General features: G+C 38.8%; 1 pseudogene; it reads right to left on the reverse strand.

Annotated features, from left to right (window-relative positions):
• Positions 1-22,114: 22,114 nt before the first annotated feature.
• On the reverse strand, positions 22,115-26,561 carry LOC122029692 (annotated as a pseudogene).
• Between the last annotated feature and the right edge of the window lie 45,528 nt (positions 26,562-72,089).

A 72,089-nucleotide genomic window follows, 5' to 3' on the forward strand; every position in this document is an offset into this window, starting at 1 on the left:
ACAACTTAATTTTATCAATAATAATTTATTCCACTAGAGAACTATTATTGAACTACCGCACCAATCCCAAATTACATTTTGGGCTCCTTCTTATTATGAGTGTGTTAGTCTCCCTGTGTTTAAGATGTCGAATGTCCACTAATTAAGTGAGTTACTGACAACTCATTTAATTAATATCTTAGTCCAAGAGTAGTACTGTCACGCCCCCAAAGGAGTTCCTGTCAGACAAAAATCCGGCAGAACCTCCCCTGTACCGGTGACAATCTGAAGCATCACTACAAGCAAAATACATCAGCCACATGCGGCTGGAATATTTTGCATACACAACCACGCAGTTATAATAACAGCCCACACGGCTGGAATGAAACAATCACAACCACGCAGTTATATATAAAACACAGCGGAAAAACGAAAACGGAAAGCCCAATACAACACAATCAACACACTGCTAGCCGGCTAGGCTTATACAACGAATACAACACCAAAACCATAAGATAGCCACACGGCTATACACAAATACAATGCCAAAAATAAGAAATGAATATACAAAAGAAAACAATCACGATCTTCGGATGTGACGTAGGACCCGGCAGACAGGATACTCCGAGCGACACTCCAACCATCTACCTGAAAACATAAATATATACATGCGGTGGTGAGTATAGGTAACTCAGCGGGTAATAGAAAAGATAGTGCATGGTCTATAAACAACATAGAGATCACAAGTATACAGTCTCAGTAGGGAATAGAGAACATGATCATACTATCATAATCAATGCATCTGAACATACCTGACATAATAACCTGACATATAAACTGTACAAACCACAACTAACATAAGGACAGATACATACCCAATCCGGAATCGACGCAAGGTACAAAGATCAATAAACTCACTAGATCTGCAACAGATATACCCGTGACACCTGTGCAATATAAGTACGACTGCATATACATGTAAAATAAGTGACATGTATGCAGCATGACAACCAAATGCAACAATCATATCGCAAACAAATGCAACAACGACAATCACATGCAACTAGTAACTACTAGGCATGTATGCAAATGCAGATGCACCGCGCATCAAATGCAAGAATAATAACTGCGTATGCATGCTCCATGGTCACCCCCGCCACCTCTCCGGACACCACGACCCCTGTATGGCCGAGAGGCTTGGCCTCCATCCCACTATATAGTGGTCGAGGCGGACAGTCCGCTAGTAGCTATCTAACTACATAGCATCAGGGTCCCTGACTGCTCACAACGCCGGATCTCACTAAACCTCGTGACCGGGTGGCACGACAGGACTAGCAGCAACTGCTCCAACTACCACTACCCATGAGTGGCCGAGTGGGCGGTGCTAAACCAAACCAACTGATGACTCTCTCACCACAAGGGAGACAATGGTCATCAGATGCAATGAATGATGAACATGATATATATATATAATCATCATCCATGCAACAACCCCAAACCTCATAAATACCTCCAACATGAGTATAATCGTCATGATACCTCCACATATCCCACCAAACATATGTATACAACTACACATGTATAATCAACCAATAATCCCCAATGAACATATCAGACACACATGGACAACCCCACATATACAATCAACATGTATCCTCCAATAAAAACACATCGGACACGTGTATAAACCACAGACGTGCAATCAACACACTCCTCCAAAAGTACATAACAAATACGGATATACACACCGCATGTAAATGCACGGTTAATCAGATGACTCCTCTACACATACCCACCTATGTACAGTCCACATCATATACCCAATCAGCATGATAATACCAACCACCCGACAATCCCTACAGGACATACTCTACACGTGTAATCACCATAGAGTAGATATCAAGAGTTGAGACTGTATATGAATTAAATGGAACACCTCAAAGATCAAGCATAAGTCTCTAGCAGGAAGTCAACAAACAGATATGATATAAGGTAAAGCAGTCTAATCCATCGGATAACAACCATGCACTAAGTACAAGAAAATCTACATAGAGGTAAAGGAAGAAATACCCGCCTTGATATGCAGATCGTGTCCAGAATAAATTTCACGTTGAGACGCTCGCCTCGAAACAAAGTCCTGCGATCACATAATATATTTAGCTAATTACATAAGTAACAAATAGCTAAATAAACTCCCCAATCTAATTAGGGAAAACCCTAATCGAAATAATTAACCTAATCCCTTAATCCAATTAGGTTCACTCCAACCAAATCTAATATCTGATTAATCTTCCAATTAATCCTCAATCCAACTTCTCCTAAATCCAAACTCATCATAAATCCTTCTAAATCTCCCGATCCATCCACGATTCAACCAAATCAATATATCACATAAATGCAACCAAAACTCCATAGTTAGCTCACCTTGATCCAAAACAAAATCCACACCCTTGAGGAAGAAATCCAAGGTTTGCTGTGGAGAAGAAAAAGAGCTTCTCCACCCATTTACAGTTGGTCCAACACAAATAGATACCCAAAATCAACCCCTAGCATAAATCCAATACATAGTCACTGCCATCCAAACAAAACACCCTAAATCAGTAGAAACCTAATCTAGCAATATACTAACGAAACCAACAGAATTACCTCATTGGAACATCACTTACCTTGAGGAAGGCAACGCATCCAGTAGCTCAACAGCCCTCACAAGAACTCTGCTGACAGCTACCAATGAAGCCCTCAATCCAGCTCAATGAAGAGGAAGAAGAACTCAGCACCCAGAAGCTAGGGCATAGCTTCAAGAGGTGGAATTTGCAATGACCAGCACAGGGCAAGTTCACAGCACACTAATCCTCTGGTTCCTCTAATCCAGGATAGGAATATCATCATAAACAAACCCAATTAAGCAAGATCTTTGAAACTTTATGATTCTAAACCAAAAACCTACCTTGATCGGGCGTTCCCAAATGGTGTCGGCACTTCAATCCGGCTGATGTAGAGCAGCCATACCTTCCTGTGGCAAATCCTCCTCGCCAAGCCAGGGGATAACTGGGACTAGGTATTCCGGTGATCAGAGGCCCAGCTCGTGAGCGAGGAGAAGAAAGATCCAAGCTAGGGTTGGTTTCCCCTTCTTGACCGAGGGCCACCCGCGATGCCCTAGGCGCCGAGCAGATGTTGATCATGCGCAAGAACCACCAAGGAAACGATCGCTCAGCCGGCGATGGCCGATTCCGTTGAGATCCGACAACATTTGCCCTTCGATGATGCAACAAAATCGAGATCGCCGGTGGAGCAAGCTCTCCGTCGACAATCCAGAGAAGAGTCACAAGAAAGAGGAAAGGAGAGGGTGTCGGTAAAGCACACAGAGGGAAGGACGAGGGGATGATTGCTGCCGGCGGTGAACTCACGGTGGTCGGCAATCGGGCAAGGAGGAATCGCCGGAGAGAGCTCGGGGGGGGAAGGGAGTCGCGTGCGAAGGGGAAAATGAAGCGGATCGGGAAAGAAAGTAAAGAAATTAGGGATTTAAGGATAATTTGATACTTAGGGTTAACTTAATCAAACTTTAAGTTCACTCCTTAATCAACTCCCACTTAGATGGTTATTCCAAACAGGCTTTCACTGTACCCCAAATCCATCCCCTCAAAACGGGTCATACGGACTCCGTTTAAATCCCGAAAAATTTCTAAAAATTCCAGAAAAATTCAATAAGATTTTTCGTCCAATAACATTTATTATTTAATTTTACGGTATCTTACAAGTACCACTCAACTTCATCGTCATGTCGGACTAAGTCCACCTGCATGGTTTAACATGACAATCCTTATGAGCTCCTCTTGGGGGCATTATCAACCTAGATTACTAGGACACCGTTTCCTTCTATAATCAACAACACACACTATAAGTGATATCATTTCCCAACTTATCGGGCTTATTGATTTATCGAACTAAATTTCACCCATTGATAAATTAAAGAAATAAATATCAAATATATGTGCTTGTTATTATATTAGGATTAAGAGCACACACTTCCATAATAACTGAGGTCTTTGTCCCTTTATAAAGTCAGTATAAAAGAGACGACCTCTAATGGTCCTACTCAATACACTCTAAGTGTACTAGTGTAATTATATAGTTAAGATAAACTAATACCTAATTACACTACGACCTTCCAATGGGTTGTTCCTTTCCATCTTGGTCGTGAGCTACTGTTTATAATTTATAAGGTACTGATAACATGATCCTCTGTGTGTGACACCACACACCATGTTATCTACAATATAAATTAATTGAACAACTACATTTATCATAAATGTAGACATTTGACCAATGTGATTCTTATTTCTAGATAAATGTTTATACCAAAAGCTAGGCTTTTAGTATACATCCTAACACTAACTAGCTAGGATTCATTTAAGGGTAGCTTCGGTCAGTTCCACTTGGCCAAATGCACAGATCGAAACCATATCTTTCTAGGCATGCAATGCCCAAGCTTCCCTAACGTACTATCATCCAAAAACTTCACCAGTACCATGATTCACGTTAAATTTGGTCTCTTTTTAACTAATCCTAATTACCCTGCCGGGTTAGTTTGTTTAGGTTACCCTGTCGGGTAAGTTAGTTTTAGAGGTGTCAGCTATTCTGGAGCCTCCCCCTGAATTATTGGCCTTTAAATTTTCGTTTTAGGTTTGTGTCGATTCCTTTTATAGTTATAATTAACTTGGTGATAATTTATATTTTGTTGAGTTTTAATATTTTTAAATTTTGATTTCTTTGATTTGTGTTTTGATTTTTGATTTAGTTTATTCGAGTTTATATAATATATTTTTTCTTTAGGTATGTAATATTGATTGATTCCTACTTGCGTGGTCAAACACGCTTTCGGAACCCAAGCTTGATTAGTTGATTTGTATTGGGTTATTAATGACTTAAAGGTTTTATTTGAGTTCGACTTGTATCCAAGTCCGGTTTTATTATAACATGCTTTTTGATTGTTCAGGATTAAGTCTAGATTTTTTGATCTTGTAGTGAATTTCTCTAGTATTTCTTTTAAGTTATTAATTTCTAATTTTAATGATGAATTCTCTTCAAGTATTAGATCTTGAGTTGGATTTAAATTTTTTATTTGTTCCTTGAGGCCTTGATTTTCCTCAAGGAGTGATTTGTTTTCATTTTCTATTTTAATTAACTTACTATTTAAGCAGGAAATAATTTTTAAAAACTTTTTATTTAAATTAGAATGTACCTCATCTGGGCCTTCGGAAACGAGTCCGGACTCGTGGCTTGATTCGGGTTCAGACCCGTCTTCATCTTCCGACTCGTCTTCCGTTTCAGCTTCGCGGGCCATCAGCGTGAGATGGCTCTGGTGTTTCTACTCTTCTGCCTCCGATTCGTCCGAGGAGTCGTCCCACGTTGCTTTGAGGGCCTTCTTTTTGGTTGGCTTCGGTTTGTCGAACTTCAGTCTTGGGCATTCGTTCTTGTAGTGCCCCTTTTTGTTGCATCCGAAGCACGTCACGTTCTTTTGTTCCGAGGGAGAACTGATCTTTTGAAGGTCCTTCTTGCTGAAGCTTCTTTTTCTCCTGGTGAACATTTTTCTTACCAGGTTCACCAGGTGTTCTTCGTCTTCGGTATCTTGATCAGAATCTTCTTCAGGTTCAGGCTTGTTCTTCTTTTCTTTGGATGAGCCTGCAAATAAAGCAATACCTTTCTCGGCTCTAGCATTAGTTTGTTCATGTAATTCTAACTCACAAAAAAGCTCATCTAATTTTAACTTAGATAAATTTTTCGAAATTTTGTAGGCATCTACGATTGATGCCCACAAGTTATTACGAGGAAAAGTATTTAGTGTGTACCTTATTAAATCTCTGTTTTCCATCTGGTGGCCTATCGCGTGGAGTCCGTTGAGGACGTCCTTGATTCTTGCATGCAGTTGACTTGCCGTTTTCCCTTCCTGCATTTTTATATTAAATATTTTATTTAAAAGTAGGTCTCTTTTTGTTACCTTCGCGTCACTTGTTCCTTCGTGCAACTCGATCAATTTGTCCCACAATTCTTTAGCATTCTGATGTGGTCCGACGCGATTCAGCTCTTCTCGTGTTAGGCCGCAATGTAGCGTGTTGATTGCTTTGTTTTCTGTCGATGCCTTTTTCCTCATGTCCGGAGTCCACTGTTCCGTGTCTAGTGGATTTCCGGAGTTGTCGGTTGGAGCTCGGTAGGCCTTTATAACGCTGAACCATTGATCGTAATCCGTCTTTAGGTATACTTCCATTCTTTTCTTCCAGTAGGAGAAGTCATCCCCGTTGAATAGGGGAGGACGTACTGTGTTGAAGCCTTCTAGTTGAGACATTCTGCACACAAGTAAACAACAAAAAAAAATATTCCAAGACTTGGTCTTGGATTAGTAGTGCGGGAAAAAATTATAGTTGTATCTAAATTGGTGTTGCACCAATTTAGATTTAATTGCAACGAGAAGAAAAGTTTCTAAATTAATAATAATATCAACTTAGAATTAAACGTAAAGCAAAAGAAGAAAAAATATTTTCACCCCCTGTCTGATTGGTGGTTGCACCAAATCAGAGCGGTACCTGCTCTGATACCACTTGTTGGATCGTGAAACGTCGATAGAGGGGGGTGAATATCGATTCGAAAAACAACGAGTATAAAAGAGTTAAGCGCAGTAGAAATAAAACAGCTTAGACAGATGAACACGATGTTTTTTTACTTCGTTCGGAGCCTATGACGACTCCTACTCGAAGGCCCGTACTCCTTGAGTACTTTCGTTGGGCAATCACTAGCAGTTCGAATATTATTACAATTTAAAGTACAGAAATGCTAATGAAAATAAAACAAATACCGACAAGAATTAAAGACGAGGAAAAGAGCGTATTGTCGGATCTTCGTTAGCGTCGCAGGAGCGCAGAGTAGTAGAGCAAGCAGTCTAAGAGTTCTGAGTTGGTTCTGATCTCTGCCTCCGCCCCATCTTTTATATGAAGCTCGGGGCGCCATGGATCCCTTCCAGGCGCCCTGGTGAGACGTGGCAAGTCCAACCAGCGAGCTCCAAGTGGCGACGCTCGGTCAGGATAATTTTTGCCTCCAGGGCGCCCTGACCTCCGGGCGCCCTGACCACCTTTTTCCAGAGAACAACTTTCCTGCAAAATAAGGTTAGTCTGAGACAAATAGATCCTACGAAATAAAGTGTTAGCACAGTTTATAAGTTTAGAAGAATGACTTAGCAAAACAGAGTATGACCTAGATTCCGTCTTTCCGAGATCGGAATCTAGTCACGATCTCGACTTAGATATCCGAAATGGATATAAGCCGGATCGACGCCTAATGTTCCCTTCCCGGGAACGCGTCCTCGCAGTCACTCCCCTCCAGTGACTTATCTTACTTACCTGTCAGACGTCCGGTCAGCCCTTCGACCCGTCTGGACTTCTCGCCAGCTATCCGGTCAGCCCGTCGACCTAGCTATCCCGTCAGCCCGTCGACCCGCTTGGACTTCTCGCCAGCTATCCGGTCAGCCCGTCGACCTAGCTGGGCTTCGTGCCAGACATCTGATCAGCCCGTCGACCTGTCTAGACTTTTCCTGCACACTCGATCAGAGTGTTTATACAACAACAAGCTAACTTAACCTGATTTGTCATTCATCAAAACCTGGGTTAAATCGTTAGTGCAAACCGCACCAACAAGACCCTTTTGTACGATTTTTTGTGGTCTAGAGTGGTCCAGGATTATTTGTGTTGGTGCAATTTCCAGTAGGTCAAGGTTGACCTAGTTGACCAAGCGTAAACCTTGGTCATGATTTCGATGTTTGACAATACAGAAAGACATGTAGACATGGACAATGCAGGTGCAGTTGTCCATGCGGAGAGATACTGATCAGGGTCTGATCAGGTTGGATGAAGAAGAGTCAAGTAGGTCAAGGTTGACCGGATACTTGACTGGGAAGTCCTAACTGGGATGTTAGGCAGTTCGGAAAGTCCTAGTGAGTGAAGCCAGGCAGTCGAGAAATCCTGGTGAGTGAAGTCAGGTGAAAATCCTAGTGAGTGAAGCTAGGTGAAAGTGAAAGTCCTGGTGAGTGAAGCCAGGCAGTTGGAGAAAGTCTTGGTGAGTGAAGCCAGGTAGTTTGGAAGTCCTGGTAAGTGAAGCCAGGCAAGGAAAATCCAGATGGGTCAAGGTTGAGTGAAGCCAGGCAGTCGAGAAATCCTGGTGAGTGAAGCCAGGTGAAAATCCTAGTGAGTGAAGCTAGGTGAAAGTGAAAGTCCTGGTGAGTGAAGCCAGGCAGTTGGAGAAAGTCCTGGTGAGTGAAGCCAGGTAGTTTGGAAGTCCTGGTAAGTGAAGCTAGGCAAGGGAAATCCAGATGGGTCAAGGTTGACCAGACATCTGGTGAAAAGTCCAAGCAGGGAGCTTGGCACGGGAAAAGTCCAAGTATGGAGACTTGGCACGGAGAAGATCAAGTTGGAGACTTGGCACGGAAAGTCGGAGAGGGCTCGGTAGCTCGTTCTCTGGACTGGACAAAGTCGGAGAGAGCTCGGTAGCTCGTTCTCCGGACTAGGTCAAGAGAGGGCTCGGTAGCTCGTTCTCAGGACCATTTAGGGTTTAGGGCTGGAGCTCTAAACCTGGATCGGTCTGGTGACCGATCCAGCGATACGCCTGAGTATCTGATCGGTCTGGTGACCGATCAGATAACAAACAGAAGGGTTCTGTAAGTCATCTGCAGCAGGGAGTCTGATCGGTCTCCACGATCGATCAGAGACGCAGCCACCTCTCTTACAGAGAGGTGGGATCGGTCCGGGGACCCATCAGAGGTTCCCTGGACCGATCAGGCTGAAGCCTGATCGGTCCAGAACTAGCCGCTGGCTCACAACGGCTAGTCTTCTGTCTTCTGTTCTTCGCAGGTTGAGTGCAGGTTATAAAAGGAGTTCAAGGGCTTCTACAATGCTGCTACTCTTCTTCTTCCTACTCCTGACTGTGATCGAGCTTTGCTGAGCTCTTAGCTTACTGAGCTTCGTGTGAGCTCCTTCTTGCTGCTGCTGTGAGTTTCCTGAAATTGCTGCTTCGGGTTCCAGTCGACAAGAACAGTAGGCAAGCTTTGTTTTGTACATTCATATTGTCTTCTGTTTTGTGCTGTATTTTTGTACACCTTTCTTGCTGTTGCAAGAAGTTTCTGTGGCGAGGTTTCTCCACCCAGAAGGAGTGTTCTTATTAGCCGATTTTCCGGGGACTCATCCACCGACGGATTGATAGGCTTCGTCCACCTTACGGACACGCCGAGGAGTAGGAGTTTCATCTCCGAACCTCGTTACATCGACGAGTTTGAGGTTTTCTATTCTCCGTTGTCATTTCTATTGTTTATTTCCGCTGCGCTAACCTTGATTTGTAGAAAGAAACGAACGATTTGGGGCGGCTATTCACACCCCCCCCCCTCTCTAGCCGAGTACGACGATCCTAACAAGTGGTATCAGAGCGAGGTCGCTCTTCGTTGGATCAACACCCGGGGGAGCACGAGCTAGAGAATGGATCAACTTGGAGAAGACGTCACGATTCCACCCTTCTACGATCGCGACGACTTCGCGTTTTGGAAGGTAAGGATGAAGTACTTTCTTATGACTAACCTAGTTCATTGGAGTTGTGTGCAAGTAGGGTTTACCCATCCGGTGGATAAAGACGGAAAAACCCTAGAGAAGAAAATGTGGACGAAGGAGCAAATCCACCAATCCACAATCAACGATGAGGTAACGAAAATTCTTGAATTTTCTTTACCTAATGATGTTTTGTGTAGGATAGGTGGATATAACGATGCCAAGGAGTTGTGGAATAACTTGGCAAAGTTCCATGAGGAGAACTCCACGTCAAGTCATGAAGAGGAGTCAAGTGAGCCAAGTAGCTCACTTCATGGAGGAATGGATTTAGAAGTTGAGGGCCACTCAACATCTAAAGAAGAAGAGGAGGAGAGTTCTTCTTTAAGTTCGGAGCAAGAAGAAGAAGCTTCTATCTCCGGAAGGGATGAAGAAGAGAGCTCACATCCATCCTCAACCCTAGGTAACTCAAGCCATTTAATTTCAAATAAATTACACATAATGTGCTTTGAGTGTAGGGAGTATGGACATTACAAGAGTAAGTGTCCAAGGAGGATTAGGAAGACTCCACCGGCACCAAAAGTCAAGGAAGCCGGAGTCCCGATATGCAAGGGTAAGGAGCACGTGGTGTGCTTCCAATGCAAGCGAAGGGGACACTATAGGAGTCAATGTCCGAGGGGGAGGCAACCTCACAAGGACAAGAAGACGAGCACATCGATAGGGGAAGCTAAGGCAAACCCTAAGGTAATCTCTAAGGCACATTATTGCAATAATAATAGGACACATGATAGTAGCCTTGTTGCTATTGTTAATAATGGTAAGCATGATAACATTAGAAATCGATACACATGCTTAGGTGCCAAACATGTGAGCCTAGATAAGGATAACACTAGGAAAGCCAACCCTAGAATTAACCCATCTAAGGTTAAGGAAAATCTAGGTAGAAACCCCAAGACAACTAGACACATGCCTAGGAATACCTCAAAGAAAAATGAAAAATTAAAAATTGAGGTATTAGAGAAGGAGAATCAAGTCTTGAGGTCAAGACTTGATACTTTGGAAAAGGCTCTTAAGAACTTGGAGAAGTCATCTCTAGGGTTTAAGGGTCAAAAACCAATGTCCAAGGACAAGAAAGGTTTGGGTCACAAACCTAAGTCCCAAGTGGTCAAGCCCACTTATCACAATGTTCCATTAGATTATGGAACAAAATATAGGGCAAGGAAGATCATCACCAAGGTCACAAGGGGAGTCACCCCTAGAGTTGATCTTGATGAGTCCCAAATGACCAAGGCTTCAAAGCCTAGGAGGGTCATTAGAAGGGTCGCTAGGGAAGTCATCCCTAGTGAATACTTAGTGAACCCAATGAGCTCCAATAGGTATTGGGTTCCTAGGAGCGTGATTCCATCACACTAGGTGGTTTAGGGTGTGCCAACCTTACTTGAATAGGTAGTTAACCTAATCATGGCAAAAGGTGGCACCTTAGGAATTTTCAAGGTCTAATCAAGCCTTGAAAATGAAAGTGAAAATTATTCCTAAGATAATTAGGATGTGCCAACCACATTTGAGGAAGTTTTCTAGAGTCAATCTAATTGGCACATAGTGATCTAAAAATCTTTGGTATAAGATGCTAGGTCTATTACATTTAGGAATATAGAACCTATGGCAAAATGATCAAAATTATCAAAAATGGCAACTAAGGCTAGAATTAGGTATTTTCTATACCTTTATGTGCTATTTGCCATATGCCATGTCATGACATCATATTTATTTTATGATCATTTAAAATGTCATGATAATGCTTAGGTTAGTTAAATGTCATGCTTTATTTAAGTTTCATACTTTATGCCATGACATCATGACATTCGCACATGTTTCCATTTATGATACAATTATATGTCATGTCATCATCTTGTGCATTAATGATCAATGAAATTGATTTAAGGACTAAAACACAATTTGATATGGAGATCAAATTGTTATTTAGAAAAATGCATGAGAACTTAGATTAAGCTAACCTAAACCCTTATCTCACATCAAAATTGACTTGAATGTGTTTGATACACCTTAGATGTGTGTGAGATATTAGGATGATGAGTTAGGATCAAGGTGCATAGTTCTTGTACCTAGATGAGCCTAATTCTAAATTGGGGATCATAGGGAAAGCTTGTGTACAAGTCATGTACATTTAGCCCTAAGATTGTGGTCCCAAATTAAAGGGTTTTAAATCATTTCAAAATTGATTTGAAAAACCTTGATGAAGCTTTTCTAGTGATAGCATTCATCATTGAGCAAAGTGATACAAAGATGAGTTAACTTTGAGCTATTTCAAAGACTTGTGAACTTTGTATCAAGATTGAAAAATGGAAGTTATTTTCATAGAAAACTATTTTTCCTTGATAGTATATGTTATGAGGAATGTATCCTCAAAATTTCACAATTTTTGGAATTTTCTGTAATTTTCTAGAGGTTTCTGAATTTCGTGGAGAGAAATCAGAACTTATCAGACCTTTATCAGGTTTGTGGACCGATCAGAAGGGTTTCTGATCGGTCCAGGGGAGCCTGGATTGGTCACTGTGACCGATCCAGAGGGAGCCTGATCGGTCTGGTGACCGATCAGGGCGTGCCAACCTGCTGAATTTCGACTGTTTGTCTGAAATTGCAGCTATGGAAGTGGTGTTTTAGAGTTCTAAAGGTTTGAAACTCTCCAAGACATTGTTGGTGCAATGGTCAAGGGGGAGTTGACCTTTAGGGGGAGTTTTACCTATTAGTCAAGGAGGAGTTGACTTTTAGGGGGAGTTTTTACTCGTTGAAATTTTTGAGTGATATAGGATTATCACTAAGTTGATTGTTGAATTTAGTATCAAGGGGGAAATTAAGGGTTTCAATGAAAGGTATGGGACTTTCATTAGGGAGAAACTCTTGACCTTGATTCACTCCTTTTGATGTGTGTCAAAAAGGGGAAGAATGTCTAGAGAATGTTCAAGGAAGAACATTGGAGTTAGTGGGAGAGTTTGTTGATCACGACGAGTGAAGTTGTGAACAACAATAACTTACTCTTCAGGGGGAGAGTTTGTTGATGTGTGCCAATAGGGGGAGAATGAAGGGTTTAAGTTAGGCCTTCATTATCTAAGAAGGAGGTTGCCTTCTTAGAAGGAGAATGTAAGGTTGTAACTTATGTTTCATTACCTAGTGGCATGAAGAAAGTTGAGGCTATTGGATTAGCCTAACTTAAAGGTATTGTCAAACATCAAAAAGGGGGAGATTGTTGGTGCAATTTCCAGTAGGTCAAGGTTGACCTAGTTGACCAAGCGTAAACCTTGGTCATGGTTTCGATATTTGACAATACAGAAAGACATGTAGACATGGACAATGCAGGTGCAGTTGTCCATGTGGAGAGATACTGATCAGGGTCTGATCAGGTTGGATGAAGAAGAGTCAAGTAGGTCAAGGTTGACCGGATACTTGACTGGGAAGTCCTAACTGGGATGTTAGGCAGTTCGGAAAGTCCTGGTGAGTGAAGCCAGGAAATCCTGGTGAGTGAAGCCAGGTGAAAATCCTAGTGAGTGAAGCTAGGTGAAAGTGAAAGTCCTGGTGAGTGAAGCCAGGCAGTTGGAGAAAGTCCTGGTGAGTGAAGCCAGGTAGTTTGGAAGTCCTGGTAAGTGAAGCCAGGCAAGGGAAATCCAGATGGGTCAAGGTTGAGTGAAGCCAGACAGTCGGGAAATCCTGGTGAGTGAAGCCAGGTGAAAATCCTAGTGAGTGAATCTAGGTGAAAGTGAAAGTCCTGGTGAGTGAAGCCAGGCAGTTGGAGAAAGTCCTGGTGAGTGAAGCCAGGTAGTTTGGAAGTCCTGGTAAGTGAAGCCAGGCAAGGGAAATCCAGATGGGTCAAGGTTGACCAGACATCTGGTGAAAAGTCCAAGCAGGGAGCTTGGCACGGGAAAAGTCCAAGTATGGAGACTTGGCACGGAGAAGACCAAGTTGGAGACTTGGCACGGAAAGTCGGAGAGGGCTCGGTAGCTCGTTCTCTGGACCGGACGAAGTCGGAGAGGGCTCGGTAGCTCGTTCTCCGGACTAGGTCAAGAGAGGGCTCGGTAGCTCGTTCTCAGGACCATTTAGGGTTTAGGGCTGGAGCTCTAAACCTGGATCGGTCTGGTGACCGATCCAGCGATACGCCTGAGTATCTGATCGGTCTGATGACCGATCAGATAACAAACAGAAGGGTTCTGTAAGTCATCTGATCAGTCTGGAGACCGATCAGCAGGGAGTCTGATCGGTCTCCACGATCGATCAGAGACGCAGCCACCTCTCTTACAGAGGTGGGATCGGTCCGGGGACCGATCAGAGGTTCCCTGGACCGATCAGGCTGAAGCCTGATCGGTCCAGAACTAGCCGTTGGCTCACAACGGCTAGTCTTCTGTCTTCTGTTCTTCGCAGGTTGAGTGCAGGTTATAAAAGGAGTTCAAGGGCTTCTACAATGCTGCTGCTCTTCTTCTTCCTACTCCTGACTGTGATCGAGCTTTGCTGAGCTCTTAGCTTACTGAGCTTCGTGTGAGCTCCTTCTTGAAGCTCGGGTGAGCTTTCCTCGACTGCTGTGAGTTTCCTGAAGTTGCTGCTTCGGGTTCCAGTCGACAAGAACAGTAGGCAAGCTTTGTTTTGTACATTCATATTGTCTTCTGTTTTGTGCTGTATTTTTGTACACCTTTCTTGCTGTTGCAAGAAGTTTCTGTGGCGAGGTTTCTCCACCCAGAAGGAGTGTTCTTATTAGCCGATTTTCCGGGGACTCATCCACCGACGGATTGATAGGCTTCGTCCACCTTACGGACACGCCGAGGAGTAGGAGTTTCATCTCCGAACCTCGTTACATCGACGAGTTTGAGGTTTGCTATTCTCCGTTGTCATTTCTATTGTTTATTTCCGCTGCGCTAACCTTGATTTGTAGAAAGAAACGAACGATTTGGGGCGGCTATTCACACCCCCCCTTCTAGCCGAGTACGACGATCCTAACAATTTGGTCCAGAGGATCCGGACTGGTGGAAGCGGTAGTGTCCGAGGGGCAGAATCGAATCGAATCGAATGTCAACCTCAATTGTCCATTGAATTCCGTCGGTCAATTCTCAATTCAATGCGATATTCCTTTTATAGTTTTTGAATTTGTTTATCTTTTGGCTAGATTCTCAAATGCCAAATTCAATGCCTATATATGGCTTTTAACCCTCTAACCAAGAAAAATTTAGGGGGCGTTTGGTTCTTTGTTAGGAATAGAAATCGGAATAAGAATCATTGTATTGTGGAATGAGAATAGGTATGAGCATGAATTTTACTCTTAAAAGTAATGTTTGGTTAATTATATATTTTCTATCGGAATAAATCAAAATTTTCTTTTTTATCCTTAAAGAAAAATAAGAGAAAAAATTAGATATGAGAGAAAGATGAATGTGAGAGAAAAATATGATAAAAGAGAATGATGAGAGAGAAAGTATGATGAGAAAGAAAGTGCGATGAGAAAGAATGAAGAGAGAGAAAGTGTGATGTGAAAGAATGAAGAGAGAGAAAGTGTGATGAGAGAAAATGAGAAAAGAGAGTGTGATAGGAGAGAGCATGATGAGAGAAGATGAGAGAGAAAATATGATGTGAGAGAAAGTACGATGGGAGAGGATGAAGAGAGAGAAAATGTAATGAGAAAAAATGAGGAGAGAGAGATTGAGGAGAGATAAAGTATGGTGAGAGATAAAGTATGGTGAGATATAAAGTGTGATGAAAAAAAAAGAACATTGCGTGTGATGTGAGAGATTGAGGAAAGAGAAAATATGATGAGAGAGAAAATATGATGAGAGAGAAAGTGTGTTGAGGAAAAAAAAAGAGAGTGTGACAAGAGAGATTGAGGAGAGAGAAAGTGTGATGAGAACGAAAGTGTAATGAGAAAACAAGAGAAAAGGGAGTGTGATGGGAGAGATTAAGGAGAGAGAAAGTATGATGAGAAAAAAAAAAGGAAGAGAGTACAATGGAAGAGATTGAGGAGAGAGAAAATATGATGAGAGAGAAAGTGTAATGAGAAAAAAAAGGAAAGAGAGTGTGATAGGAGAGAGAAAGTGTGTGATAAAATGATGAGAGAGAAAATATGATGAGAGAGAACAAGGAGAGAGAAGTGATATGAAAGAAAAAATAAATAAATATATTTTGATATTTGATATTAAAGGAGAAAATTTTAGTTTAGCTTAAGGGTATTTTTGGAATAAGGGAATATTTTGATTGATGAAAATAGGGTAATGGCTCATTGAAGGGGAGGTACATGGGAATGAGTTATTACCCAATTTCAAGGATTCAATCCCTTATTTGCATTCCTATTCCTATAATCCAAACATTAACAATGACAATCAATAATTTACATTCTCATTCCCCACTCCTATTCCTCTAAATCAAACGCTCCCTTATATCTAATGTCCGGTATGATATAAATTTTTAATTTTATTTAATTAAATACATAGTCTAGTGGCTCCGGTGGTAATTAGTATATTTATTTACATAACGAATAAATAATTGTAATTCCTATTAAAATGAATTTATTTATTATTTTTTAAACAATATATAATTTACTAAAGAAGTTTAGACTCGTTATTTGTTGTATTAAATAAATTGATTTTTTTTTATTGGTCTTCATTTCTTTATGTATAGAGTCTGAGTATTTGCATAATGTTTGTCATGTTTCCCTGGCCACTGTACCGACGCGTTTCCAATGATGTTGTCTTTTAAATAAATAATAATAATAATAATAATAATAAATTTAATTATCTTCATTAACTATCCTAAGATGATCGATCATTATCTATTGGTTATGCGCCCTATATAAAGGAAAAATGTTTATAAATTTATCATAATTAGAGATTAAACGATAGATATGCAGATGATAATCAAAATTGGATGTCATAGCATGGGGAATACTATAGTAGGTATAATCACGTAGCAGTTGCAATTAACTGTTTTAAAATGATTTTGGTGGATTAAAACAAATTTAATATAATAAAAATATATTGTCAAACCTATGACTCATTTGATTGGTTAATTTAATCGTACCTTTGGTATAATTGCGAGTCTGAGGCATTTGATTGGTTAATTTAATTGTGCCTTTGGTAAAATTATGCACTCATTAATTTAATTGTCTTGGCCAAGTTATTGTGTATAAGTTCGTTTTGTGTCCATTTCGGCCGATTAATGAATTGAAGCAAAGTCTAACGCTCGATTAATGCCGGAGGGAAAGTCTAGCGAGTCAATGATTTCACCGACCAAAATAATATTCGCGTTGGAATCTCCCGTTCGTGTCACTCAATTAAAGAGGTCCACTTTCGAAATTCCAAAATTTTTAAAATTTCTTTATTTTTATTTTTAATGTTTTTAACCGAAGAAGAAGGAACATTGTTTTAGTGTTTCTTAAGGAGGTTCATTTTTCTTAAGAAGGTACATTATTTTAGTGTTTTTAAAAAAAAATCGCTTGATTTTTGTTTTTATTTTCAAATCCGTCCAACGAAGTAAACATGACATCACGGAGTGGAATCTTATTGTCAATCAATATTTCATTTGCATTGGGCCGTCCAAATGCTTGCTTTGCATGTCCAGCACCGCAGGAATTGGCACATGCTCTTTGCAGGTATATATATATATATATATATATATATATATATATATATATATATATATAAAAGATAATTATCAATATAAGATATTCGATCCGATAATATATATGAGTATAAATATATTAATCGGATATTCTATACTTGATAGGTATGAAAATGGAGAATATAGAATCTGTTAGAGAATATAATTTGTTGCTAGAGATTTTAAGGAGTTAACTAAATTTTAAAATTACATAGAATTTAAATTTAACTTACAATAGAGATGACCTGAGCGGATGATCTCAAGCTGCCAGCAGGGGCTGATGCAGAGTGACATAGCAGATCTTGACATAGCAGTTTTGACAGATCTGGCGAAAGGCAGACCGGGCGAGTAGACAGATCTGGCGAGCAGACAAGTCGGGCAAACAAATTGGCCGACCGGGCGAGCAGACAAATCGATCGGGCGGACGAAGAGACCGACCGGGAAAACTGATCGAGGCCGGGAATGAGGTGAATAGCTTTTGCTTGCTTCACTCCGTGTGTCTTTTCTGCATGTGATCGCAGCCTCCTTATATAAGAGCTCAGATCAACGATAGCGTTAATAGTCGATTAATGACCATTACTAGTGGAGCAGTGAAATGTCTACTGTTTCACTCATTATTACTTGAACGTTTAGATTCTGCAAGTTGGTTGTTCCACTTGGGCGAATTTTACCCCGATCAGTCCGACATTCGACGCGCGCAGGTCGTGCTCACACACGAGTCAACATGGTTCAGTACAATCCGGACCTTGGATTTGCATCCCCCTTGCGTACCCACGCGTGAGAGAGAGTCTCTCCCCATGCATTTGTTCATATCCTCAATGTATGTAAATCAATATAAACCAACCAACAAGCATTGAAGCTCCCAATGTGAGACTAAAGTCTCATTCACAATGGAGCTTCTCTCTTCTTTCACCTCTTCTCCATTCACATATTTAATATAATCCGATCCGAACCCGACTCATTATCATCCCTAGCTGGAACACCAATATTAAAGAAGAAATATTATTTTAAATGGTAACAAAAAAGGTGATTATGTTTAACTAAAACATCCTTTGAAATCAGCCCTCAGATTATTTGAAAGGAAGTAAATTATGAGGTTAATTTATAGTTGAGGTGGAAGGAGTTTTTTTTCGAGAATATGCATCAGTCAAGAATTGTTCCCTTACTCTGTTATAACAAATATGCTACCCTTTAATTAATTGGACAGATAGAAATATTATTTTAAATGATTAACCAATCAGGTATCTTTGAACCTGAGACGATCGATCCGACTCTATAGAAGTTTTCTACTGACCGTTAAAGAAAATCGAGAAGCACTCGTGATGAGCAGCCTAAAAGCCCAATATTTCTTAGGCTATATTTGGTAGGATGTAATTTGTCTTGTAATATAATCAAAATTATATTACAATATTGATTACTTTATTAGTATAATTTTTAAATTGTAATATAATGTAATCTGAATTACAAAAGTTAATAAAGTTTTATAATCTGGATTACAAGGCCAACACCATGTAATTCGATTACATTACGAGGTCACCGTTTAACTAAAATTTAGATGTCAAATATATCCCTAGTTCATTTTCGATATCAACCGGTCACCGACGTCGCTTTCGCCGTCGGGCATTGCCTTTGAGCGCCGCTGCTACCTGCTGCTCCGGGCGTCGCCGTCAGCTATCGTCGTCGGCCACCACCTCTGAGCATCGTTGGCCACCGCCGTCGGCCACTGACAACAACCGTCGACCGCCGCTGCCGGGCACCATCAACCACCCTGCCAGCCACTGTCCACCGCCTCCGACAGAGATGCAGCGACCGCCATCGCCTCTGGCAAAGGTCACAGGATATTTTTATTATTTTATAATAATATGAATTATATTCTTTATAAAAAATATTAGACATTATACAAAAGAATATAATCATCCTTGTAATCAAATATTAGATATATTACATTACTAAACATAGTAATATAATCAAGATTATATTACATTACATTATAAATATAATTATATTATAAGTTAGATTACATTATGTCTAACCAAATACAACCTTAATTGCATATCTCATTTGAAAAAAAAAAATCATGCAAATATTATTTTAAAGAACTTTAGAATCTTGTATTTTAATTATTTTGAATCAATTAATTTTTATATATTATTTGTCTGCCAGCATGGCACATGTTTGTTGTTTATAGTTTATTGCTGAGGGTATTCACAGTCGTAAATATGTTAAAGAGGTTTATACTTTGTTATATTACTGCTATGTCAAAAGATAAAAACCTTATTCCTTTTAAAAGCATCACTTTTTTAAAATCCTCTCTATACTATTGTTGTTTATAAACTTGGTCTCAAAATTTTAGGATAGATTTATAAAAGAAATTATAAATCTAACCTATATAGTGTGTAAAATACGGCAATGAAAAAATTAATTAAATAATAAGGTTAAATAGAGGAATAGTCTTAATGGAATTTTTCGAAATTTTTAAAATTTTTCTGGAGTTTTTCGGAGTCCATAATGTAATTTGGGATTGGTGTGGTAGTGCGGTAATAACTTTCTAGTGGAATGAGTTATTATCGATGAACTTGAGTTGTGTGTTCGGGACGAGCATGGGATACTCAAGCTTATCGGAAGGCCAAAACCAATTTCTCCTCTAGGTCCTTGTCGTAGTCTCATTATAACCTCAAGTCCATCTAAATGTAAGACTCTTCTTGGTGTCCAAGAAGTGGGCCGGTCCAATGCTTGGTGACCAAGCAAGGGCCGACCACATTATCTTCTATAGGGGTCGACCCTTTGCTTGATGACCAAGCATGAAGGGGTCGACCATAATAAATCAAAAAGGGAGATTGTTTTGAATTTTTAAAATCTTCTCTTTGTAGAAAATTATAAATTTTAAAAGAGATATTTTAATTTTTAAACTTTCCTTATTTAAATTAGGCCACATGTTTTAATAGAGAGTTTTAAAAGTTTTAAAACTTTTCTTTTTTTAACCATCCTCATGGTTTAAGAAAAAAAGGAAGATAAGTTTTAAAATTAAAATTTTCTATCATCATGTTAAAAAAAAAAATTATAAAAGAAGTTTTAAATTTTAAAACATGGTTTTAATTTGTAGAACTTTCTTTTTTTAACTCCTACTTTAGGAAAGAGAGCTTGTAAATTTTATAAGAAGATTTCTTCTTGTAAAATTTTAAAAAATATATTTCCTTATTTCTCTTGATGAGGTGGTCGGCCACCTTGCTTTGTGCCCAAGCAAGTGGCCGGTCATAATAAAATAAATTAAATCATCACAAAATCAAATTTGATGATTGATTCAATCAAGAGGAAAGAAAAGGAAAAATTAAAAGGGAAAAGGAAAAACTCTTGGATAATTTTATTTTTTGTAAAAAAAATTTTCTTATTTGCTTTGGGCAAGTAATATAAAAGAAGGGGTGAGGGGGCTTCATGTGACACAATTCTTATTCTCTTGCTTGGAGAACCTCAAGTAGTCGGCCCCTCTCTCCTTTCTCTTTTCCCTTTTGCTCTCTTCTCCTTGATGGTGGTGGTGGCCGGATTTTAGAAGAAGAAGAGGAAGCTTTTGGATGGTGTTCATCTTGGAGGATCATCGCCCACACGACGTCCAAGGCGAGGCGAGCAATATGACAGAAGATCTCGAGGTTATTAGCTTACAAAGAAAAGGTATAACTAATAGTTTTCTTCTGTATCATACTAGTTATTTTCTTTATATGAATTCTAAATACAAGAGGCAATTAGATCTAGTTTTTTAAATTAGTTTTTCGAGTTTGTGTTTCCTTCTTTTTCGAATTTGTGATTCGATTGTTCTTTTTGATTAACCTAGAGTTATTTAAGAAAATTAAATATTAGCTTTCCTTAAAAGGCTTTGCCTAGGCGGTGGTGGCTGCTCCCATATCCAAGAAAGCTATGTGCCTCGCCATGCAGTCCTGGAAGTCAATTTTGGAAATTAATATTTAATGGAATTAATAACTTAGGTAGATTTGAATCAATAGTGTTAAGTTCCGCTTGCGATTCAAATCTAAACCATTAAGAACAGATAAGTTAAATTTGGAATCAATGATGTTAAGTTCCGTCTGCAATTCCTAATTTAATTTCTAAAGAACACAATATGTTATTTAAGGAAAAATTCGACACTTGTACAAAAATTTTTGTACAGTGAAACCGGTACGTTTTCCTAGGATTAACCAACAAGAAGGGCACTTGCAACTCCTCGGGCAACTCCCTTGACTCCTCCCTAACAACTATGGCCTTCACCTTCTTCGAATCTCTGGACAGGGAACTTTCGATCGTGGAGGATTGGTGCTGCCCCTTCTTGTTATAATACTCCGGGCAGGGGTCGCGATAGAAGACTTGGAGAAAATCCTCGGGCTGCTTCCTCTTAGACCCCGTGTCCGAAGCATGGGTTTGGTCTTTTGATACTACAAGCATCTTGCGCAGTTGTGAAGCGGTGGTGTGCCTTTCAAAAGCTGCTCACTCTTGGCTTCCTTGAGCAGCTTGTACTCTCCTACTATCATGCTGACGTTGATCTTGTCAGTATTCTCCATCGTCACGTTCCAAAACAGGTGAAGGAGATTCCCATAAACGGCGTCAAATTAATCCTGTCTGAAATTGAGTTAAACGAAGGTCAACGAAGATGGCGCTGGTGTTGACGGAGAGATGACTTTTGACACACCTAGCGTATGCGCACCGGAAAAACAGACCTCCATGTGGAACTCAAAGACAGTGGTGACAAAACCGGCAATACTCCGACACTACGCACACTCAGACAAGCACACAAAGCATTAAAGACCAGAAAGTAGGGAAAAAGTCCCTGACGCAGATCCTCCGACACTCAAGTCAAGTACTTTTTCCCAGAATAACAGTATACAATGGAAAAAAGAACTATAAAAGATGAGTGTGAATATATGTGTACGTACCTTTTACCCGACATGTCCTGACTAAGGGAGAGGACCTCCCTTTTTATATGATGTTGTATACCTTCAGAGCCTGTATGTTTTCAAAGAATGTCGGGTGTCAGGACATGTCGGGTAAAAGAGGATATATGATAGCTTTCTATTGGTGAAAGGAAGATTCCATTCGCAGTGATAGCAGACCACTAGAATATTCCCTGATACATAGCAATTATTCTCTGACAGGAGATTACGATTCTTTGACATTATTTGTCGCTTAGTGCTTTCCATCCCACTCGAGTTTAGCTACGAACAGTCGGGATGACTGTTCAGAAATTCCACCTGACTTGAGTCTTGATGAAGAGCCTGAGCTGTGGCGACCCGCTTGGGTCTTATCTGTTATCTGTATCTGAGGCTGTGGCGAGGGACCCCTCCTTCACGCCTTGATCGCTGTAGACCCGACCGAGAGTTGTTTTAGTGAAATTACCCGGCTTGCTCACACGGCCCGAATTAGGCAGGTTCAATCAGTCAGGGGCAGTCAAGAACTAATCCAGGGCGCCTCTTACATCTCAGATCTCGGGACCTGCCCTACTTGTGCTTGATCAGGAATTGTGCGACTAATGACATGAGGCAATATAACTCCCTCTTTTTCCTAACTGTTAATTTCTGACTGTCACGTCCCCTTAACTTCTGACCATCATGTTCTTTTAACTTCTGACTGTCCTTGATTGTCACGTCTCCTTTACTTTTAACTATCTAACCTTATCAGATCCCACCTTTATGCATCGTATCCACCTCAAAAAATATTCCTTTTTGTTTAGTCACCATGAAGAAAGCAAACAACGCTACTAACTTGTACTAGGCTGCATCAATGCCATTCTCATATTGCTAGAATAACAGAATAAGCAATATAGTCCCTCTAGATTAGCAAATGCTATTTCTGGCTCAACCATCCAAAACTCAGCCAAATGCCGTGATGTGTGGGAATGTTCTGCTCGAAAAGTTAGCCCAAATGTGTAGACATTACCGAGGGCACAAGCATACGTCTCAACCTGAAGCTAACGTGATACTGTAAGAAAAGCTTGGCGTCCAAAAAAGTCTCGTGCATAATCAATCTTTCCATCCTTATGAGGAAGCCCAGGCTTCAAATTAAACCTTCTTCAAGTAGCGAGATTTTCCTTTGCTTTGTTGAGTACAGCTATGGAAGCAACAATCTCATCCTTGCTAGCTTTTGATTCTTCCAGTAGCGAGACAATCTCGTTTCTCCTTGACAATAAGCTCAGCAACTTCAACATCAGAGTCAGATGGTAGAGGATTCTTTTGCAACTCTTTCTCCAATTTTTCAGCATCACTAAAGAGTGTGGTAACCTGGAACATCTCACCAGCTCCTTCACAATCACTTGTGCTGGTTATAGGAGTATGTATGTAACGAAAGCCATTTTTCCTGAAGACCGTATGGGTTGCATAAGCCAACTCATCTCGAATTTGAGCAATTGCAGATATCTGCAACAAGTTTAGGGGAAAAATAACAAGAATAACGAGATGCTCTAGTCAGTAAAGAAGAAATTAAAACATTATCAAACGAAATAACACTAATTCGGTCATAGCTAAAAAAGTATGTTCAGAACATGAATAACACTAATTCCGAGCATATTTTAACTTGGTTTATTTAGGACATGATGAGGAGGAAAAAAAAAAATTAGATGCACATGCAGCACATATTAGATTTAAGCAACCGGGCACCTGACCACAACTTCTCAGTTAGAAAGAAAATGACAGCACATGAACCTTTCTTCAGGGTGGCCAAATGGTCCAAACACTTCAAGCTTTCATAAAGGAGTGTGTAATTGACTATCACTTCTGCTGAAGGAAACCTATTCCAGCCAAAGACATTCACAACCTCAGGCATGCTCCACAGTTAACATATCAAATGCAGAGGGTCACAATGCTCAGGCCAAACAAGGATGAGCGTCATTCATGCCTGAAATTGGTCACCTTAAAAAAATACCACTCTGATCTTACTATCTAAAAAAAATAAATAAATAAATAATCCGGTGCACGAAGCTCCCGTCATGCGTAGTCCCGGGGAAGGATCCATTGTACGCAGTCTTATCCTGCTTTTTGCAAGAAGTATAAAAGGTCAGGTAAAAGATCTACCAAAGTAAATCCATCCTCCCTAGCAACTTGAACTTGTGTTCTAGTGGGTTTAATCCCACTCAATTGGAGCCTGACTAGAAAATTTGACGATCTGAGGCCAGCTCGGGGAACAACTCATGTACTCTAGTTTGGGTATTCTCTCTCTTCAAACAAGTGTCACACTAGTTCATCAGCCTGAGCCGCTCTCTCATTTGGCCATTGAAGCGAAAAAAGGAAAAACATGAGCCTCATAACTTCACATTAATTATTTGTACCTTTTTACAAGAATGTATAAACATTCCTCTCTTTGGCTTCCTTTAATCAGCTCACCAACCTACAAACAAGAATTTTAAAGACTGAGAACAAGATTGCAGTAGTTGAACTTTCAGAACTTGAACAATAACACAAATCAAGAAGTAGAACTTGAATCATATAGATGGATGCAACAAGACATCAGAAGAAAATTTCACCCCCGCCATATACAACCAGTCAAATGTCATACCTCGGGCACAAGCACGTCCATAGCTACTAGTGTCTTTTGGTCATTATTGAGCCTCATATAAAATGGTTTAATACCTTTTGGATAGTTATATACAATTACAGGTTTCTTGAATATCACCTCTGTCAAATACCTGAATAATCCAAAAGATCATCACCCACTTAAACCCTGAAATTTCCAAGACAAAATTAAATAAATATGCTTCGCAGAAACTTTACTCGTACCTTTCATGCTCAAAGGCTAGATCAACTCCCCACTCTACCTTGTTATCAAACTACCTGTCCGTCAAATCAGATAGAAGTTGCACAGCCTTAGTGCATAGATGAAACAAGCTTCAAATGTTCTATAGCTGTTTTATCATAGTTTTTGACCATAAATTCGATGTCTGCCCAACAATTTTCAAGTAACCATTGAAAAAGAAATTTTACATAGTTCTCAGCATAGTTCATATCATCCTGTTAAGATAACAACGAGGGAATAACTAGAATAATAGAATAAGCAATATAGAACCTCTAGATTAGCAAATGCTATCTCTGGCTGAACCATTCAAATTCAGCCAAATGCCATGATGTGTGGGAATGTTCTGCTCAAAAAGTTGGCCCAAAGGTGTAGACATTACCAAGGGAGAAAGCATATGTCTCAACCTGAAGCCGCCCGGATACCGTGCATAGTCAATCTTTCCATCCTTCTGAGGAAGACCAGGCTTCAAATTAAACCTTTCTTCAAGCTTCGACACATTTTCCGTTGATTTGTTGAGTTCAGCTATGGAAGCAACAATCTCATCCTTGCTAGCTTTTGGTTCTTTCAGTAGCGAGACAACCTCTCCTTTCTCCTTGACAATAAGCTCAGCAACTTCAACAGCAGATTCAGATGGTAGAGGATATTCTTTTGCAACTCTTTCTCCAATTTTTCAGCATCACTAAAGAGTGTGGTAACCTGGAACATCTCGCCAGCTCCGTCACAATCACTTGTGGTGACTATAGGAGTGTGTATGTAACGAAATCCATTTTTACTGAAGAACGTATGGGTTGCATAAGCCAACTCATCTCGAATTCGAGCAATTGCAGATATCCGAAACAGGTTTAGGGCAAAAAAAGAACAAGAATAGCGAGATACTCTAGTCAGTAAAGAATAAACTAAAACATTATCAAACGATATCAAAGGAAATAGGGTTCGTGAGAAAGAAAAAAAAAATGGTGCCTTCGGCCGAATACGATGATAACGAAAACATGCAAAAACATGAGTTAGAATCTATGCGCTAAAGTAATTTCCATACTCTGAATATGAACTTCAAAGCGTATGACGAAGAAAAGACGACGAATTTTTAACTACCGTGTTGGTGCGGGCATGGAGGAGAACGAAGTCGCGAAGGAAGTCGAGAGTAAGCCGAGATCGGATACTTAGCGGGATCCACAGGGCCGACCTCGAGCACCTTCTCCACCCTGAGATCGACGCTCTGCTTGGCACCCTCAGGCGGATTTTTGAGCTCGCCCTCGACCAGGACGGAACGGAGGTGCTGCTGGCACGAGCTGCGACAGTGGGAACACAGCCGCGTCGACGATCACCTGGAGGTTCACGAGGCAGGAACCGTCGTTCGGCTCGAGAAATGCAAAAGAACACTTTCCCTGCTCTCGCCCCGTCTTGACCCCACCCACCCACGAGCTCGTCGGCCGGCGCGGTCACGATCCACTTGATGAAGGTGCAGGCGCGGGAGGGCTCCAGGGCTGGATCGGCGGAGAGAGAGGCCGCCTCCATCGTCGATCGGAGGCGGGGCCCCGGCTAGGGTTTGGATCTGGTGTGTGGGATGTTTCTGGCTAATTGATTGTTTATTTAATCGCAAGATCATGAGTTCTAATTTTCATGTTGTATTTTTACATAGTAGTCCGTGATTTACTTTGGACGTTGGGACCACTGACGAGTGTATACGTCTTTTTATCATAATGTTGTATTTTTACAAATTTATTTATTTAATTAAATACATAGGCTAGTGGCTCCGGCGGGCGGTCGGCCGGCCGCGGTGCTATAGCGGCTGGTCAGCGACGGTGGTGCTTCGGAGGAAGGCACACAAAATTTGCCAGTGTCATTAAAATTAGCTTCAACAAATGAGCGGATTTAAAGAAGGGACTAATCTATATTGCGCGAAATATAAAACCCTTTCTATTAAGAGAGGCACACCACAAAAGGAAAGGCGCACAAACAGCATGTCACGGTATATCACTTACATATCCCACCCACTATTACGAGGACTACATACCCAACTGTACTAAGGGCCGTAAAGTAGCGATTTTTTTTTTATTAAGAGGAATAGATCGAGCTTACGATTTCAAGGCTCGCAGTCACAGGTACGAAAACGTGAACATTGCGCCGGCGGCGAGTAGAACGAATTGTGGCAAGTCGGCATCGCCGCCGTCGATCCTTTCGGTGGAGTAACATGAAAAGACAACAGCGGCTCCGAGTTTGAGGAAGAGGAAAACGAACAGCGCGGCGGTGGCAACGGGGGCGGAGCCGGCGCTTCCCTCGGCAACGCATACGCGAGCGAATACGGCCGTCACGCTGGCGAGGAAGAGCAGGTAGGCGTGGAAGTAAAGGTCCAAGCCGCCGGCGCCGTCGAAGAGCACCCCGCAGGAGTCGAAGGCTAGGATGAGAGGCACCAGCAACGAAGAGGCGGCACGCGCCCTGCGCACGGGATCAACGGCCCAAAGATCTAGGAACAAAAGTGCCGCAGCGGTCAGGAAGATCGCGAAGAGTTCGAAGTAGATTCTCGCCGCGTTCCCGTAGAAGGCGGAGGAGGAGCAGAAAAAGTAGAAGGAGACGCAAATGGTGAGGAGCAAGAAATGGGCCTGCATGGCTGCACTGAAACCAAAACAAGGGAGGCACTTGGAATGAGAGGTCATCGGGCGCCTATCAGTCCATTTATAAGAAGCATAACTTCATAGCTAATTGCCCCCATCGTCTCGAAGGCCGTAGTTCGGTGGTAGAATTGCGTCACATAATTTCATAATTAATCGTGCATTGGGGTCCAGTGACGTAGTCATCTGTACTTGTTTAATATTTTCGCGTGTCCACGAAGGCGAAGCCATTCCCAAACCATCACAGGCATATTAAAGAAAACAATTAAAGATAATTTTAAATTTAAAACAAAAAGGAAATAAATTACAGAATATTGAAAAAAAATTGACTATAATAATTAAAATGTTAATCTATTTATTGTTTGATAATTAGTATTTGTATTTAGGTAATGATTAAATAAATATTATTATAATTCCTATTAAAATGGCTATATTTTTTTAATATATATACACTAAAAAAAAGTTTAGAATCGTTATTTGTTATATTAAATAAAATGATTATTTATTGGTCTTCAATTTATATCAGCTGCAACTTTGTGAATTTGAGATATTGGTTTGACATAAAATATTTAATAGGGTGTTCTTTTATTTATTTTTTATTATTTTCAAAAGACGTTGTGATCCTGTGAACTTTTATTTTTTCCCCATAACAAATCCTTCCATGGCGCCGGTATAGTTGACTAGGAAACCATCGAGAAACATTACGCGCATAACGATCCTTTCGAACTTTACTTAGCTTAATTCGATCCTGCACAGGACCTGCCTGCACATGTGCAGGATCGAATTAACGTAAGAAAAGATGGAAAGGATCGATCTGTGCTTAATGTTTGCCGATGTTTTTGGGGTCAACTATACCGGCGCCAGCGCCAGACAAGGATTTATTATGGAGAAAAATTAAAAGTTCACAGGATGACTTGCAGCTGATATAAAATGTAACAGTTAATATAATAATATTATAATGGATACAATTGTATAGTAATTATAATTATATATCCCTACCAACTATTTTGATATAATAAAAATAGATTATCAACTTCTAGCCATTTGATTGGTTAATTTAATTGTGCCTTAGGTAAAATTGTGAGTCTGGGCATTTGATTGGTTAATTAACTGTGGCAAAATTGTGAGTCTGGGAATTTGATTGGTTAACTTAATTGTGCCTTTTGTAAAATTGTGTATTGACAAGTTATTGTCTGCGCGTCGATTTTGTGTCCACATCGCCCAATTAATTAATGCTGGATGCAAAGACTAACCTTCGACTCAATTTTTTAAATATTTAAAGATGAAATCTTAATTTTTATAAATTAATGAATATTTTTTTTTTGGACAGTCGATCTAAAAATATTAGATTTATAGATGGCTCGTTCTAAATATTTTTCGATTTAATTTGTTGATCCGTGAAAAATGTTTATAGAGTTAAATCGATCACTCTTAGTCGCATGATTAACAGGTGGGGTAGATGATACCAACTAAATAAAATATCAAAAACAAACAAGAATGTACCCCTAAAATCAACCATTTATTGATTTCAGTGTAGATAATAAAATTATTTTCATCTATAACATTTGGTATCAAAGTTATGTAAAAAGCTACGGGCGAAGCCTTTCTTCCTCCGAAGTTTATTTCTTTCTTACGAGCTAGGAAAGTAGATCTTCGACTGCTGCAAAAGGCGAAATAGTTCGCCTTTAGCACTTCCGTCGTATCCAACCTAAGACCATCACAAAAGAGGTAAATTACGATAGCCGAGAAGACAAGTGATGAGTGGGGTGAGGTACACAGGAAAGTAGATCTTCGAGTTGTTATTCTTGGTTGTCATGCTCGAGCAGGGATGTACGGAATCCGAGTGGTGTCGTTGCCCCAAGTTCGAGTAAAGGAGGAGAGTTCGCCAAGGGAAGCATCGAACTCGACAGTCAGAGGAGAGTTCACTAAGGGAAGCATTGATGTCTAGGAGACTCATGGCAACAGCCTCAGCAACCTCAACACTACGTGTTGGTTTCTCCCTTTCTCGCTAATTTTAGTTGCCCCTTTCTCGCTTAACCTCAACTCAGTGGGTATAAGAAGATAGTGCGTGATACTATATATAAGAATATCAAATGATGCAGTCTCAAGTAAAATATTTATTACAAAAGTTAAAACATTAATATAATTGTCTGCTAACTAAAAGCATAATCAATAACATAACACTCATTATCCTGCTCAACCAAATATAACTAATTATAATGACCAAGACATGGGGGAGGTTATGCTCGGTCACGCCAAGTTTCCACCCCAAGACCTCATGTGGCAACACCCCATGCCTTAACCATCGCACCGCCCCGAGGGGACGAGTCCAACAAGCTAATGATTCAACTTAGAGTGAGTCTAATAACTCAAATAAGAAATTAAACTCAAGTTCTCACCATATTAACGGAAAGTGTAGATTTTTATTTTTGGCATAAGAGATTTAGGTATCATCATCATCTTGCAAATGTAGTATCTACATAACATCACACACATGACATAAATGATAATATGACATATCACACATATGACATATTGAGGATTGATGGCTCGATTAGAAGGGGATTGAATAGTCGTTTACCCAAAATTGTTTGTCTTCCTACAAATAGTTAGTACGTAATGGATATTGAAATCACAAAATAAGATAAAGAAAGAAAACAAACTCTGCATGCTAATTTAACATGGTTTAGAGATAGCTTGCTCCTATTCCACGGCTTGTCCTTGAGACAGACGATCCCTCAATCTGTTAATGGATTATTCATCGGCAATCTCTGACTAATGTTTTCTCCTTATCGGTGGAGCAAACCTCCCACAAGACACTCTTCTTCTTTACAAGATTGAGAATGAGAATTGGAAGAAGAGTATTACGCTTGGAAGCTTAAGGGAATGACTTAGAAGTATTCAACAAGAATCAGTAACCTCCTTCATGCCCCAAGCTTCCTTTAAACAGAGAGAAAAGAGTTGATCTTGTATCAACTTATTTCCTACACCAGTCGACTGGTCCATACATCAGTCGACTGGTGTAGCCATTGGACACAGCCAATGGGTCTCCACAAAATCTATGATTTTATTCAATGACTCTTTACCAGTCGACTACTACAGTATCAGTCGATTGGCTATAGTGTACCAGTCAATTAGCTACAATATTAGTCAACTGACTACAATACCAGTTGACTGGTTTTCACAACCAATGGGCATAAAAATATTCTGTGCCCTTGTGAATTTGGACCAGTCGACTAACCTCAGTACTAGTCAACTAATCCCCTACATTCACTCATATTTATCCTCTCTAGAGTTGCCCTTGAAGCCTTCTTCCTCGACCTTCGTCGCTTAGATGCATTCGAACCCACGGCTCCTCTTCGTGCCATCTTTCGCGTTGGCTTGAAGTCCACTTCCCTCAGCTTACTCCTTTGCTCCTCGTCCAGCAATTCCTCGGATGCACCATCCTTCACCGATCTCAAGGACCCGAGCTATAGGATGCATTTTACCAAACTTGGTCGCATCAAGTCCTGCTCGACTCAAACACATATATCAAACTAATGTGAAATCAAATTTAAACTCTTTGACATACACATCAAAAACATGATCATACTCGATCAAACTTAGATCAATTACACTCACATGACATAAATAATAATATAACACATCGCACACATGACATAATTTATGATATAGTAAATGCAAATACATGACATATAATATGACATGAGCATGACATCAACAATGTAATAGTGTCATTATTTTATTTGGAAAATAAAATATGTCTTAAACATCTAATTTTCATAAATCAAGATTTCTTTAAATAAATTAGAAAACAAATTTACAAATTTAATTATATACTTTATCTAGGAAATATTTCTTAATCAAGAAAATATAATTAATTAGAAAATAATTCCTTAATTTTAAAAACTCCTAACTAATTAGTAAATTTATAATTAGAATTTCTTAATTAATTCAGAATCTTTCAAATTTAGAATTTTTTAAAATTATTGTAGAAACTTTTCAAAATTAGGAATTTCCTAACTAATTAAGAAACTTTCTAAAATGGAATTTCTTAATAAATTTAGAATCTTTCCAAATTGAAAATTTCTAAATTATTATATAATATTTCTAAATTTAATTTCCTAAACTATTTCAAAATTTTTCAAAATTAGAATTCCCTAATAAATTAGGAGACTTTCCAAAATGAAATTTCTTAATAAAATAAGAAAATTTTTAAAATTAATTATATGACCAATTATGAATCGAAAAATAATTTTATGATCATGTCAAAGTACGATCAGACTCTGATACCACTATTGGGGAGCTTGATGTAGGTGTATGCTAAAACACATTTCGTAAACATGTACAGTGGAAGACAAAAATAATAATAATTCCTAATTATTAAAACTCACACCACATGCATACAAGGATGTATCTCATACAGACATGATCTTAATATAAAATTTTATGGAAATAAATTTACTCTAGGTATATCTATCTATTGAATAATGTAGAGTAGAAATGGCATCAACTAAGCGATACTCGGAAACACCGCCTCTATTCGTATCCACGCTGATTGATCATCATGATGCAGATGTCAGAAGTTACGATTTCCATCCTTGTGAAAGGTATTAGCCTTGCGTGCGAAGATGGAGTTTGGTGGCCAGTGGTGTACACAACCAGACAACACCAAACGGAGAGAGCAACTGAACAAGAGGGTTGTTGTCCGGCTAGAAATAGGGGTTGTTCATGCCTTTTTCATCGCTATTCGGAGTCCATATTTTGTTGTCAAGAAGGTATGAGGTACCCCAAGGCTTTGGTAGTCCGATAGCAACATTTTCTTGCTAAAACTGAGGCTGAAGGAGGCTAGAAAAGGGTTGTGGCACCAGTGATAGATTATGTCCGCAAGTTCTTGTTGCTTGGAATGACGATGGGCGGCCGGAGCTACTACTTTGGGGACTCCTGCTAGCCGATGGGGATGTGCTGGCTAGAGGGGAGGAGTTGCCCAAAGGTGAGAGGCCTACGGACCAAGGAGAACCCTTCTCCTTGGTGTTGGTGTTCGGCGACAAAGAGGGAGGAGAGGGGAAGAGGAGAATTAGGTTTTCCAAAAACCTAATCTAACGAATAATTAATTAATCTTCTCCCAATCTATATCTTATATAGATTCTTTATATGAGTTTGATGATCAAGCCCAAACCCAATCCATGCAATAATCCTTAATCAAAACTCAACTCATTATCTTTGTTCGATTCAAAACCAAACTAACTTGGTTTAAAGACCAAACCTCTTCTAATTAAAACAAATCCAATTTTGGCTTATAATTAAACCAAAGAGGGTCCAACTTATCTTCAAAAGACGTGGCACATCTACCCTTTCATTTTAATAAATATTTTTTCATATTTGTCCTTTGTCTGGTCTAACCAAACTTAATTTCTCTTGATATGAGAATTTAATTCTCAAACTCGTTTTAATTCCTTTGGATAAACTCGTAGTGTGTGTAACTCAATAGGTTCCCAATTATGTTGGTCATCCATAATTAACTATTAATTATGGATTGATTATGAGTGACACATAGTAGTACACCATGACCCCCAATTAACCAAAAAATCATATGTTTGATTCCAAAACTATTTCTGAACCTTTTAACAGTTATAGCGAGTCGTGTCTCGTTCCTTTCACTCATTATATACCACTTAATTTAGGACATGATCTATGTGTCTGCCCCCACTAGACTAAATATGTCACACCTAGTTCAAGTAATACTTTCTCGTCCTATGAATTCAAATTACTCGTGCATGTGTCCTAGAGTATAATACTCTTAACATGTGATGCTTTGACCAAAGATTATGAGTAACAATCCTGACAAGTGGTCATAGGATATACGTCTTCTTGTAAGGAGTGGTGAATCTTCTATGGGTTGTTGGTGCAAGGAGCACCAGACGATCAAACCTAAGTTTTGATTATGGAAAAAGGTTCAAAGTTAAGTGATCTTATTATCTAATAAGTGTGATTGAATTTGCAAGAAATTCTCAAGCGTTCTTAGGCAAAAGTCCTAGTGGATACTAGGCAGGTGGAAAACCCTAGGGGGATGTAACCCTAGGTCCTAGGGGGTGGTAACCCTAGATTATGAAAAATCCTAGGGGGAGGTAACCCTAAGTCCTAGGGGGTGGTAACCCTAGGTTATGAAAAACCCTAGGGGGAGATAACCCTAAGTCCTAGGGGGTGGTAACCCTAGGTGAAAAGTCATGACGGGTTGAGCACTTTGGTCAAAATCCTAGAGTCGGGGACTCTAGGTGAAAATCATGATGGTCGCGGACCAGGTGGAAGTCTGGATGGGTCGTGGAGCGGACATTCAGCATGAAAACCTGAAGTCTGGGGCGCTGAGAAAAGTTCAGTCGGTCTGGAGGACTAATCTGGCAAAAGGGAACTCTCCTGAGAGGAGTAGCTGAGGACGCGTTCCCCGAAGAGAGAATAATAGGCATCGGTTCGACCTAAGGTTTACGGAGGAAATTTGAAAGTCAGAACCGGACAGTCCGAAGACTGTCAAAAGTTATATATTTCTTTACTATTATTTTTCTAACTCTGTTTTACAGGGAAATTAACATTTTACAGGTTGAAGTTTCGGCCTTAATCGATCGACCGAACCGGGGATCGATTAACCCAACCTCCAAGCAAGCATAGTAGATTTCCAGCCAACTAACCAGGTTTGACCGAAGGATCGGTCGACCGAACCTAAGGTTCAATCGATTGAATGATGGATAGGCATCGACGTGGTCGGGTCGGGTGGATCAGATCAGACAGGCCAGCAAGGTCAGCAGGATCGGTTGATCAAACGGTGCGATCGGTCGATCGAACGAAGACTTTTATCGAGCAGAAGCATGTGCATGAGAAGCTGGGTAGGTTCAGAGGGTTCGATCAATCAAACACCTGGATCGATCGATCGATCAGCGTCGAGTCAAAGACTAATCTTGATATCAGTGGATCTGGATCAGGTCTGACTCGACTATAAAAGGAGGGTCAACCAGCAGCTTCGAACAACACATTCAGAACGATCATCTTACGTGCGCGCTGCTCCGAAACAACTCAACAATGCTCAACCGCTGCTCCAACAATCACTGAATAACTGCTAATCATTTGTTGTCGGTATACTTTAGTTTTAATACTTGTACTTGCATATTTGTATAGTTTTTACGAATTGATAGTGGATTGCCTAACGTAAGCGATCAACAATTGCGGACCTTGAAGTAAGAGTCGTCACAGGCTTCGAACTAAGTAAAACCAAAGGTCTCAACTTGGTTTTTGTTTTCTTACTTTTCACTCTTTAATTTCTGTTGCATGAACTTTTACGCGATCGAGTTTTTCGAAACATGTGAAAAAGTCATGAGTGTTATTCATCCCCTCCAGTACACATCGATCCTACAATTGATATCAGAGCGGGGTCACTTCGAATCGATGAAACCACCATTCAAGTAAATTTCTTTTTCTTTTCGTGGTAATTTTTAAATTTTTCGAAGTCAATTGGAATCGGTAAAGTTGTCACCTTCCGATTAGTTTTATCGATCGATCTTTTCATTTCTCGAGGTCGGTGCAAACACCACTCAAGTTTTACTATATTTTACTTCCACACTACTAATCCAAGATCAAGTCTTGGAATATTCATTAATTTTTATTGTGTGCGAGATTTCTCTGTAACAATAGCACACTAAGAAGGTTACAATACAACACGCCCGCCTCTCTTCTCCGGTGAAGACTTCGGCTACTAGAAGGGTCGAATGGAGTACCACCTCCAGACCAAGTCGAGATGTGGATGATCATCTAGACCGGCCTGGTACTTCCACTCAACGGTATTGGAAAATCAGTATCATGCAAGATCTGGGACACAAATTTGCTGAAGAAGATCAAAGTTAACGCCAAGGCTATTGGGGTTGCAAGGTTGCAAACATAGTCCCACATTGAAAACACATGGAAAAGATCATGGGTTTATAAGAGAAAGATATCTCCATTGGCATGAGGCCTTTTGGGTAGAGCCCAAGAGCAAAGTCATGAGGGCCTAGGCCCAAAGTGGAGAATATCATGCCATTATGGAGATATCTAAATTCTTTTTGATCCAACAATTGGTATCAGAGCCCGGACTGCTAGAAGGTTTAATCGCCGACTGTGCACAAGAGCTATGGTCTGATTGAGTCATGTAAGTACAATATTTACCTCGAACAAAGAAAGTGGGAGTTCCTATGTTCGGATCAAGAGGACCAGACACCAGGCAGGAAGTCCTAGTTGCGGCTAGGCAAGGAAGTCCTAGTAGGTCGAGTGGACCGAGGGGCAGGAAGACCTAGTGGGTCGAGGATCGGGCATGGAAAGCCTGTTGTCCTTTGTTTGAGGGGGGGATTGTTGGGGTTGCAAGGTTGCAAACATAGTCCCACATTGAAAACACATGGGAAAGATCATGGGTTTATAAGAGAAAGATATCTCCATTGGAATGAGACCTTTTGGATAGAGCCCAAGAGCAAAGCCATGAGGGTCTAGACCCAAAGTGGACAATATCATGCCATTGTGGAGATATCTAAATTTTTTTTGATCCAACAATTGGTATTAGAGCCCGGACTGCCAGAAGGTTTAATCGTCGACTGTGCACAAGAGCTATGGTCTGATTGAGCCATGTGGGTACAATATTGACCTCGAACAAAAAAAGTGGGGGCTCCTATGTTCGGATCAAGAGGATCAGGCACCAGGCAGGAAGTCCTAGTTGCGGCTAGACAAGGAAGTCCTAGTAGCAGGTCGGGTGGACCGAGGGGCAGGAAGACCTGGTGGGTTGAGGATCGGACATGGAAAGCCTGTGGTCCTTTGTTTGAGGGGGGGATTGTTGGGGTTGCAAGGTTGCAAACATAGTCCCACATTGAAAACACATGGGAAAGATCATGGTTTATAAGAGAAAGATATCTCCATTGGCATGAGGCCTTTTGGGTAGAGCCCAAGAGCAAAGTCATGAGAGTCTAGGCCCAAAGTGGACAATATCATGTCATTGTGGAGATATCTGAATTCTTTTCGATCCAACAAAGGCAACATGTACTCTAGACAATACGACCTGACAAAAGAAGAGATGAACAGAGTCGGTCCATTTTCAAGCGCAAAGGAGCTGTGAGAAAAATTGATCGAGCTGCATGAGGGTACTTCTGACACGAAGGTAAGCAAGCGAGATCTACTATTAAACAAATTATATAATATAAAAATACAGGAAGGTGAGTCAGCGAGCCAGCTACATGCTTGCATCCAAGATCTTCTGAACGGACTCCACGTGATCAGATAGAAAGTGGAGAATCACAACGTAATAAGGTACGTGCTGAATGCTTTTCCGAGGAATATCTTGTGGGCATCGATGGTAGATGCTTACAAAGTATCCAAGGATCTTTTAATTATTAGATTAGATGAATTATTTTCTGATTTTGAGTTACACGAACAGACTAATGCATTGCCGGGTGAGAAAGATATTGCTTTTATTGTAGGTACAAGCAGAATACGAGAACCAAAAATCAAACACCAAATCAAACCCGAGAACGAAAATGAATCGAACTTAGAAGAAGATGAAATCACCACCGAAATAATTAAACTAGTTCAGAAAGCACTTAGAAGGAAGAAGGTAACTCAATAGAACACGAAGGTCAAGTATAGAGTTACATGCTCAGCTGCAACCAGAAGGGACACTATAAACAGAAGCAAAAAAGAAGGAAGGCTTTGAAGGCAACATGGTCCAAATCCTCGAAAGATTCTGACAAAGAACACGAGCAAGCAAGCTTTGTTGCTCTACCAGCACAAGCGTACGTTGACGAAATCGAATCCGAGTCTGAAATCGAAGCAGAATAAAAAACTAAGTCCGAAAGAAGCCACGGATTCACATTCATTTCTGAAGGGTCAAACAACATTGTAAGTTCTCTGTTCGCTGGTACTCAAATAGATGAATTGCAAAATTTAATTGAATACCAATTAATAAAATTGGCCAAATACAATCTCTGGGTCAAATCACTCCAAAAGGAGGTAACAACTCTTAAGGAAGTGACTAACTCGAGTTCTTTGACTGAGCAAGTTCAAGAAGGAACCTCAACTCAAGTCCAATAACTTGAGGAAGAGAATTCCAATTTAAAAGTCAAGTCAAAGAACTTAAGGACTCATTGGAATAGTTCACTTTGGGTTCCAAGAGTCTTGACCTAATTCTTAGAAAACAAAGGGTTGTATACAATCGATCTGGACTTGGATACAAGGCTAACCATAAGTTTAGATCTTATTTATCACTTGTTAACCGAACAAATAGAAAAATAGTCCAAGCATGGGTCCCCAAGTCTAACTTGATTAATCAAATTGGACTTGGTTAATATTGAATCCCCAAAGGTCAAATCAATTACCTTGTTAGACCCTATTGAGGCTATGATCCAGGAGGAGCCAATAGAAAGACTATATTCATAAATTTGTGTGATATTTGCATTGCTGCTTTTTATTATTCATGCTTAGATTAGGATAGATAAGGACTTGGGCTTGATTCACACTTGACTAGTTAGATCTAGAAATTTTAGAAAGGAAATTAAATATTTTATTTTTTAAAAAGACTTTGTCCAGAAATGATTGATGATCCAATATCCAAGAAGGCCTAGTGTCTCGTCATAGCCGAGAAGTCAATTATTAAAATGAATATATAATTGATTAACTATTAAACCTTAGTCTAACTCAAATGTGAATCAATCCTTAGACTTCAATTTAAACTGAAGATAAAATAAATCATCTCACAAAACTATTAAGGTTCCCTGATTGAAAATCTAGAAAATGATAAGATGGACCTAGATTCAAAATAAAAAGTAGTTAATCAAATCTAAATTAATTAAACTCAATTCAGTTATGTTAACTTAATTAAAATTGAATTAAAATTAATTCAATTTAATTAATCTAAGTCACTATAATTAATTTCAAAAATATAATTAATTTTAAAATCATAATTAATTTTAAAAATTCTAATTAATTACAAAATCTTAAAAGTGTCATTTCAAAAGTATAATTAATTTTAAAAATCTAATTAATTTTAAAAACCTAGTTAATTTTAAAATCTAATTAATTTCAATATTTAATGAATCTCAAAAACATAATTAATTTTTAAAATCTTAATTATTTTCAAATCATAATTTAATACTCAAAATCTTAAATATTTTTAATTATTAATTATTTTCAAATCATAATTAATTTTTAAAATCTTAATTATTTTCAAATCATAATTAATTTTTAAAATTTTAATTATCTTCAAATGTCCAAATCTAATTAATCTTCAAATTATAATTAATTTTGAAATTCAAATTCAATAATTTTGAATTCTAAATTTAACTTAACTTATTACAAACTTAAATATTCTTCAATATTATAAATAATTTCCAAAGTCAAAGATAAAATCAACATAAAAATTAACTTAACTCCATCTCACAAATTCATAAGTTGAATATACTTGGTAACATAGAATGGATAAGATGAAAAATTAGGAAAATAAATAGTTACATTTTAATTTTGAACTCTCATGCTTGGAGTCTAGGATCCTAAAACTTAAAGTATTCATTTCTTTTAGCATTAATTAAGGAAGAGTGAAAGGAAGTTTAAGGAGTTAAGTTAAACATTTTTAAAAAAAAAATCTCAAAGTTAAAGTATTTTTCTATTTTTCAAAATATCAAAATTCAATATCTCTTTAAGTTAAAGTATTTTTTAAAAAAAAAAATTGAAAAAGGAAGTCTATTTGAAAATAAATTTTAAATATTTTATTTGAAAAAGCAAAGTCAAATATTTTTGTATTTGAAAAATAAGTTTTTTTTAAAAAGGAAGCTAAAGTTTTTTTTAACTATTTTTAAAAATAAAGTTTAACTATTTTTGAAAATCAACCTTAAATATTTTATTTGAAAAATATTTTTTAAAAAAAAGCAAGTTCAAATATTTTTTTGAAAAAGTATTGTTAACTAAATTTTTATATACTTAACTAAGTTTTTTAAAAAGCGGAGTTATTTTCAAAACTTAACTTAGTTTTTTTTTGAAAAAGTTAAGTATTTTCAAAGCTTAAATTTAGCTAAGTCCTTTTTAGAAAAACTAAGTCATTTTCAAATATTAAATTTAGCTAAGTTTTTTTGGAAAAGCTAAGACATTTTCAAAACTTAAATTTAGCTAAGTTTTTTTTTAGAAAAAGCTAAGATATTTTCAAAACTTAAGATCAACTAAGTTTTTTTATAAAGGCAAAGTCATTTTCAAAGCTAAGTACTTAACTAAGTTTTTAAAATCTTTTTAAAGCTAAGTACTTAACTATGTTTTTTTTTTTTTATCAAAATCTATTTAAAACTAAGTACTTAACTAAGTTTTTAAAATCCTTTTAAAGATAAGCAGTTAACTATGTTTTTTATTAAAATCTTTTTAAAGTTAAGCACTTAACTAAGTTTTTGCTAAAAACTTTTTAAAAGCTAAGTATTGATCTAAAGTTTTTTTTCAAAGAAAACATTTTCAAAGCTAGGTATTTAGCAATTTTGTTTAAAAGGTAAATGATTTTTAGGCCAAGTAAGTGCTACCCTTCAAGGAGAATTAAAAAAATTAAAAACTTGCCTTTCAGATTTAAAGATTCTTTTTCTCTCTCTTTTTTGATATATGGAAAAGAGGGAGAGAAAAGTTAAAGTTAAGAATTAAACATAAAATATGAGCATAAGGGGGAGTTTTTTTTATGCTTATGATTAAATTCCTTTTCATTATATTACAGTAAATATTGTTATATTTTACTTAATTTTGAACTAGGTTTCCATAATAAAAAAGAGGGAGATTGTTGGTACAGGGAGCACCAGACGATCAAACCTAAGTTTTAATTATGGAAAAAGATTCAAAATTAAGTGATCTTGTTATCTAACAAGTATGATTGAGCTTGCATGAAAGTTTTAAGTGTTCTTAGACAAAAGTCCTAGTGAATAGTAGGAAGGTGGAAAACCCTAGGGGGAGGTAACCCTAGGTCCTAGGGGGTGGTAATTCTAGGTTATGGAAAACCCTAGGGGGAGGTAACCCTTGGTCCTAGGGGGTGGTAACCATAGATGGAAAGTCTTGACGGGTTGAGCACTTTGGGTGAAATCATAAAGTCGGGGACTCTAGGTAAAAATCCTGGTGGTTGCGGACCAGGTGAAAGTTTGGACAGGTCGTGGAGCGGGCGTTCAGCATGAAGGCCTGAAGTCTCGGACGCTGAGCAAAAGTTCAGTCGGTTTGAAGGGCCAGTCTGGCAAAATGTAACTCTCCTGAGAGGAGTAGGTGAAGACATGTGGAATAGTAGGCATCGATTCGACCTAGGGTTTCCAGAGGAAATCTAAAAGTCAGAACCGGACAATTTGAAGGCTGTCAAAAGTTATATATTGCTTAACTATTATTTGTCTAACTTTGTTTTGTAGGGAAACTAACATTTTACAGGTTGAAGTTTCGGCCTTGATCGGTCGATCGAACCGGGGATTGGTCGACCGTACCTCCAAGCAAGCAGAGTATATTTCCAGCCAACTGACCGGGTTCGACCGAAGGATCGGTCGACCAAACCTGGGGTTTAGTCGATCGAACTATGGATAGGCATCGACGTGGTCGAGCCGAGTGGATCGGATCAGATTGGCCAGCGAGGTTAGCAGGATCGGTCCACCGAATAGCGGGATTGGTCAGTCGAATGAAGATTCTTATCCGAGTAGAAGCATGTGGACGAGAAGCTAGGCAGGTTCAGAGGGTTCGGTCGACGGAACACTTGGATCGGTCAACCGATCAACATCGACTCAAAGACTGATCCCGAGATTAGTGGATCTGGATCAGGTTTGGCTCGACTATAAAAGGAGGGTCGACCAACAACTTCGAACAACATATTCAGAACGATCATCTTACGTGCACATTGCTCCGAAACAACTCAACAATGCTCAGCTGCTGCTTCGACAATCACTGAACAACTGCTAATCATTTGTTGTCGGTATATTTTAGTTTTAATACTTGTACTTGCATATATGTAGAGCTTTTACGAATTGATAGTTGATTGCCCAACGCAATCGATCAACAATCGTGGACTTTGGAGTAGGAGTCGTCACAGGCTCCGAACTAAGTAAAACCAAAGGTGTCAACTTGGTTTTTGTTCTCTTACTTTTTGCTCTTTAATTTTCGTTGCACAAACTTTTACGCGATCAAGTTTTTCGAAACGAGTGAAAAAACCACGAGTGTTATTCACCCCCCCCCCCTTCTAGCACGCATTGATCCTACATGGGCTATCCAAATACTTTTGAGCACTTTAACTTATACCTAATTATCCCGGGGTCACACCTCCAAGGAGATGCTTATTTAGAATGTCAAAGTATAAGTCTCTATGACCAATGTGCACTACAATAAAATTGTTAAAAGATAATGGTGAAAAACCATTTTTAAAGGTCCCAAAAATCCATTGTAAATTGACGTGTTGAGAAAGATAGGGCTCTCAAAAGATAACGATTTTTAACTATTGTCGTTTTAAGGAAAATACAATGGTTTTTAACCCTTTTGAGGGTCTTATCTTTCTCAATTCATTGATTTACAATGGATTTTTTTAGCCTTTTACAATGATTTATCATCATTGTATTTCAAGTGAAAAGACAACGGTTTATAACTATTGTCCTTGAGCACCCTATCTTTCTCAATACATCGATTTACAATGATATTTTATAACAGTTTTTTACCATTGTGTTTCAAGTGATAAGACAGTAGGTTATAACCGTTGTCTTTGAATGACCTATCTTTCTCAATGCGTCGATTTACCATGATTTTTTTTTATCTTGGACAATGATTTTTAATCGTTGTCGTTTGTATTGAAAAGAACAAAACCATTATCAATTTAGCTGTTATGTTTTTTATCGTTATCGTTTCTTAACACATACTAGAGAATAATAAATCATTGTCTATACAATAATTTACCAATATTGTGTTTTTAATATACATCATACAATAATATCAAAAAATGATAGAAAACATATAAACATGTGCACTGTGGCAATATGAAGTACAAGCTTATATCATCTCATTTTCAATGATCACTCCTTAATTACAAACATATATACAATACTTGTAATAAAACAACTACACATCAAATCGATGCTCGGTCACTACACCAAGAGTTCATCATAACCAAAACACTTATAGATTATAACACATCAGGTATGTAGTCTTGTGTGCATATTCAAAAGAGTTTCAATACATGAGTGAAAATACCTAAGGAGCGTTGAATGCCATAAATGATGAGTTCAAGCTGTACCATTGTCACACTATCATGAACTGTGCCCATGCATGCCCCAAGGGACTAAATCCTGCAAAGCAAATCGAGTCAATCAAGAAGCTTCAGCTTCAATGAACTGTCCCCAAGGTACCATTTGTTCCTTCTAACAATTAGCATCAATTTGTGAATTAAAATAAAAGCTCTGCACTTCCATCTAACATTTGGAAGATGTCACAACTATTTCAATATTTGGTACTCATACTACTTCTTGTTGCCTCTTTAGTGATTTGAGAAGTAAAATCTATTGCATTCAATAGTTTAGTTCTCATTATGCTGTTAACATTCATGAGGGAACTTATAAACAAATGTTCTTTATTAGGGAAACACAAATGTTTGAAACTACATATAAGCAAGGCAACACTTTTCATTCTTTGGTACCTATTAATTGTTTTGAGAGAACAATCTGGAGTTTATTCCTTAAAAATGTTGCAGACAGGTAGGGATCAGAAGCTATGAGTATTATGCAGAAGTTTGTGTTGGATCTAAGTGGTCTTTCAAATGTTATTGAGGTGGTGACCTTGTCATTTAAAGAGACATTTGCTGCTCAACTGGCTGATTTGTATCTCTTCTCTTATAGAATGTTCTGAAAACAAAGCAGGTTAGTTTGCCTTGATTCTTCCAATTGTAGAATGATTCTTTGCTTCTTATTGAATGATGTATTTACATTTCCTAATATTTCCTGGAAATATGATCTAGTAGACAAATATCATATGAATGAATTTGAGATATTTCTCAATTTGTGGATCATATTCTTATGAGAATGCTCTTCTATTCATTTGTGTATTATAAGAGCTATTTGCATTTTGATTGGGTGTGCTAGGCACCAATTTCTTCGCAATATTCAATCACTATTTTCTGGGTCAGACAATTCTAAAGCATGGGCTTGGATGCCCTTGAAAGAAAGGAGGCTGCAATCAAGCAAATCATGGTCTGACTGCTCAACTATCTCAATAGGTTCCGGTAGAAAACACTCTTTTTATTAGGGATGCAATATCAAATTTGGGAATAGATGAAAGTTATTGGATATTTCATTCATGTTTGCAAGATGATAATTCACCACTATCGTTCAATTTGCGAGCTGCTGCTGACACTCTTTCTTCGCAGGACTTCCAATATGGTGCTTGCAAAACAAGCAATAGTATCCTCGATGATATATTGATTTATTTATTTATTTATTTTAATACAATTTCTTTAAACTTTCATGCTCTCTTAACCTGATTTCAGTTTATGTATTATCAGTTCGATCGGCATTGGACTAAGCCTGATACTGAATGGAAATGGATAGTTGATGATTTTTCCTTGTTCTTTGGCATTTCCATGCACTCAGTGGTAGAGTCTATGGTTTTCCATCTTTCGGATGATCATGCTCCCCGAGCTTTACAGGTAAAATTATAACCTGTGGCATTCTGCAGTTGACCTTACTATCTGGACAAAATCCAGGTTTAATTCCACCAGCAAAAATTATTGATGCCTAAATTTAACCTCGTCTAGTCATGTAAATTATGTTACTTAGGAAGTAAACTTTTTAGTTTGTCTCACTGTTTAATTATAATACATCAACTTAGTACTTTTTTTATTCTCTGAAATGATGATAACAGACATAAGGATGAAGGAAATGCCCCGGGAGAATGAGATCGGATAGGGAGAAGTGTAGATTATACTAAATGCATGAAAGACGAATTAAAAATAAATGCGGTAAAAATTTACAGCGATCTCCCGCAGATCCGCAATCGGCAGTGGCGAAAACTCGCTGTCGGAAGAGCGATCACAAAATCGGAAAGCCCTCCGCAATTCCACAAACCAAATTCCGCCGCCTTGGATGTTCTCCTGTTACTCTCGTCGCACACTCGCAATTTCACACCCCCTGAGCCTTGGACGGACCCCCTTTATATAGGGAAATACACTAGGGGCATAATGGACTTTTTCATTATGTGTAGTGGGGAACATGAGTCACGTTCCCCACTATCTCCATTTCCAACATCTCCCACTCGTCCAAGGTAAGTCACTAAGACTAGTTCATTCAGGTAAGTCACAAAGACTTAATAAGTCACATAGACTATTAGAGAGTTTGGTCACATAGACCATATGAGAACATCCAATCCATACTTAGAGAAAATGGTTCGTGCGACAGCAAGCACACTGAGCGATAGTTGCTAAGAAGATTGTTACACCTTGACTTAGCCGCTCTTTGAGCAATCAATGCTAATAAAGTTGTTACACTTTACTTAGCTGCTCAAATAAATTAGAGACATACTCTTCATGGCACATAGCCTCTTTCCTGGTGGCACATAGCCTTTATCCAGAATCCATCCAATCTTCAAGTGACACACAGCCATTATCTTGAAGATATCCATGTCTTGCTATTTACCCATATTAAATAATTTCCATTTACATCGATATGAACATCTCTAATCTCTTATAATGACCATTATGTCATGAGCATATTCCATATCCAATATTCACATTCATTTCCGTACATAACAGAAATGGGTCGACCAGTGAATAACAACAAAAGATGTAAATATATTTAATCTTCCTTTTTAGCTAGAATCAATTCATTTTAATCAGTCGCTTTCCTAGTTATGCTCCATAGACCGAATCATCCATAGCCATAGGATACACGCTAAAGTAGCAGACACTGATTAAAACTTCAAGTAGACAGCTAAATAGTCACTAAGGCAAAAATTGAGATTAACATATAATTTCAAAGGTCTCACATAGTAGAGAAACGGGGATTCATTCTCCTACTACCTTTATTGTCGCAATAGCACATGTGGTATGAATCACATGCTACGATGCTATTCTCTTTACTAAAAAGAGTGCATGTTGTCTTCAAATTTAACATCGTATAGATTTCGATCTAGACATACCTAATGTCTAATCCTGAATTCAACATATGAATTCTAATCTGGCTTTCAACAGGTTCAGTAAATGGTGGGTTCATTTACTTCGATCATTATTTATACATAAATGATCTCATCTTGACACAATTATCAAGGTGACCTCAACTTATGAATCTGTCTCTAATTTCATAATTTCAGCTACGTAAGCTGTTTCATAAGTAACAGTCTTACCCCTATTTGTACTTAACAAACAGAGATGATTGTCCATGTGAGTGGACCAATCTCCACCTGCCAACATGCTCACCGAGATCTTACATGAATGTAACAAATACAACATATACACTGAATAAATTATGACAAATTACACAATCATAACACAAAGTTTGATTGTTATTTTAATATTGTTACATTCTACGAAGTTCCAAAGACTTTACATGTTCTTTAAATGACTCTTTAGTCATTGGCTTAGTAAAAGGATCTGCAAGCATAACACGTGTAGGGACATACTCAAGAATGACTTTTCTTTTAGCCACAATATCCCTTACAAAATTATATTTAATTTCTATATGCTTGCCTTTGCTATGATATTTGAGATCCTTGGAAAAAGCTATTGCAGCTTGATTGTCATAGTAGACAGTTACTGGACTCCCACTATCCTTAGTAATTTTCAGATGCTTCAGAAACCTTCTCAACCAGACTGCTTCTTGCACAGCTGCTGAACATGTCACATATTCAGCTTCCATAGTCGACAAAGCTACACAAGCTTGTTTCTTGCTATTCCAGGAGATGACGCCACCATTCAGCAAGAATGCATAGCCTGATGTGGATTTTCTATCATCCAGGTCTCCAGCCCAATCTACATCTGAATAATCTTTCAGACTCATATCTGATCCTTGAAAACAGAGACAATAATCTGTTGTCTCCTTTAGATATCTGAATATCCTTTTTACTGCCTTCCAGTGTCTCGGTCCTGGATTTGACTGGAAGCGACTGACCAAGCCCACAACATAGCTGATATCGGGACGTGTACACAACATAGTGTACATCAAACTACCAATAGCACTGGCATATGGTTTTTTATTCATCTCAGCTATTTCCTCTGGAGTTTTAGGACATATACTCTTGCTCAACACAGTACCTTTCACAATAGGTTTATGTTCTATGTTGCAATTAGACATGCTGAAATGATGTAACATCTTATTTATATAAGACTATTGTGACAGACCCAAAAGTCTTTTAGAACGATCTCTTATAATCTTCACCCCTAAGATGTATTCAGTTTCTCTCATATCTGTTGTATCAAATTGTGATGACAGCCACTTCTTGACTTCATTCACATATCCTATGTCATTTCCAGCTATCAGCATATCATCAACATATAATGATAAAATGACATATTTTCCTTTTTTCCCTTTTCAGGAAAACACAATGATCCTCATTGATCATCTCGAAAGCATAAGATAAAACGACTTCGTTAAATCTTATGTTCCATTGGCTTGACGCTTGCTTTAGCCCATATATAGACTTTCTAAGTCTACATACTTTTTGCTCTTGGCCTTCAGCAATGAAACCTTCTGGTTGAACCATATAGATTTCTTCGTCAAGATCACCATTAAGGAAAGCGGTTTTTACATCCATTTGATGTAATTCTAAGTCATAATGTGCCACAAAGGCCAAAATAACTCTTATTGATACAAATTTCACTACAGGAGAAAATGTCTCTTCAAAATCAATACCCTCCATTTGGGTATATCCTTTTGCAACTAAACAAGCTTTGTATCTGTTAATCGATCCATCTACTTTCCTCTTTATTTTGAGAATCCACTTATTCCCAATAGCCCTTCGGCCCGGAGGAAGATCGACTAAGTCCCAAACATGATTTTGAATCATGGACTCTATTTCTTCAACCATTGCAGCTTTCCATTTTTCTCTAACTCTACATCTCAATGCTTCCTCAATGGATTGAGGTTCGTCATCGTCAATTGGAAGTGTTACCAATGCCTCATTCTCAATATCAAACCTCTTCTTAGGTTTGATCTTACGAACACTTCTCCGTAAGTTGGGCTGTTGAGAAGTCAACTCATGACTCGACATATCACTCCCACTTGGTTGACTAGACTCAGGTATCCCTTTTGACACCTCTCTCGTTGATAATATCTCATCCTCCTCAAATAGAGGAACATCTTTATCAACATCACCTCTGATTGGGAACTCTGTTTCGAGAAAAGTCGCATCTCTCGAGTCTATTTCGGAGATGGTTCCATCTAGTTGCTCACCTATGAAAACATAACCTTTGGAGGTCTCATGATATCTTATAAAGATACATTTCTTACCTCTAGGCCCTAGTTTTCCATACTTGTGAGAACTATCATAAACATAAGCAGCTGACCCCCAGGGTCTCATATTACTCAAATCTGGTTTTCTGCCTATCCAACGTTCATATGGGGTAGATGGAACTAACTTTGAAGGCACTTTGTTAAGTATATAGGCTGCAGTTAATAATGCATCTCCCCAATAGGAGATTGGCAAATTAGCTTGCGCCATCATAGACCTAACCATTTCAAGAAGAGTCCTATTTCTTCTTTCAGCTACCCCATTTTGCTATGGAGTTCAAGGGATTGTTAACTGTCTAATAATCCCTCTATCATTACATATTGTCTTGAACATATCAGACAAATACTCCCCTCCATGGTCAGTCCGTAAAGCCTTAACTTTACGTTCTGTTTGATTCTCAACTTCGTTCATATAACGAATGAAGCAATCTAATGCTTCAGATTTGTGAGAAATCAAATACACATGACCGAACCTAGAGAAATCATCAATAAATGTAATGAAATAGGAAGCTCCATGTCTAGCCTTCACATTCATTGGACCACAAATGTCCGAAAGAATTAACTGCAATGTCGATTCAGATCTAATAGCCTTACTAAATGGTTTCCTAGTTGCTTTTCCAGCAAGACAATGCTTACATATAGACAATTGAATCTTAGCTCGAGTGCCCAATAGACCCTCTCTAGCTAATCAATTCATACTTTCTTGTCCTATGTGTCCTAATCTAGCATGCCAAACTTCATCAGTTATATCTGCATCACTAGTTAAAGCAATGTTTGAAAAATAACCATCAATAGCATAATTGACATCTGGTTCTACATCAAGAACCATAAAACCATTTGTTAAAAAATCATATCTGATTGATACTGAGTCAATCTTAAGTTCAACAGACCGACTGTAAAAATTAATACAATACCCTAAATCAAGAAGACACGTAACGGAACAAGATTCCGTCGAATTTCAGGAGCATACAGGACATCATGTAGAAATAAAACTCTACCACCACGTAGGTTGAGTTTACAAGTGCCGACTCCTTTGACTTCAACTCTTGTATTATTTCCCACATAGATCCACTTGTTGCCAGCTGGTACCCGACGGTACTCAACAAATGTAACTCGTTCCCGAGCTACATGGTTGGTTGCTCCCGAATCTATAATCCACAAAGGATAAGAATCAGCTAACAACACTGAACTAGCAACAAAATGCTCTTGAAAAGAAGACACACTTGGATTTACCTTTTTCTGCTCAGTGCACTCCCGAGCAAAGTGGCCCTTCTTGCCACAGTTAAAACAAGTCAATTTGCTTTTAGGTTTCTTTCCAGTCTTCTTGACTATTTTCTTGATTGGGCCCTGTCCCACAACAGTAGCTTCCTTCTTCTTTCCCTTCCCTTTCTTGAACCATTTCTTTTTCTTGGATCCATAAGATCCTGCAGAACCTACAGCCACATAGGCTTGTCCAGAAATCCTTGCGGATTCAACTCTCTCCGCCTCCAATTCTACATGGCGTGAGACATCAGTGAAAGTCTTGATACTCTCACTGTGAGTTAAGGTCTGCTTCATGGTCTCCCAAGAATCTGGAAGTGAACGAATAACTGCTTGAACCTGTTGTTCATCAATCAACTCATGACCAGCAGTTTTAAGCTCCCGAATCATGTTCAACATCTCCCTGAGGTGTTGAACCATTGACACATTCGGACGCTTTTTGTAGCTGTCAAACTTGATTGTCAACTGTCGAAGCTTGCTCAGACTTACTCCACTGTATTTTTCTTTAAGGGCTACCCAGACTGCATGAGCCGTAAGATATGACTCATACTCAAAAGCTAGGTCGTCTATCATTGAACTAATCAATATACCCTTTGCAGTAGAGTCCTTTTTCTTCCATGCCTTATAGGCATCAAGATCTCATCTGTGTTGTGCAGTGGGACCATCTACAGGTACTTCCATAACCTGATTTACAGCCTCTAGAACTTCTTATTCCTCAAGTACATATTGTATCTTGAGGTGACATATCTTGTAGTTATCCCCATTAAGTTTTTCACCTTTGTTGAGTTCAGCTATTATGTTTTTGGTTGCCATAATCTATCATAAATAAACAAATTATTTAGTATTCAGTGTATATCATATGTATGCAATTTATGATTGACTTAATATTACTTTGAGTTGGTTTACAAAATCAAGTGACAACTATGTTTTCACTCATCATCTGTATGACCAATCAAATTAATATTAATCAATTCTATTACATACATCCCAACAAATGAACTAATCATTTATAATATCATGAATTCATTAATTAAATGAACTAATCATTTAATATATCATGTTTTTTTTAATTAAATGAACTAATCATTTAATACATCATGAACTAATCATGCATTATGTCAAGCAAACAACATAACTAAATGAACATATCATTAATATAAAATTATGCTGCAAATTGTTAACATATAACTAACTGACATGAATGAAATGGACTAACTATTGTTCATACAAAACGACAATAAAAATAACAGAACTCTAATAAACTAGATAGGCAACTACCACTCCCACTAGGACAGACACTAGTGCAGTGGCCAAAATAATCCCTCTCAGCCTGGACTCATTTGGGGTAATCACAGGCAGGACAGCTTCAAGATTTTCAATTGGATCCCACACACACTCTCCCAGATCCTCTTCAGATTCATCTGGATCTTCCTCTGGATCTTCAGGCTCTTCTGAATGCTCTTCAGATTCTTCTGGATCCTCCTTTGGAGGATCTTCTAAATCTTCTTCAAATTTATCTGGATCCTCCTCTGGGTCTTCAGGACCCCAATAGAGATGAAGCAACTGTCTGCACATCTCTGAATACGAGATGTGTCCATCATAATCATCCCAAAGTTGGAATGCTATCTGCCTAAGGTTTTCTGGTAGTGAATAGACTAGAGCAAATCTTCTGTGTGTGTCTTCAACTGGAAATTCGTCTCGCTCGAGTTTCCAGAACAACCGATCGAGCCGACCAATAAGCCATCCGAGTCCTTAAACAGGGTCGAAATCAAGCTCCTTAATCTCCTCCTAAAGCTCATGTTGTCGTAAATCACGACTATCCATCTGAAAAATTGAAAATAAATAAGTCAGTACAAAACCGACTAACCAGTACAAAACCGGCTTATTTCAATTTATACAGGCATAGTACCAACATAATAAATCAAGAAAAACAAATCTTCTCGATTTTCAGGAGTTTAAGTCGACAATTAGAACTAATCTAATTGGTCAGACCCATTGGATCGGTTGATTAGGGATCCAGATCCTAAGCTTGGTCCATTGTCCATAATTAGAACTAATATAATTGGACAGGGATTTTTGTACCTATGTTCTGTTACTTTTTCTCTAAGTCCATTTCAACCAATTTCAGACTTATTGATCAAATTCAGGTCCGTTTGATCAAACCAATGCCCATTGGTTTAAGTCCGACGAATTAGAACAAATCTAATTGTTTTGATCAAATCTGGCCTAATAGAACAAATCTGGTCATTTGATCATATTTGGTCCAAGTCTAATTAATCAACCCAAATTAATTTGGGGTTGGATTAAACTGGTTTAATTAAACCCAATGGTTTAATCTAAACCGGGTCTAATTGGACCAACCAGTTTAAACCCACCTGATTAATTAAAATTAACCAATAAACTTAATTTTAATTAATTAATTCCAACATGCATATATATTTTTTTTAACATTGTGTTTAAAAAAAATCATGAAAAAAAAAAAGAATTAATTGCATGCGGTAATTCTGTGAACATATCACAGTACTGCCTTGTTTTTTTTTTTTATTTTCGCTTTTGTTTTGAGAAAAATTCAAAACAAAAACCTCATGTTTATCTTTTGCCGTTTTCTTCGCCGCCATGACCCCTACTGCCTTGTTTTTTTTTTGTTTTTTATTTTGAGAAAAAATTCAAAACAGAAAACTTCATGTTTAGCTTTTTTCGTTTTATTCGCCGCCACGATCCCATGCATGCACCCCACACACACTATGCACGCCGTGTATGTTGTGCACGCCACCAAGCTGCCTAGTTCGATCACGCTGCCCACACCGCAACTGCGACAAACACAATCGTCGGCCATGCCAGCCTTCTGCCGATGGCAGCCGGTCCTTTCAGGCCCGACGAGATCGTCGACTGTGGTTCTGCCCATCCTAGCTACTAACACATAGCCGGTCAGCCAAGACGTCATCGACGACCACAGACTGCCGTCGTCGGCAAATCCAGCGGTCTTGATTTTGTAAATTTGGTACAACGTGTATACTACGACACATTAGTCGTGCAAAACAGCGCCGGGAAATGACAAAATAAGGAAACATTCAAACGGCAATTTCATAATTCGTCTATAAGCATTTTAGAAATAACTACGCGCTCTGATACCAATGTAGATTATACTAAATGCATGAAAGACGAATTAAAAATAAATGCGGTAAAAACTTACAGCGATCTCCCGCAGATCCGCAATCGGCAGTGGCGAAAACTCGCTGTCGGAAGAGCGATCACAAAATCGGAAAGCCCTCCGTAATTCCACAAACCAAATCCCGTCGCTTTGGATGTTCTCCTGTTACTCTCGTTGCACACTCGCAATTTCACACCCCCTGAGCCTTGGACGGACCCCCTTTATATAGGGAAATACACTAGGGGCATAATGGACTTTTCCATTATGTGTAGTGGGGAACATGGGCCACGTTCCCCACTATCCCCATTTCCAACAAGAAGTACAGCAGAAGCTGGAAGGCACACAAATTAAAGTCGTTTTATCCCCAACTCATCCCACTATTTAAAGGAATATACATGGGGAAAAAATTCTCTGCGCCTCTAATTATTTTCGATTGACTATAAGTTGATGTTGTAATTTATCTTCCTTCATATAATTTGAGGATGGATTGTGAGAGGCGCTCAAAATGAGCGTTTGAAATGAACATAATTATCTTTTACTATAATTAATAAAAATATATCAAATGGGCACAGACTTAATACCCTATAATGTCAGAGCACCACAGAGGAGGCACAGGAGTAGACTCGATCATGGTTCAAAATCGATGATTTGACGGTTTGGAATCGACAGTTTAACGGATTGGAACCGTCGGTTCGACGGTTCTTAGCAAGCTCCCTTAACCTTAACCGCGCAAGACGGTTACGGTTCACAGTTCGTCACAGTTCAAAATTATTATATTAAAAAATTTAAAATTTATTTTAAAAATAGGTTTGCACTCATTTAAGTTGTCTAGGTATCCCTTTAGGGTAAAGGAAAATCAAAGTTCATGTAGTTCTTTAATATTTTTACTCTTTTACATTTGAAAGCGACATTGTCACACACTTTCATTTCCTATTCCTATTGTATTCGTTCTTTCGGTATCAAAATCTTCAATTTTGTCATCTGAAAGTTGCATTCCTTAGATTCTTTTATCAGCTCTGGTCCAATCGTCAAGTAATGCTTGAGTTTCCAATGAGTCGAGAGATAACGATGATTGTTGTTCATCTAATATGTTATTGTCAGCATTGAACGTTTGCTCCATAGCAATAGTTGACACTGAATAAGCTAAAAAAATTTTGGCTATCACGAAGAGGACAGGAAAGCTTTGAGACTTCTGTGACCACCACTTTAAGATATCAAATTTTCATTATCTACTTCATTAAAATCAAAAGAAGTCGTAAAATAATTCTCAAGTTCCTATGTGGAACTTAAAAATCTCCGAGGACATTTCGTTCGTGCTTTTAATAAAAATTGTGCTTTTGTAAGTTTTAAAATACTACTACTAGTTTATTGTATTTCAGAAATATTAGTTTGTGTTCTATATTTTACATAATATTAATTATAAATATCATATAAATAAATTTTAATATTATATATAATATTAATTGGATCATAAGAATCTTTAATCGAAATTAAAGAGTTTTCATATATAAAGTTAATATTTTTTTTAAACTTATAATTTAAATTTAAGATCTAAAATAAATATAATTAAATAAATTTTAAAAATAAATAATTTTGTTATTTACTTTTCATAGCTAATATACAAGAAAATAAAGATTCATTATTAATATATTCATTTAAAACTAATATTATATTAGAAAATTTTTCTAAAACTAATTGAGCATAATAAACACCACAAAATTTTTTAGTTGCATTATTAAATATTTTTAAAATTTTACAACATACTACTATAAATATTCCATTATTGTGATACTAAATATATATTAGTATTATTATTTTCTAAAAAAAATGAACATAATAATTTTTTATATTAAAATGAATCTTGTAATAATTGGTATGTTGAATTCCAACATATTAACACATTACGTGAAAATTTTTTAGGTTTCATTCAATTAGTTTTACAAAACTTACTCCATTATTTCATATAAATGGATGCAACCATAAATAAGAAATTACAATTCTAATTAATTTAATATAATTTTCTAAAATTTTTAATCCATCTTGAACACATAAATTTAAAACATGGTATACACAGCGAATATGAACAAATAAATCACCAATAATATGTTGACAAACACATTTTAGATCATCTATGCAAGCGGTATTGGAACTAGCATTATCTAATGATATTGAAAATATTTTATGAGTTAATTCATATTTTTCTAAAATTAAACATAATAATTATGTGATGTTATATCTTTTTTAGAGGTTCCAAGAATTATCGATCCAATAGTAAGTCACACTCATATACAAACGTGTTTGTCAATGACTACTCTAAATATAGGAACATAAAAAATCTTTATTATCTAATTTTACTAAATTTCATCAATTAATTTTTTTTATCCTTATTTTACTAATTTTTTAATTGTACAAGTAAATGTAGTCCTAGGAATACGTTTAGTACATATATTAAGAGATTTATTATAAAAATCTTCAAATGTGCATTTAAATCCTAAACTAAAAAAAAGATATTCTACGAAAACAAATTTAGATTCTCTTAATTTATTATCTGAAAATAAAAATAAACCAGAATCAGTACTACTGCTAGTTAAAGAAAATCTAAATAATTATGTTTGAGAACAATCGAGTTCATATTCATCGGTTGCTCCGTTTCTACTGATTGAATGTTGGGGTCTTCGTGCGGATTCATTATTTCCTTTCTTTTCCAAGTTCGAGATGATGTACCTTCACGGCTTCCTTTCACTGTAGTTGAAAATTGAAAATAAAAGTGCGTAGAAATAGAGACGAAAACGTATAGAGAATGTGAAATTGAGATTAAAAGTAGAGAAGATGTGTATGAAAATGATGAAATGAACTCTCTATTTATAGAATTTAGATAGTAACAAATATTAAATCATAATAAAAAAGGTTAAATAATCTTAACAATTGAAAAAATTATCTAAAAAAAATCCCCCAACCCCCCTAACGGCCAACGAGCAAAAAAAAAAAATTGGAGTGAATCAGTGGTCTGTCGATTTTTTTAACCTTGAAACCTGAATCGGCCTGGTAGGTTCTGATTCGTCCTAGTGAACTGGATCAACGGGCAACCAACCCGTTGACCCAGTTACGATCCCGCAAGTTCCGATTCGTGTCGACGAATTGGATCAACGAGCAATCAATCCATTGACCAGTTCCGATTCGTACTGTGATATGTTCATAGAATTGTTGCATGCAATTAAAATTTTTTTCATGCATTTTTTTAAAGCTTATGTGTTAATATATATATATATATATATATATATATATATATATATATATATATATATATATGTTGGAATTAATTAATTAAAATTAAGATTATTGGTCCAATTTTAATTAATTATGTGGGTTTAACCTGATTGGTTCAATTAGACCTAATTTAGATAAAATCATTAGTTGATTTAATCAAATCAATTTGATCTAAATCCAAATCAATTTAGGTTGATTAATTGTGTTTGGACCAAATATGATCAAATGACCAGATGGGTCAAATTTGATTAAATGATTAGATTTGTTCTAATCAATCAAATTTAAACTAATGAATATTGGTTTGATCAAACGGGCCTGAGTTTGATCAATAAGTCTGAAATTGGTAGAAATGGACTTAGATCAAACATTAACAGAACATAGGTACAAAAATCCCTGTCCAATTATATTAGTTCTAATTAAGGACAATGGACCGAGCTTAGGATCTGGATTCCTAATCAACCGATCCAATGGGTTTGACCAATTAGATTAGTTCTAATTGTCGACTTGAACTCCTGAAAATCGAGAAGATTTATTTTTCTTGATTTATTATATTGATGCTATACCTATTTAAATTGAAATAAGCCGATTTTGTACTGGTTAGTTTGTTTTGTACTGACTTATTTTTATTTCAATTTTTCAGATGGCATGGATGATTACCACATTGACTCGTCGCGAAGTGCGACGAAATTAGCTCAGGGAGGAGATTCAAGAGATAGAGTATAACTCTACTTATGGAGTCGACGGACACATTGGATGACTTGATGATCTGTTTTGGAAACTTGAACGAGAAGAGTTTCCCGTCCTGGACAGTTATATAGGATTTGGGCTTTGATGCATTCATTGCCAGAAAATCCAAGGATGATAGGAGACTATATTTGGGGGCGGCATCAAGGGCGCGTCACGTATTCTGTATTATGTGAGGAACTACTTCATCATATGGCTGAAGGGGATCCTATAGAGAATCTTGAAGTTGTCCTACCTGAGATTACCCCAAATGAGTGCTGGCTGAAAGGGATAATATTGGCCACTGCACTAGTGTTATCCTTGTGGGAGTGGTAGTTGCCTATCTAGTTCACTAGAGTTACGTTATTGCTATTGTCGTTATGTATGAACAATATTTAGTCCATTTTCACTCATGTCAGTTAGTTATTAACATTATGCAGCATAATTTTATGATATGTTCATTTATTTATGTTGTTTACTTGACATAATGCATGATTAGTTCATGATGTATTAAATGATTAGTTTATTTAATTAAAAAAATCATGATATATTAAATGATTAGTTCATTTAATTAAAGAATTCATGATATTAAAAATGATCAGTTCATTTGTTGGGATGTATGTAATAGAATTGATTAATATTAATTTGATTGGTCATACGAATGATGAGTGAAAACATAGTTGTCACTTGATTTTGTAAACCAACTCAAAGTAATATTGAGTCAATCATAAATTGCATGCATATGATTTACACTGAATACTAAATAATGTATTTATTTATGATAGATTATGGCAACCAAAAACATAATAGTTGAACTTAACAAAGGTGAAAAACTTAATGGGGATAACTATAAGTGTCACGCCCCGGAGGAGTCCCTGTCCGAAGAAATTTCGGCAGCAACTCCCCTGTACGGCGGACAATCTGAAACTTTCTACAATCACCATATCCCTCAGCCACATGCAGCTGAAATAATAACAATAATAAAACAATCACCACGCAGTTAATATCAATTTCAGCCTCTTGCTGACACAACCATGCAGTTTAATAGTAAACAAATAGAACAGTAATATGATGACTCGAAAACAACCCTACTCAACTACACTCGTAAAGCTCAAATCCGATTTTTCCTACTCCACTACACTCATAAAACACAAATCCGACGAACTCACCTCTTCTGCCATCCAGACAGGCATGTAGTAGAACAAAACCAAATCATACCAAGATCCATTTACGATAAGAATCCATACAAGATCCATAAGTAAAACCAATACAAGACTAAGACATAGTCTGATAGAGAAAACTAAAATAACAACTCGTGGTCTGCAGAGGACTAGCACTACGTGCAGTGGGGACTAGCGACTGGAACTGCCTCCTGACAGCATCAACCTGAAAATAACAACGGAGGCGGGGGTGAGTCCAACGCTCAGCAGGTAACAACTGATATGCATAATAAAGAATATAACAACTAGCACTAATCATGCGTACAGTCTCCTGATACAAGAAAGGTAAATGCAACTGAGGAATGCAGGCGAAAAGCTGTACTAACCCGGACCAAGGTATAAGGGTAATAGGGTCGTCAGACCGAGGGTGTCATAATCCTGTATGCATGTCAATCATATGCATCCATATAAATGCAGCAAGTAAATGCAGCAAATACAAGCAATAATTGCATCATGCATATGATGCCAATGACATGGTCATCCCTAACGCCAGTCAGTCATCTCACACACAATGGTGAGTCTGAGTGGGTAGGGTTGTGACAACCGTGCACTCTGACATCACTGCCCCTGATGAGTGACCGAGTGGACGGGATGCTGTCGGAGTACACACATACTCCTACCCCGAAATAATAAATAGGGGAGCGCAATGCTCTAATCTCCCGGTACACGATGACGGGGAGGAATCTCTGCCGGCTACCACGCTGAGTCACACTACCCATGAGCGGACCAACGGAGCCAAACAAAGTCCAACTGCCTGCCGGCTACAACGCTGCTACACTAAACCAACGGAGCCAAACAGAGCGGAACTGTCTATCGGCTACCACTCTGAGTCACCAAACCAATGGAGCCAAATACCATAACTGCCACACACCTGTCTGATATACCACTAACCCATGAGTGGTGGTGTGTATAGATACATGTAACTGGTGATGTGCTCGACAATAATGGAGCAGACAATCGCACAGCATGCAATCATGCAAGATGATGCATGACACTAAACATGGAAATATCATGAACAACATAACAATAACCATATAAATAAATACAAAGTGTGTACCACAAGACAATGTATCAAATGGAGGGTACACCGATCAGATAGGGTATCAAATAAACCCTAGGTCCTGAGCATAATGTATAATATGGTTGTGTCACTACCTCTAAAGTATGTATGATCAGGTAAATAAGAACATGCAGTGCATAATAAGTAAACAAGCAACATGTAACAGATCATGTAGTGACCAACCGAAACAAATGGAAAACACAATTATTGCTATATGTTAAACACATTATTATGTATATCAAAAGACATAAGTCAAAGTACCCGCCTCTAATAAGAAAGGTCCAATCGGTCTCAATCCGACGTCGAGATACTTGTCTCGCGTTAAAATCCTATGTCAAACGATATACTTTTATTTAGCTAAAATCCAACTGTATAGCTAAATAAAATCCTTAAAAAATAATTTAGGGCTAGTTACCAAATCCCCAATCCACCATTAGATCAATAATTCAAACTTAATTCCATTACACATAACAATTATAAAATCCAAATCCAGATAACCAAATAAATCTACACAAACTAATGATCAAATAATTATCAATTAATTATGTGTCAATTTATCCTTCACTCACACATATATTCAATCACCTAATCCTTACCTTGATACTGCTGGATCAAGGTTTGTGGCCGAAGTTGCTGCTGGATCCAGTGATTGCAGCAAGGTGGGGGTCAAAATCTCCACTCGAATACCCCTAACCAAATTAGCAGGTTACTCTTTGGTGAAGAGTGTCACTGTGGTAGGGTGCCATGCAAATAAGATCAACGACACTAGGATAACCAACTCAAGGGAAATCAGGGGAAAAGTAGGATCAGTATAGCACCTGATTGGAAACCGTGGCCTGCTCCAGTGAGTGGGGAAATCGGCCGGAAACTAGGGCACAACCAAAATTAGGAAATTCGGTGCTTGGCTTCTAGCAAGTGATCACAGCCAAGAATGAACAGACAACGGCCGAATCGGATCTGGGTAGTCGGTGCTGGTGAAGAGAAGTCCTTGTGTCGGTGATGAAGAGCTTCTGCATCGGCTTGATCGTGGCCGAGAGGAGGCTCCGAGAACAGAGGGAAGAGGAAACAGAAATTTGGCCGGCAACTCTCAGAACCCAACGATGCCCTTGAAGAGGCGACACCTAGGGCACGACGAGGACGACGCCTTCGTCTCAGACGGTGCCAAGCGCTCGGCCGGCAGTGGCTCGCAAGAGGGTGAGGGAGCCGCGGGTCGCTAGGGCACGGGATACTTGCCGGCGGCCAACGCTCGGGAGAGGAAGAGAAGGAGAGACCGACGGTAGACTGAGATCTCTGCGGCGACGAGGCAACGGCAGAGGGAAAGCTGATCGGGCTTGGCCGGCAGTGGCTCGTGCTCGCCGACGCTTGGGCGAGGGAAAGAAAGAGGCGATCGGGTTGGCTTGGGAGAAGACAACCTCAAGGGTGCGGCGCAGGTTCGGCGAGGATCGGGAAAAGAAATGGGAAAAAGAAATAAAAGAAAAAGAAAAGAAATTAAAAAGGAAAATAAAACATTTCCTCAATTAAATGGGTAGCCTAAACAAGCTTTCCCGGGGCCCTATTTTTATCCCCGTTAACTCGTCCATACGAGTTCCGAAAAATTCCCTTATCATTAATCGCCATTTTTTCGGTATTTTACATTTTCCCCCACTAATAAAAATTTGGTCCCCAAATTTCGTTATCTACCATCAGCAAATACTGACAACAGGTATAGAGTATAAAATGCTAAACGGTAAATTAAATCACATACCTCAAGTGAAAAGATGGGGGTATCGAGCTCTGATAGTATCCTCAAGCTCCCAAGTAGCCTCCTCATTCGAATGATGTTGCCATCCGACTTTAACCAGCCGGATAGTCTTGTTCCGCAACTGACGCTCTTTCCAGTCTAGAATTCGTACCGGAATCTTCTCATAAGTGACGTCAGGCTGATCTGGAACTAAGATATTTGTCAGCACATGAATTGGGTCAGGTACGTATCTCCTCAGCATAGATACGTGGAATACATCGTGAACGTCTGCCAAGGACGGCAATAGTGTCAGCCGATAAGCTACCGCTCCAATCCTCTCCATGATCTGGAAAGGCCAATGTATCGCGGAGCTAGCTTACCTCTGAAGTCAAATCTCTTCACCCCTTTCGTGGGTGAAACTCGCAGAAATAAATGGTCGCCTGCAGAGAACTCTAAGAGTCTCTGACTCCGGTCTGCATAACCCTTCTGGCGGTCCTACGCCTCTGCCATCCTCCGTCTAATAGTATGGACCAACTCTGCCTCATGCTGGGCTCTATGAGGTCCCAACAACTGGGCCTCCCCAACCTCATTCAAATGGTGGGTGTCCGACAAGGTCTACCATACAACACTTCAACGATGGTATTTGGATAGCCGAATGCAAACCGTTGTTGTAGACGAACTCTACCAATGGTAAATGGTCCTCCCAACTGCCCCTAAAATCCAATACACACGACCTTAGCAGGTCCTCTAAAGTCTGAATGGTCCGCTCTGACTGTCCATCTGTCTGCTGCAGACTCTGTCAGAATCGCGACGTGAAACGGGGGTCTCTATCCGAAATAATAGTCAACGGGACACCATGTAATCTGATGATCTCCCGGTAATACATATCTACCAATCGATCCAGAGAATCAGTCTTCCGGATCGCTAAGAAGTGCGCAAATTTGGTTAATCGATCAACGATTACCCAAATTGCGTTATGGCCTCATCGTGTCCTAGGTAAACCCACCACAAAGTCCATGGTGATGTGTTCTCATTTCCACTAAGGAATAGGAATCCGCCGAAGTAATCTGGCAGGTCTCTGGTGCTCGACCATCACCTGCTGACAGACAAGACATCTAGCTACAAATTTTGCGATGTCTTCCTTCATACCGTTCTACCAGTAGGAACACCTCAAATCTCGATACATGCGGGTCCCGCCTGGGTGGATCGCAAATCGAGAGCGATGGGCCTCCTGAAGTAGCTCTTGTAAGATCGGATGAGACTGAGGTACACACAATCTGCCTCGGAAGTATATAGTACCCTCCTCGTCTCGTGTAAACTCGGTCTGCTGCCCGGAAGCTATCTGGCTGCAAATAAACTGCAAATACTGATCAGCAGCCTAGGGCTCTCGTATCCTCGTCCTGATCAACGACTGAGCAACCATGGTAACCAGAGTACCCTGCTCTGTCCGTCCTTACCCATCAAGGCCCAAATCGGAGGAACCTTAAATCAAGTCTGTGACCACAACTTGGTGGCAAGTTAAAGTCCCTCCGGACTTCCTGCTAAGCGCATCGACAACCACATTAGCTCTCCCCGGGTGATAGCTAATGGTACAATCATAATCCTTCAGGAACTCCATCCATCTCCTCTGTCAGAGATTAAATTCCTTCTAAGTAAACAGATATTTGAGACTCTTATGGTCAGTGAGAATCTCAAATGTAATGCCATATAAATAATGTCGCCAACTCTTCATGGCAAAAATAATGGCGACTAGCTCCAGATCATGTACAGGGTAGTTCTCCTCATGCTCCTTCAACTGTCGAAAAGTAGGAGACTACTCTACCGTGCTGCATCAAAATAGCGTCCAACCCTATAGAGATGCGTCGGTATAGAGCACGAATCCGTCCTCTTCAGAAGGTAAAACCAACATCAGAGCCGACACTAGTCTCCGCTTCAGCTCCTCGAAGCTGGTCTCGTAGTCCTCGGACCACGTGAACTTCACGCCTTTCCTGGTCAGGCGTGTCAGTGACATAGCTATCCGAGAGAAACCCTCAACGTATCTCCGGAAATATCGAGCCAAACAGAGGAAGTTGTGAGCTTCCTGTATAGACTCTGTCTACTCACACCGGTAACAACCTCTATCTCCTGTGGAACCACGGTATACCCTACTGGTGACCGTGTGTCTCAAATATCTCACAGAAGACAACCAAAAATACGCACTACTGATCTTCACATCTAGACGTTTCCATCGAAACATCTCTAGAACTATGCAAAGATGACGTGCATGACTCACCGTGGATCCGAAATAGATCACAACATCGTCAACAAAGACAATGGAAACCGATCCAAACATCCTGGGAATACCAAAATCATCAAGTCTCTGAAAACATCTAAGGCTTCCCAAACCCTAATGGTAAAATCATGATCCATAATGTCCGTATCACAAACATTTCTAACCATAAGATCCCTAACAATAAGTCTGAAATATAATCACCAACGATACAAATCACTAAAAAATAGATCCACCAGTGTGAGAGCAACGCTCTATCACAAGAAATACCACATATATGGGAGCAACGCTCTACCACAAACAATCCGTAATAGGCGGGAGTAACGCTCCACCACAACAATCCAAAATATGTAAGAGCAACGCTCTATCACAAACCAACAATAATATGTGGGAGCTCCGCTTCACCACAAACGATCCATAAGTGTCCAAGGCACCTAACTATCCAACTGGAGGCTGCACGAGATCACTCAACCACATATCACTGTGGGCAGCCAAAGGTATAACAATCCAGCAATCATATCAAACCCATCGTCAAATCTATCAACATCGTAGTGAGTCACCCACTGATAAGAATATGGGTTGACAGGGTAATCCAACAAATGACATAATGCAGACACTCCACATCCTGCATTCAACATAAGTAGAATCATCATGCTGCTACCAACAATACACCTGGCACACTTGCTCACACAACATATGTATGATCGACATAATCCTCCAATTTGTACACACCACACATACTCACAACATAGGTATAATTCATCGTGATACCTCCAACAATGCATACCGAACCCGTGTGCATATATCAACATAGGTATAATCAACAATACACCTCAACAACACTCACATGACATATATACACCTATGCCAAGAGTATAATCAACGTAATACTTCCAACAAATCATAATCGACACGAGTATACACTCAGAACAATCATATAATAAACAAGGTACCTCAAATATTACACCGAACACATCTACACATATCACAACTCAGATTAAATCGATAAGATACATCCGATAAAACACTCAAACATATGTGCACATTCCACAACATAGTTTTTAATTGACAAATACCTCCAATAAACAATCAGACATGTATGCCTAACCACTCGGGTATAATTTACTAGAAACCCACAATAATCATATGTATAAATGTGTACGACCCAAAAGACAAAGTCAGAATTCAAGAACATCAAGACACTTTCATTTTTATCCTCAAAAATATCAGCCCACATAATATCAGATGAATTAGTCTCTACTCCCCATGAGAGCAAGTTAGCATTCAAAACATCAAATTATTATTTATCCACATAGTCCAATATCAGAGGAAGCAAATATCAATTTTATCATCCTGTTAACTAACCACAACTAACCAGATTTATTAAAATCTCATAGGCACACTCAACCGTAAACTCTCTAGCACCCGATTATAATCTGATCACCAACTATAATCATCAAACCTGTGAATATCATACATGACACTCACTATGTCACCATCAACGACAACCCAAATAATAGATCATCAAAAATAGTTATCCTCTAATAGATCATCAAAACAAATATCTAGTAATAGATCATCAGAAAACCACATAACATTTACTCTCATAATCATTAGAAATCAACATATCACAATATCTGATCTCACAATATCCCTCAACCTCAAATCATTCTCAACAATGATCAAACATGATAACTCCCCAATGACCAATATTTATCGTATCGGGTACCCTAATATCCAAAAGATATGAGTATAAAAACTCTACTGGCTAAGTCCACAGGAATAGGTAGATATCATCCATTACCCAGCTAACAATAACAGAGGCTGGTATGTGCCTCGATCTTCTAACCAACTAGTAGTAGCAGAAACTAAAACTACGAGTGATATGATATGGAAAATCACTAGAAACTGTAATCCTTGATCTCTATTAAGGTCAACCATGCTAAATGGTTAACCCATCACATGTAATATGTGTTACAACAACCAGACAGGTACTAAATAAAGAATGCTAATACATGTCATAAACTATAAAATTAAACATCATACCTATATGCCGTCTGGAGATGTTCCATCGCTGTCCAGTCCCCAACTTCTGACCTCAAAATTTCGAACATGAAAATCACTGGAAATCCATATAAATCCGAAACGAAAATCCATAACATATACATAATGGAAAATCTGTACAATCCAAATAAATACCCAAGTTTACTAGTAAACTCGAGCTAACTCCAAAAATCCAAAACACCATAAACAGGTATCATAACCCGCTCTGATACCAAATAAATTGTATAAGCTAAATCTCGAAAATCTGTAACACGAAAATCAAAACAAGTATCGCCAAACTTGGTGCTCTGATACCATATAAATTGGTATCAGGTTATCCCAAATATCCAAAATACGAACACAAAGATCGTAAAACTTGGCTCTGATACCAAATAAATTGTCACGCCCCGGAGGAATCCTGTCCGAAGAAATTTCGGCAGTATCTCCCCTGTACGGCGGACAATCTGAAACTTTCTACAATCACCATATCCCTCAGCCACATGCGGCAGGAATAATAACAATAATAAAACAATCACCACGCAGTTAATATCAATTTCAGCCTCTGGCTGACACAACCACGCAGTTTAATAGTAAACAAATAGAACAGTAATATGATGACTCGAAAATAACCCTACTCAACTACACTCGTAAAGCTCAAATCCGATTTTTCCTACTCCACTACACTCATAAAACACAAATCCGACGAACTCACCTCTTCTGCCGTCCAGGCAGGCATGTAGTAGAACAAAACCAAATCATACCAAGATCCATTTACGATAAGAATTCATACAAGATCCATAAGTAAAACCAATACAAGACTAAGACATAGTCTGATAGAGAAAACTAAAATAACAACTCGTGGTCTACAGAGGACTAGCACTACGTGCAGTGTAGACTAGCGACTGGAACTGCCTCCTGACAGCATCAACTTGAAAATAACAACGGAGGCGGGGGTGAGTCCAACGCTCATCGGGTAACAACTGATATGCATAATAAAGAATATAACAACTATCACTAATCATGCGTACAGTCTCCTGATACAAGAAAGGTAAATGCAACTGAGGAATGCAGGAGAAAAGCTGTACTAACCCGGACCAAGGTATAAGGGTAATAGGGTCATCAGACCGAGGGTGTCATAATCCTATATGCATGTCAATCATATGTATCCATATAAATGTAGCAAGTAAATACAGCAAACACAAGCAATAAATGCATCATGCATATGATGCCAATGACATGGTCATACCTAACGTCAGTCAGCCATCTCACACACAATGGTGAGTCCGAGTGGGTAGGGTTGTGACAACCGTGCACTCTGACATCACTGCCCCTGATGAGTGACCGAGTGGACGGGATGCTGTCGGAGTACACACATACTCCTACCCCGAAATAATAAATGGGGGAGCGCCATGCTCTCATCTCCCGGTACTCGATGACGGGGAGGAATCTCTGCCGGCTACCACGCTAAGTCACACTACCCATGAGCGGACCAACGGAGCCAAACAAAGTCCAACTGCCTGTCGGCTACAACGCTGCTACACTAAACCAACGGAACCAAATAGAGCGGAACAGACCAACAGAGCCAAACAGCAGAACTGCCACACACCTGTCTGATATACCACTAACCCATGAGTGGTGGTGTGTACAGATACATATAACTGGCGATGTGCTCGACAATAATGGAGCAGACAATCGCACAGCATGTAATCATGCAAGATGATGCATGACACTAAACATGGCAATATCATGAATAGCATAACAATAACCATATAAATAAATATAAAGTGTGTACCACAAGACAATGTATCAAATGGAGGGTACACCGATCAGATAGGGTATCAAATAAACCCTAGGTCCTGAGCATAATGTATAATATGGTTGTGTCACTACCTCTAAAGCATGTATGATCAGGTAAATAATAACATGCAGTGCATAATAAGTAAACAAGCAACATGTAACAGATCATGTAGTGACCAACTGAAACAAATGGAAAACACAATCATTGCTATATGTTAAACACATTATTATGCATATCAAAAGACATAAGTCAAAGTACCCGCCTCCAATAAGAAAGGTCCAATCGGTCTCAATCCGACGTCAAGATACTCGTCTCGTGTTAAAATCCTGTGTCAAACGATATACTTTTATTTAGCTAAAATCCAACTGTATAGCTAAATAAAATCCTTAAAAAATAATTTAGGGCTAGTTACCAAATCCCCAATCCACCATTAGATCAATAATTCAAACTTAATTCCATTACACATAACAATTATAAAATCCAAATCCAGATAACCAAATAAATCTACACAAACCTAATGATCAAATAATTATCAATTAATTATGTGTCAATTTATCCTTCACTCACACATATATTCAATCACCTAATCCTTACCTTGATACTGCTGGATCAAGGTTTGTGGCCGAAGTTGCTGCCGGATCCAGTGATTGCAGCAAGGTGGGGGTCAAAATCTCCACTCGAATACCCCTAACCAAATTAGCAGGTTACTCTTTGGTGAAGAGTGTCACTGTGGTAGGGTGTCATGCAAATAAGATCAACGACACTAGGATAACCAACTCAAGGGAAATCAGGGGAAAAGTAGGATCAGTATAGCACCTGATTGGAAACCGTGGCCTGCTCCAGTGAGTGGGGAAATCGGCCGGAAACTAGGGCACAACCAAAATTAGGAAATTCGGTGCTTGGCTTCTAGCAAGTGATCACATCCAAGAATGAACGGACAACGGCTGAATCGGATCTGGGTAGTCGGTGCCGGTGAAGAGAAGTCCTTGTATCGGTGATGAAGAGCCTCTACATCGGCTTGATCGTGGTCGAGAAGAGGCTCCGAGAACAGAGGGAAGAGGAAACAGAAATTTGGCCGGCAACTCTCGGAACCCAACGATGCCCTTGAAGAGGCGACACCTAGGGCACGGCGAGGACGACGCCTTCGGCTCAGACGGTGCCAAGCGCTCGGCCGGCGGTGGCTCGCAAGAGGGTGAGGGAGCCGTGGGTCGCTAGGGCACGGGATACTTGCCGACGGCCAACACTCGGGAGAGGAAGAGAAGGAGAGACCGGCGGTATACTGAGATCTCTGCGGCGACGAGGCAACGGCAGAGGGAAAGCTGATCGGGCTTGGCCGGCAGTGGCTCGTGCTCGCTGGTGCTTGGGCAGGGACGGAGGAGAAGGGAAGAAGTAGAAGGAGAATGGGCGATCGGGTTGGCTTGGGAGAAGACAACCGCAAGGGTGCGACGCAGGTTGGGCGAGGATCGGGAAAAGAAACGGGAAAAAGAAATAAAAGAAAAAAGAAAAGAAATTAAAAAGGAAAATAAAATATTTCCTCAATTAAATGGGTAGCCTAAACAGGCTTTCCTGGGGCCCTATTTTTATCCCCGTTAACTCGTCCATACGAACTCCAAAAAATTCCCGAAATTTTTTTTAAACATTCTGAAAAATTCCCTTATCATTAATCACCATTTTTTCGGTATTTTACAATAAGATCTGGCACCTCAGGATATAGTATGTACTTGAGGAACAAGAAGTTCTAGAGACTGTAAATCAAGTTATGGAAGTACCTATAGACGGTCCCACTGCACAACACAGACGAGATCTTGATGCCTATAAGGCATGGAAGAAAAAGGACTCCACTGCAAAGGGCATATTGATTAGTTCAATGGTAGACGACTTAGCTTTTGAGCATGAGTCATATCTTACGACTCATGCAGTCTGGGCAGCCCTTAAAGAAAAATACAGTGGAGTAAGTCTGAGCAAGCTTCGACAGCTGACAATCAAGTTTGACAGCTACAAAAAGCGTCCGAATGTATCAATGGTTCAACACCTCAGGGAGATGTCAAACATGATTCGGGAGCTTAAGACTGCTGGTCATGAGTTGACTGATGAACAACAGGTTCAAGCAGTTATTCATTCACTTCCATATTCTTGGGAGACCATGATGTAGACCCTAACTCACAGTGAGAGTATCAAGACTTTCACTGATGTCTCACGCCATGTAGAGTTGGAGGTGGAGAGAGTTGAATCCGAAAGGATTTCTAGCCAAGCCTATGTGGCTATAGGTTCTGCTGGATCATCTGGATCCATAAAAAGGAAATGGTTCAAGAAAGGGAAGGGAAAGAAGAGGGAAGCTGCTGGTGTGGGACAGGGCCCAATCAAGAAGATAATCAAGGAGGCTGGAAAGAAACCTAAAAACAAGTTGACTTGTTTTAACTGCGACAAGAAGGGTCACTTCGCTCGGGAGTGTACTGAGCCAAAAAAGGTAAATCCAAGTGTGTCTTCTATTCTAGAGCATTTTGTTGCTAGTTCAGTGTTGTTAGCTGATTCTTATCCTTTGTGGATTATAGATTCGGGAGCAACCAACCATGTAGCTCGGGAACGAGTTACATTTGTTGAGTACCGTCGAGTACCAGCTGGCAACAAGTGGATCTATGTGGGAAACAATACAAGAGTTGAAGTCAAAGGAGTTGGCACTTGCAAACTCAACCTCCGTGGTGGTAGAGTTTGTTTCTACATGATGTCCTATATGCTCCTGAAATTCGACAAAATCTTGTTTCTGTTACGTATCTTCTTGATTTAGGGTATTGTATTAATTTTTACAGTCGCTCTATTGAACTTAAGATTGACTCAGTGTCAATTGGACATGGTTTTTTAACAGATGGTTTTATGGTTCTTGATGTAGAACCAGATGTCAATTATGCCATTGATTGTTGTTTTTCAAACATTGCTCTAACTAGTGATGCAGATATAACTGATGAGATTTGGCATGCTAGATTAGGACACATAGGACAAGAACGTATGAATCGGTTGGTTAGAGAGAGTCTATTAGGCACTTGGGCTAAGATTCAATTGTCTATATGTAAGCATTGTCTTGTTGGAAAAACAACTAGGAAACCATTTGGTAACGCTATTAGATCTGAATCAACATTTCTGTTAATTCATTCGGATATTTGTGGTTCAATGAATATGAAGGCTAAACATGAAGCTTCCTATTTCATTACATTTATTGATAATTTCTCTAGGTTCGGTCATGTGTATTTGATTTCTCACAAATCTGAAGCATTGGATTGCTTCATTCGTTATATGAACGAAGTTGAGAATCAAACATAACGTAAAGTTAAGACTTTACGTACTGACCGTGGAGGGGAGTATTTGTCTGATATGTTCAAGACAATATATAATGATAGAGGGATTATTAGACAGCTGGCAATCCCTGGAACTCCACAGCAAAATGGGGTAGTTGAAAGAAGAAATAGACTCTTCTTGAAATGGTTAGGTCGATGATGGCGCAAGCTAATTTGTCAATCTCATATTGGGGAGATACATTATTAACTACAGCATATATACTTAACAAAGTGCCTTCAAAGTCAGTTCCATCTAGTCTATATGAACGTTGGATAGGCAGAAAATCAGATTTAAGTAATCTGAGACCCTAGGGGTCAGCTGCTTATGTTCATAATAGTTCTCACAAGTATAGAAAATTAGGGCCTAGGGGTAAGAAATGTATCTTTATAAGATATCATGAGACCTCCAAAGGTTATGTTTTCATAGGTGAGCAATTAGATGGAACCATCTCCAAAATAGATTCGAGAGATGCGACTTTTCTCGAAACATAGTTCCCAATTAGAGGTGATGTTGATAAAAATGTTCCTCTATTTGAGGAGGATGAGATATTATCAACAAGAGAGGTGTCAAAAGGGACACCTGAGTCTAGTCAACCAAGTGGGAGTGATATGCCGAGTCATGAGTTGACTTCTCAACAACCCAACTTATAGAGAAGTGTTCATAAGATCAAACCTAAAAAGAGGTTTGATATTGAGAATGAGGCATTGGTTACACTTCCAATTGACGATGACGAACCTCAATCCATTGAGGAAGCATTGAGATGTAGAGTTAGAGAAAAATGGAAAGCTGCAATGGTTGAAGAGATGGAGTCCATGATTCAAAATCATGTTTGGGACTTAGTCGATCTTCCTCCGGGCCGAAGGGCTATTGGGAATAAGTGGATTCTCAAAATAAAGAGGAAAGTAGATGGATCGATTAACAGATACAAAGCTCGTTTAGTTGCAAAAGGATATACCCAAATGGAGGGTATTGACTTTGAAGAGACATTTTCTCCCGTAGTGAAATTTATATCAATAAGAGTTATTTTGGCTTTTGTGGCACATTATGACTTAGAATTATATCAAATGGATGTAAAAATCGCTTTCCTTAATGATGATCTTGACGAAGAAATCTATATGGTTCAACCAGAAGGTTTCATTGCTGAAGGCCAAGAGCAGAAAGTATGTAGACTTAAAAAATCGCAAGCGTCAAGACAATGGAACATAAGATTTAATGAAGTCGTTTTATTTTATGGTTTTGAAATGATCAATGAGGATCATTGTGTTTTCCTGAAAAGAGAAAAAGGAAAGTATGCCATTTTATCATTATATGTTGATGAAATGCTGATACCTGGAAATGACATAGGATATGCGAATGAAGTCAAGAAATGGCTATCATCAAAATTTGATACAACTGATATGGTAGAAGCTGAATATATCTTAGGAGTGAAGATCATAAGAGATTGTCCTAAAAGACTTTTGGGTCTGTCACAAGAGTCTTATATAAATAAGATGTTACATCATTTCAGCATATCTAATTGCAACATAGAACATACACCTATTGTGAAAGGTACTGTGTTGAGCAAGAGTATGTGTCCTAAAACTCCAGAAGAAATAGCTGAGATGAATAAAAAATCATATGCCAGTGCTATTGATAGTTTGATTTACACTATGTTGTGTACACGTCCCGATATCAACTATCTGAAGGTGACAACAGATTATTGTCTCTGTTTTCAAGGATCAGATATGAGTCTGAAAGGTTATTCAGATGCATATTGGGTTGGGGACCTGGATGATGTTGGGACCGAAAAGTAGCTAAGGGGGGTGAATAGCTCGTCGCGTGCTAGGTGCTCGTCGTTGCTTGTTTCTTCAAAGATACGCAGCGAAAATACAAGAAACAAACAACACAACGCTAACAAGGTTGGTTAACTTGGAATCCACCTCACAAGAGGTGACTAGTCCAAGGATCACACTACTCATGCACCCTCCACTAATAAAACCCTCCTTTTCGGTAACTACCGAAGGCGAAGAAGCCCTACAAGTTCACACTACAAGAAGAAGAGGAAAGGATACAAAATACAAGCACAAAGCTTACAATGAGTACAAGAAAACCCTAACCCTAGCTTTCTTCCTCTTGCAATAGATCCGCCTCTTAACTTGGAAGAACCTCCAAGAACTTCAAGAACTGGCGTGGAGAGCTCTGTGGAGTCGCTGGTGAAGATCTGAACTTT

The sequence above is a fragment of the Zingiber officinale genome, chromosome 1A, assembly GCF_018446385.1.
Source record: "Zingiber officinale cultivar Zhangliang chromosome 1A, Zo_v1.1, whole genome shotgun sequence".
In the NCBI taxonomy this organism is placed as follows: Eukaryota; Viridiplantae; Streptophyta; class Magnoliopsida; order Zingiberales; family Zingiberaceae; genus Zingiber; species Zingiber officinale.